The 69,675-nt window shown below is 37.7% G+C and overlaps 8 protein-coding genes and 1 non-coding gene across 10 annotated transcripts; 8 read left to right on the top strand and 1 right to left on the bottom strand.

Moving 5' to 3' along the window:
* The first annotated feature begins 2,521 nt into the window (after positions 1 to 2,521).
* Positions 2,522 to 4,793, top strand: LOC103953040. Its single transcript, XM_009364761.3, has 5 exons — positions 2,522 to 2,880; positions 3,297 to 3,542; positions 3,956 to 4,037; positions 4,141 to 4,355; positions 4,467 to 4,793. Exons 1-5 carry the CDS (start codon positions 2,621 to 2,623, stop codon positions 4,585 to 4,587), a joined length of 924 nt encoding a protein of 307 aa, XP_009363036.2. The 5' UTR covers positions 2,522 to 2,620; the 3' UTR covers positions 4,588 to 4,793.
* Positions 4,794 to 5,343: 550 nt separating this feature from the next.
* LOC125478987 (F-box protein At5g49610-like) lies at positions 5,344 to 6,663 on the bottom strand. The gene has a single exon (XM_048587933.1). The coding sequence runs from the start codon at positions 6,661 to 6,663 to the stop codon at positions 5,344 to 5,346; it is 1,320 nt and encodes a 439-aa protein (XP_048443890.1).
* Positions 6,664 to 7,148: 485 nt separating this feature from the next.
* On the top strand, positions 7,149 to 7,932 carry LOC125478988. The gene is made up of 3 exons (XM_048587935.1): positions 7,149 to 7,156; positions 7,238 to 7,495; positions 7,707 to 7,932. The coding sequence occupies exons 1-3, from the start codon at positions 7,149 to 7,151 to the stop codon at positions 7,930 to 7,932; spliced, it is 492 nt and encodes a 163-aa protein (XP_048443892.1).
* Positions 7,933 to 19,048: 11,116 nt separating this feature from the next.
* On the top strand, positions 19,049 to 22,360 carry LOC125467885 (E3 ubiquitin-protein ligase SIS3-like). The gene is made up of 10 exons (XM_048588084.1): positions 19,049 to 19,287; positions 19,392 to 19,430; positions 19,526 to 19,592; positions 19,672 to 19,745; positions 19,852 to 19,990; positions 20,079 to 20,171; positions 20,296 to 20,361; positions 20,627 to 20,746; positions 21,284 to 21,397; positions 21,703 to 22,360. The coding sequence occupies exons 1-10, from the start codon at positions 19,259 to 19,261 to the stop codon at positions 22,111 to 22,113; spliced, it is 1,152 nt and encodes a 383-aa protein (XP_048444041.1). The 5' UTR covers positions 19,049 to 19,258; the 3' UTR covers positions 22,114 to 22,360.
* Positions 22,361 to 23,793: 1,433 nt separating this feature from the next.
* LOC103953038 (protein EXECUTER 2, chloroplastic) lies at positions 23,794 to 29,458 on the top strand. The gene is made up of 11 exons (XM_048587731.1): positions 23,794 to 24,284; positions 25,155 to 25,271; positions 25,357 to 25,422; positions 25,972 to 26,078; positions 26,149 to 26,230; positions 26,335 to 27,033; positions 27,539 to 27,665; positions 27,748 to 27,914; positions 28,025 to 28,099; positions 28,613 to 28,705; positions 28,849 to 29,458. The coding sequence occupies exons 1-11, from the start codon at positions 23,925 to 23,927 to the stop codon at positions 28,948 to 28,950; spliced, it is 1,995 nt and encodes a 664-aa protein (XP_048443688.1). The 5' UTR covers positions 23,794 to 23,924; the 3' UTR covers positions 28,951 to 29,458.
* A 1,408-nt stretch (positions 29,459 to 30,866) lies between these two features.
* LOC103953037 (CASP-like protein 4A3) lies at positions 30,867 to 33,053 on the top strand. The gene is made up of 3 exons (XM_009364758.3): positions 30,867 to 31,654; positions 32,101 to 32,236; positions 32,588 to 33,053. The coding sequence occupies exons 1-3, from the start codon at positions 31,017 to 31,019 to the stop codon at positions 32,780 to 32,782; spliced, it is 969 nt and encodes a 322-aa protein (XP_009363033.2). The 5' UTR covers positions 30,867 to 31,016; the 3' UTR covers positions 32,783 to 33,053.
* Positions 33,054 to 41,971: 8,918 nt separating this feature from the next.
* LOC125478859 (serine/threonine/tyrosine-protein kinase HT1-like) lies at positions 41,972 to 45,308 on the top strand. Of its 2 annotated transcripts, none has more exons than XM_048587561.1 (3): positions 41,972 to 42,371; positions 42,844 to 43,299; positions 44,879 to 45,308. In XM_048587561.1, the coding sequence occupies exons 1-3, from the start codon at positions 42,012 to 42,014 to the stop codon at positions 45,116 to 45,118; spliced, it is 1,056 nt and encodes a 351-aa protein (XP_048443518.1). In that variant the 5' UTR covers positions 41,972 to 42,011; the 3' UTR covers positions 45,119 to 45,308. The 2 variants fall into 2 exon arrangements, with proteins under 2 accessions (XP_048443518.1, XP_048443519.1); XM_048587562.1 differs by lacking the exon at positions 44,879 to 45,308 and adding an exon at positions 43,987 to 44,549.
* Positions 45,309 to 46,167: 859 nt separating this feature from the next.
* TRNAL-UAG lies at positions 46,168 to 46,247 on the top strand. Its single transcript has one exon. It is a non-coding gene; the product is annotated as a tRNA-Leu (tRNA).
* Positions 46,248 to 59,641: 13,394 nt separating this feature from the next.
* Positions 59,642 to 63,548, top strand: LOC103953033 (protein KINESIN LIGHT CHAIN-RELATED 3). Its single transcript, XM_009364754.3, has 3 exons — positions 59,642 to 59,947; positions 60,688 to 62,711; positions 63,048 to 63,548. Exons 2-3 carry the CDS (start codon positions 60,733 to 60,735, stop codon positions 63,259 to 63,261), a joined length of 2,193 nt encoding a protein of 730 aa, XP_009363029.2. The 5' UTR covers positions 59,642 to 59,947; positions 60,688 to 60,732; the 3' UTR covers positions 63,262 to 63,548.
* The last annotated feature ends 6,127 nt before the right edge of the window (positions 63,549 to 69,675 follow it).

The raw sequence follows: 69,675 nt of genomic DNA on the forward strand, positions 1-69,675 counted from the left end.
TCTCGTTTCAGTGAAACACAGACATATGGACAAGAACTTACATATGTTTTATTTAATTGGCACGGGGCGCCGCAATGGCGGTGTACTTCTTCTGTTAATGACTCTTATCTGCTATTATGCGCAGCTGGATCATTAAAGATTGATATTCTCCTTATCCATTGATGAGTCCATATTATACCATATATTTTACCCTATTCTTAGTATTAATTTATTGGTTATTTTAGTAGAATTTTGATACTTTGTTATGTATTTTCAATGTAGGACATTTGACTTTCTCTTAAGCAAAAAATGATCAAATGGATGAATTTTGGAGTGATTCCAATTGTAGGATGTTCGTGAGTTTTTCAAGATGATTGTAGCAAAGTTCCAGATTTATCTACCAAGTTGTTTGACCATGGCAAAGAAAAGAAGGCCCAGCGTGCAGCTTTCTTAGATTGACGTTTCTAGACGTTTTGGGTATCTTGGAGGTCCAGATAGCATAATTTGAGGAAGATTCCTTCTAAGGATTTGTAGTGGACATCTGAAGTTTTCAAAAGAGATTTTTTGGGACCAAATCGGAGTTGAGTGTGGCTTCGATTCATGGTGGTAGTTATAGTTTACGGCTATGGTTCAATTTAGCTTTTGGGTTATGTGGGCTTGAACAGGGATTATGCTGGATTAGTTGTTTCTACAGGTGTTGTATGCTTTAGTTTAGTCTTTTGAGGTTATTGATTTTGCAGTGATGTTAAAAAATTTATCTTGTGCATTGTCTTTTATGTACTTTTGGACCTTTATTAAGGAATGTTGTTTTTTAAATATAATATTAGCAAAAGAAAATGAAAGAGCGCAACAATCACTTCTTACATCATTACCAGTATAACAACACAACATATTGATTACTTTACTTGAGACTATTTGCTATCACCATAATAAGACACTATTGACAACTTTGACAACGTATCGATGAGGCTCTCTTATTCTACCGTATGGTAAAAGCTGGCTAGGCCACAAGTTGGACGGTTCTTTTGAGTATCATCTTTAGGAAGGTCAGGAGTTCAATCATCCGCTTATACAAAAAAAACCTTTTTGGGAGAGTTTTCCTTAAAAACAGCGACCCAGCTCGGAGTGGTACCCCACTACTACCCCTTTTTTTATTTTTTTAAACACAGATTTTGTGATAGTGCTATTCAAGACCCAGTTTCATGTTATCCTAAATTGAAGAGGGAAACCTGGAAAATGGTGTGGCCTAGTTCATATAGAGTTTCAGGAAAGCATATATATTTAATCTGGTGTAGCAGACAGCAGCAACTGGCTCCTTTCAGTGAACCATGTCATTGTGTCTTCAGAGATCAGTTACAGAAAACAGGGGGAGTGCGATTTATATCAACATATTCAAAGGGACTCGAACATCGAAAGGTAGCTGCAGCTAGCTGAACTAGATAATGTTAAGTTTGAGTTCACATATGGGGTTTGGTGAATCCCAGAGCTTCTAGTTTATAATACTACTAAGGCAAAGATGCTTCATATTTTTGGCTTAAGTTGCTCACTAATTTTGTGCAGCGTGCATTTCAGTTACTAGTCCCTGCTACATATATAAAGCATCACTAACCAACAATATATCTAGTTAGTAGCTGCAGCTACAAATTATTAAGAGGCCACCCCTTTGTTTTCTGTGATCAAAAAAGGGGATAGAAGCTCAAACAAAGAGAGAACGTATGCAACAACGGCTCTTGACTTGGCAATTCCTATGGGGGGTGGCCTCGCAGTCTCGGTGGTGGTTTGCGGTACGTCTGGTTTGCTAGGTTACTGACGGAGGGGGTCAACGGGTGGAGTTTGCGATGGGGTGGCCTTGTGTGGAACGGAAAGGGGGAAGAATAGTTGAAAACCAAGGTACGCTCTACAAACAAAGGATTACGAAGAATGCCGAGACGTCTATATAACTCAAAGAGATTATATCTTTACTGACTTATTCACAAGTGGATAACAAACTTCATATTTATAATAAACTAAACCCTAATCTCTAAACGAAAACCTAATTCTAATAGGCTGGACCCAAATCCTAAATTAAACTTATTATTTTCCAACAAGAATGATAGGGAACAGGAGGGTTTCCAACTTTTCACGTTTTTTTTTTTCAAAATTTGTTGGCGATTTAACTATTATCGTCCCTATGAAAAAATTTGACTGGCACATGTGCATACATGTGGAACCAATATTTGTCACTTCATCAAATAACAACCAATTTTACAGAAAACGTAGATTTAAAAATGATGTATGAGATTACAGTTGCACTTAAACTTAAAGATGCAAACTGTAATTTATCCAAATCTAAGTTCGACTGAGACAAGGCTGTAGTGGGCTGAGCTGGAGACTTGGATGTTTATGACCTGGATTTTCTGGGCTTTGGAGTGGGGCCAGTGGGCTTTGTTGGAGGAATTTGCCTTTGGATAGAAGACGGCAATTTGCTTATTGTACTTCAGGAGGTAAACTACATGTCGTTTCAGCTCCAATTGGTCTGCGCCTATTGGCTTGGATTTGGTTGGACGAAGTGAAGACTGAAGGAAATACAGAGAGCAAGCACAACCAAAAGTAGTGGTTTAGTTAGTTAAGACTCACTCCGCCCCCCAAACACCCGCCAAAAATGCTAGCAACATCTTCCTCCATTAAACCCCGCCCTCCTCCTCCTCCTCCTCCTCCTCCTCCTCAAAGTCCATCGTCAACAACTCAAAACCCCATCAATTCATTCCTACCCATCAGCCGCCGCAGCCTCCTCGCCGCGCTCACGGTCTCCACCGCCGCCGCAACCCCATTTGCACACAATTTTCTCAGCCCCATGTCAGCACAAGAAGCAGCCTTTGCTCGTGGCCTATTCCAGATGCCCCCAGTCAGGCTCACCAACCGGTAATTCAGCAAACCCATTTTTTGTTTATACATGAATTGCAGTTTGGTTTATGAGAAAATTGAATAAAATCATGGATAACAAAGTAATGGGTTTTGTGGGATGTGGTTTGTATTGCTATTTGTTTCCAGAAAGCTGGAAATTTTTGACCCCATATTAGCTTTACTAGTGACTAAGTGATATATCATATATGATGTTTAGGGTAGACTGATAGTAATTTTCACGCTCCCGTTTTCTCTTCCTGAGTCTATAGTTATTTATTCAATCTAACGGCTAGAAATAAAGAGAGAACTGCAGAGGAGAAAAATGAATGTGAAAATCATTTCCGGTGATGCTAATATATAACCATGGTGCCATTGCATTAGTTGCTTGATGAATATTCTTTTGACTGTTGTTTTTGGGTGAATGGAATTGGAAGGTATTTTCTGGTGAGGGCAGGGGAGTCTGAGTACGAGAGCATAGGAGTAATCAACACGAATCCGGTTGCAAAGACTTCTGTCGATAACGGATTGTCGGAGAAAGGGAAGAAGCAGGCAGTGAGGTCAGCTTTCGATTTGAAGGAAATGGGGGCTTGTGACAAGAACTGTTGGATATGGCCTTCTATCACTCAGAGAGCTTACCAGGCCGCAGAGATCATTGCAGCCGTTAATGGGGTCAGTCGAAGGTGCGCAAGTTAGTATTATGAACTATGAACTCTAGTGCTTCATTTGTTACCAAATTAGAACTAATTTACTAAAGAGACTGATTAAAACCGTTTTCTGACAACCTAAGATGCTTATGAATATAGTTGACAGAAAAACCAAAAGTGTTTTTTGGGTGCTCCTCTAGGAAGCTCTAAGGTTTTTAATTTTCGACTGGTTCATAATAAAAGTACTTCTAGTATTCAAAGGGGAGGCCATTTTCCCGAATCAAACTCATTGTTTCCATGCATTTTAATCTGAATTGGTAGCATGATTTTCGAAATTTCGAGGCCAACTCTGAATGATAGCCACCGTGGACCATGCTGATTGAGTATACCTCTATAAATCTATCCAAAGATGTTAGCTTTGTGCAATCATCATGCATTTCTGTTTGCAGTTATATCGTCCCAGAGTATAGCTTTCTCGACGCCCGTGGATTGGGGGCTTATGAAGGAAAGAACCTAGAAGCTGTTTCAGAAGTACAATTTCCAATGAACATCCACACTTTTGTTCTCTCAACGAAGTAGAATATATAGTGATTGATAAGCAAGTATGATCAGTAATTTTGTTAATGCACCTCAGGTATATGCATCAGACACTCTTTCTCCCGCAATCAAGCCTCCCCCCATTGATGATGGAACCCCAAACGAGAGCGTCTCAGATGTATTCGTTCGGGTGATACAGCTCATGTCCATACTCGAGACTCAATACTCCGAAGACACTGTGATCATTGTCTCACCAGATTCAGACAATTTGACTGTCCTGCAAGCTGGTATAATTGGACTTGACTTGCGCAGGTAACTCAAGACTCTCTTCCTTAACACGATCACTATCGTCATAACAAGAATCTGTGATTGTTATCGAGCATTGTAAGTGCTAAAATGTCGTGATTTTTTTTTGAGTTTCAGGCACAGGGAACTTTCTTTTGCACCAGGAGAAGTCAGATTTGTTGATACCAATAGTGTACCTACTTACAAGCAACCTGCATCAGCTGTGTATAAATGCCTAAAACCACCAAATTGTAACTAACGTTATTTCTTTTGATAGACTGAACTTCATCGGGCTTGCAAGAGGCTTGTATCTCATTTGGTTAAGTGTATTCACTCCTGTGCAGTTGCACTGGAGGTCCTGAGTTTGATTCTCCCTTCCCCAATTTTGCTCACATTAACAGAAGTATTGCCCTAGGGTTGTGATTCCAGACAATTTAGTAATAGAAATCTAATTATGATTGTCCTTAATCGAACTTCTCCTCAATTATGATTGTCCTCAATCGAACTTCTTCCTCTCTTTTTAATCCTTTTAGTTTCAAAAAGAATTTGAAGGATGTTGGATAGGCCTGGGCCTATTCTTGTCTCTTTTTGGCTCCGTCAGCACAGTTTATCGGCAGAGCCAAGTATAAGGCTCCAATAAGCTATAACTTAGGGTTCATTAAGCCTAAAAATACTAATTGTTTGACCTATTTTATGATTTTTTTTTTAATTGTGGTAGCCCTCCTAGAAAATGAAAAGTTTGAATCTTAAGAAGTGTTTTTAGGGAAAATAAGAGCTAATAAATGTTAAATAAACTCATCACTTTAACCATACTAAAATTTAATAAATTAAGACTTCTATACAATAATATATTCATTTGAAAGTTTGAAGGCTAGAACCTAAAAGCAGACTATAAAATTCTTACTTAAATTACATAGCTTTACGTAGGCAACGAAAAAAATTGAGCATTTGATTTGGTAGTAATAATTTTAACTTAACCCACCAACCTAATAATTCCTGGCTCTGCCGTTGCATCTCATCCCTGTTGCTGCTTGGTCTTGTAGAGGTCTCCCTTCCGTTTAGGAAGTGGCGTCGGCCACCATGGGTGCAGATATGGAAAGACAACTCGTCGTTGTAGAACATGATCATAAGTGAGCTCAGTTTTCCAAACCACTTTTACCGTTTTTGCGCCAATGTTATACATAACAACGTATCCAGATAATTGTAGATATAAGATATCCTCATTATTTGGGTCAAAACCGAACGTCCTTACCTTTTTCTCCTTCGATTCCATGGTCAATGGATTTTGCGAAATCATCCAGTCCAGGGAAACTCTGCCTACTAAATACCAATATTTGCCAGCGTTATTGGCCTCTTCATCTTCCAAGTACTCCCAAACACTCAGAAAAATTGGACAGTTTCGATTTTGAGTGAACTGGCACATTCGCATACAATATCCTTTTCGAGATCTTGCTTTAATGGAATCTAGGATTTCAAAATATGAATGGATGGGAGTGATGAACTGATCATCTTGAGGCCTACGAATGCAATGCCATTTAAGATGTTCAATATCCAAATCGATCGCCCAGCCAGCGTTAAAGTTCCACCAATACAGATTTCCATTGAAGGCAACCGCTATGCGATTCAAACTACTAAGTGAAAATCCTATTTGGTATAAGAAAATTTGTTCCGTCCATTTACCAGTCTCGGAAGTGAAAATCTCGAGCTTTATTTCCAAAGGCGGCGGCAAGGATGAATGAGTTAATCGTAACCTCCTCTCAACGTTAAGTTGGAATGTATTACTTTTTTCCTTTCGGCTATCATTGCCATCTTCTCTGCATTCCTTCTTATAGTAGTAGGGTTCGCAGATGAATCCGACCCACGCTTCCTCTTGGCAGCATTGATGAGAAAGGGAAGGAATGGCATCCCATTGCTTGGTGGATGGATTGCAGACGTAGTAGTCTGAACTAGTCTTGGTTGCGCAGCATAATACTAAGTCCCGACATGCCGCTACTACAATTGGTTCCTTGTCTGGTGTGTCGACAGGCCTTTGAAAACAAGGGAGGAAACTCAAAGAGAAGCTGCGGGGGCGGCCTTGGTTTTCCGGCATCAGAGGAGGCTGCTCGGACATGGTAAAGAAATCCCTCGCATCTTTTGGATTCGTGAAGATCAGAGTAGTTGGCTCCGGGGTCTGCTTTTCATCCTGGACACACAAAAAGCATAAACGAAAGTAATCATCAGAGAGGAGACTGAACCAACGCTTGGAAACACACCTGCATCGAACTGCGGATTCGTGGGGGAGTCGACAAATGATTTCCACCAATACAAAATCAGGGAGATCATCAATATACAACATGATCTTTATCGTTTGATCGATGTAGTTGTGATTGTGCAGATTGATTGATTGCTAATGGCTCTTATTAATATATAGTGTGTTTGTGATCCTGGTCATATTTGGAAAGATATCCGTTATGAAATAGGATGATGAAGAACAATCAAATTAGAATGCAAATTGGAAACCAACTAATAGGATTACATTATTTATTTATTAGGCTAAACTAGATCCAAACGATTCGTCAAATCCTAATTCAATAAAAATTCTTCTTTTGTGGGATGTGGTTCGTATTGCTATTTGTTACCAAAGCTGGAATTTTTTTACCCCATATTAGCCTTACTAGTGACTAAGTGATATATCATATATGATGTTTAGGGTAGACTACTTGTAATTTTCACGCTCTCGTTTTCTCTTCCTTGATTCTATTTCCATTTATTCAATCTAACGGCTAAAAATAAAGGGAGAAGTGCAGAGGAGAAAAATGAGTGTGAAAATTATTTCCAGTGATGCTAATGTATAACCATGGTGCTATTACATTAGTTGGTTGTTGAGTATTCTTTTGACTCTTGGTTTTTTGGGTGAATGGAATTGGAAGGTATTTTCTGGTGAGGGCAGGGCAGTCTGAGTATGAGAGCATAGGAGTAATCAACACAAATCCGGTTGTGAAAACTTCTGTCGATAAGGAGTTGTCGGAGAAAGGAAAGAAGCAGGCAGTGAGGTCAGCTTTCAATTTGAGGGAAATGGGAGCTTGTGACAAGGACTGTTGGATATGGCCTTCTCTCACCCAGAGAGCTTACCAGGCTGCAGAGATGATTGCAGCCGTTAATGGGGTCAGTCGAAGGTGCGCAAGTTAGTAATTGCGAACTATGAACTCTAGCGCTTCATTTGGCACCAAATTAGTCCAAATTTACTAAAAAGACTGATTAAAACCGCTTCCTGACAACCTAAAATGCTTATGAATGTAGTTGACAAAATACCCAAAGCGCTTTTTGGGTGCTCCTATAGGAAGCACTAGGACTTTTAATATAATTTTCGACTAGTCATTGACAAGCAAGTATGATTAGTAATTTTGTTAATGCACCGCAGGTATATGCATCAGACACTCTTCCTCCCCCTATCGATGATGGAACCACAAACGAGAGCGTCTCAGACATATTCATTCGGGTGATACAGCTCATGTCCAAACTCAAGACTCAGTATTCTGAAGACACTGTGACCATTGTCTCACCAGATTCAGAAAATTTGACAGTCCTTCAAGCTGGTATAACTGGACTTGACTTGCGCAGGTAACTCGAGACTCTCTTCCTTAACGCGATCACTATCGTCATAACAAGAATCTGTGATGATTATGCCTGAACTTCACCGGGCTTGCAGGAGGCTTGTATCTCATTTGGTTAAGAGCGTTCACTCTTGCACAGTTGCATTCGACGTCCTGGATTCAACTCTCCCCTCCCCAATTTCGCTCACATAAACTAAAGTACTGCTCTAGGGTTGTGATTCCAGACAATTCAGTAATAGAAATCCGATTATGATTCCTCACATCAGTTAAATTCCCCTCATTCCGATCCCGGATTAGTAAACCCCTCCACTCATTGTGAGGATTATTGTGATGAAGTGAATTGAGTTCACTTTGTTTATTTTTATTTTCTTTGCATTACTTTTTATTTTCAGTATTAGGTTCCTATCAGGGAGGAAGGGAGTGGTGGTGGTGGTGGCTAGTGAGGAGGCGAGGAGTAGCACTTGGAGTAGTGTTGATGAAGATAATGGTGTTGGGAGGAGAGGAACATACGAAGACAGAAATGAAGGGTATGACGAGGAAGGAAATGGCAAATGATGTGACGGTGCTATACAATGAATCAATTGACTGATGTGAACCGAACCATAAGTAAAAGAAATGCAGGCACTATAAACCTAAACCAGATATGCAGAGCAGCACCAGCATATCTACAAGGCGACTAGAACGGCTAAATCTCTAAACTGGTGAACTATTAATTCGACAAGCATGAGGTTTAAAAAAGGTTAACCGAATTTGAGTTGAGTTCTTCATCAAATGAACCAATAAATTATCCAACAACAACTAGAATGGCTAAATCTCGTAATGGTAAAACTAAAATTTGACAAGCATGAGGTCATAAAAAAAGTGAGTCTTTCTCATAATAGTAAGTGGGTTCTTGATCTTATTACAACTTAAGAGAGTTTAGTTTTGTTTTAGCTATTTTGCGAGTATGATTAAGTTGCCCTAATTCTTGATAGTTTTGATGTGCGAGTTTGTCATTTCTTGTGCATTACTGTACTTGTTTATCGTGTCAGTGAGTTATATTGTAGTTGTATCGTATGTAGTCTGTCATTTCTTGTGCATTATTGTACTTGTTTATCGTGTTAGCAAGTTATATTGTTATTTTATAGTCTCATGCTAGTGACGTGGAGAAAAACACATCGCTTAATTATTGAGACACCACGACAACAATATACATGTTCCGTGTAATTCTTTATCCGCTAAGAGCATCCCCAGTGAAGGGCTCTATATGGGGTTGGAAAAGTGGTGGATATAGCCATTTTTAGATCTTCCATGAATCTTTGGAGCTTTATAAAAGAATCTCTCACAATTAAAGACTATTTCTTTGGGCTCTATATGGGGCTATATATATTTATTTATCTAGTAATTTGATTATCCGATAATTTTTTTTTGTGTGTTAACTTTCTTGAGTTGATTTTTGGACGTGCTATCTTTTTTTTTTTTTTTTTTTTTTTTTTTTGAACCTTTCAACCCAAAAAAGTTCAAATTGTGACAAAATTAGATTTCATCACTAATGAACTGTTCGTTAGATTAGATTCTCTTATCTTAATCTTACCCGTTGAAAGATACAAACCACAACTTCGCCCTCTGAAATAATTTGATTTTCACATACAACACAACAATTTATCTAGTACCAATTGGTAAATTAGTATCCCACAATTATGAAAAAAGATTATTTGAAAATTTCACCCACCATTGACCATGAACGTTAAATCAATTGAAATTATAATTCTTATGAATTTTAAAACAATAATTAATTAGCCAAATTGCAAGAAAATATGTAAGAAAAAAGAATAAAGGAGAGTATAAGTGTATTTGCAAGTGGATGGACAATGATAGAATTTTGCTCACATGAGTTGCTATTTTTTTTGTGGGACCCACTGTTTTTGGGGCTAAATGTAGCCCAATTTTATGCTACCCAATACGGGAAGTTACTAGCCTTAGTGGTGGATCTAACCCTATTTTTCTGCTCATTGGGAATGATATTTCTCAATAAAGCTTGAAATATAGTAGCCTCATCTATATATATAAAGGGAGAAGACCAAATAGGTAAAGCATTTCAAAATGCCAAGAAAGCCCTTTTGTTTTCTTCACAACCAAACCCAAAACATTTCAAAAAATGAGGATAAACTAGTAAAAAACATAACAGAGTATAAAATTATCTTAGAAAAAAAAAAAAGCAAATTAAAAAAATACCCATCTTAACTATAACAATTGACAACCACCAGATGAAAATACTTGCACTTCAAATTCATTTTGACCCTTGGATTAATCCTCCCACAAATACTGCATTGTGTCTTTTCGAAAGAAATAAACGTAAAAATAAAAAAATAAAAAACACTCCACGAAAGAGTAGAACTCTCAAACACCACATCTAACCGCAGCGGTTGTAAACACCTGAGGAGATGGAACCGCCATCTACTACATATTCTATAGTGAACAACATGTCATACATCGGAAGAAACGAACCCACTTTCGTCTTCCGCACAGACCCCTCTTCTTTGTGTTTTTTCAAAGTTCCGTCGGCATCCGCACTCGATTTAGACAAGATTTCAGGTGATTTTTCCTAAATTCCTTCGCTTTTTGTCTTTACAATCAATTTCGATTGGATTATTATTGTTGGGTTTGCAATTAGAAAAAAACCTCAAATGAAGTATGAGATTTCAAATGCCGGGGCATTTGCGATTCTTTGTCCTAATAAACAACTTGGGTTTTGCATAGTGTGATTCTTCAGTTATTAGAGATTCCAAATTTTTAGAAAACGGAGTTTTTAAAATCCTCTCAAAGTAGTAGGATTTGGAAATGAACTCTACTGGAGAAGTAATTCATTGTGTTCAAATTTCACTGGGTAAGTTTAGTTTCATATTACTTTTGGTAATTTATTTGTAGTCGTGCAGAAATCAAGGAGAAGATAACGAGGGGGAGGGAGAAATAGACAAATAGATATATTGACAAAGACTCTTCCTCTACATCGACTGATTCTTATTGCAAATAACTTTCAATCTTGGATTCTCCATGATCTCTACATTCTTTTCCAACGGTTGTCCACCATTAACCAAATTCATTTTTCCTTCTATTTTCATGTATGATTGTTGGTTATTTTCTTTTGAGTGAAAAACTTGGATTTGTTTCTTCTCTATGTAAGTGTCTTTATGTTTCCCCTTGCATTCGTTACATTCCAATGAAGCCCGTTGGTGAGGTTCTTATGCTTACAAGGAAACTCTTGGCTCTGGGGAGTTTTTGTTTATATTAATCCATTTTCCAATTATTTATCGTGCTTTTTCCATCTTTTGCTGCTTCAGGCAAAAAAAATGCACAGTGCAAAGCTTCATGTAAGGCTATAAGAATCTGGACAAATCGTGATTGTTCTATCAATTAATGGAATTTTCTTCTACATTTGATTTTGCTTTCAATTCTTCTTTTTATTTTAATGAAATTTCTAATCTTCCTTTAATCATGAGTACCTAATCGATTTCCCTTTCCGTTTTTTATCCGCCATTTTCTCTAATTTTGTTCATCAAGATGTGGTCTGCATTTTCTCTTTTCCATTGTATTTGAAATTCACTAATTCAACCTCAAATGTTTGTCATATTCATCTCACAGATATAAGCAATGTGTAGATCTTTCACCGAAGAGTTTGACAACGACTGTTGTATAGGATAAATACGCAGGTCGGTCGTGGAATTTCTTCTACTTTTGATTCTTTTTTTTTTTCCCTAACCACCTTTCATAAGTGGAATTTCTTCTCTTCATTTTTCCAGTTTTGTTGAATTTATTTTCTGTTCACGTCTTTCTTTTCGTTCACAAGTTGATTATTTCTGTTGGGTTCTTAATATGGATGAGTTGGTTGTGCTTATAACATATTAGCCAAAATGTTAAATGTAATATGAAGTTATTGTGGTTTTGGCATTCTTTAATTCCCTCCAAATGGAGTTGATTTCAATTATATTGCACATTTGAGGTTTTTTCTTATTACAACAATGTCTGCTTAATTTCAAAATGGTTTCTTAAATTTTTTGACAATTGGCATTTGTACGTCACTTTAGGGTCGATCAAGTGCACAGTAATTGCTTAATTTCAATTGATTTTTTTTAGTGTGATTTCTTTTAGCTTATGTTTTCTCTTGGTTGTTTTTACTGCATATTTGGGTTTTTCAATTGCAGGATCATCCACTTTTAGCTTCCTTTTTTTTGTTTTTTTCTTCTGGTTAATTGAGTTAATTCCTCCTCCATATAGGAAAAGATTGCCCATTCATATACTCTTAAGGTTCTTCTTCCTTTTATTATTTCCATTTGGTAGATACCGTATCATGCTTTAGAATTTGAAAAAAACAGAGTAAAGATTCTGTACATTTGAGAACTCTTTTTTATTTATTGTGTTAATATTATTGTAGACAAAAGCATTATAGTACGTAGTTACTGTAAACTCTTCTTCGAAGAGGTTCTTCTTTCAATTGTTTAGATTTTGGTAACAAAAGCTAATTTAAACAGCTCCAAATGTCAACGAAATGCAAAGTAACGGGTTTTACATTTGATATTATGTTTGATTGAGCTTCTGGTCAATCTAATTGGATATGACTTTTTTTTTTTTTTTCCTTACTTTTTGTCAATGTATGTATTTTAAATACTACAAACAATTTGCACTTCAACTCATATTTTCATTTCAAACACTTCTTTTGCAGCTATGGAAACAAGAATTAATATTGTGGTAAATTTGAATTGACACAGCAGTTTCATGTGGAATGGGAAAGTGTGACATATATGTCAAGAAAAAAGTAGATATTACGCTACGAAGCCATACACCCTATGAACTCATCTTTAGCAACTTTGAATAAGATAAACTATTCAAATAGATTTGATAGAAGTGATTCGGATATGTGGTACTGTAAGGAAAAGAGGATGGATATGTATTCTTAGTCTTCAGCTTTATGTCATAGATTAATTGTTTAGTTTGTTCTCTAACACTATTATTTGGTTCTTACTGTATTTCTTCCTTTATTTCTTACTGTATTTATTCCTTTAGAAGAGACAATGTATTCATTTGATTCAGTTGAGGATGACACAAGAAATTTGTATCAGCCAGAGTTCTTGAATTCAATCTCACTTGCTGGTTTGCCTCCACACAAGTTAACTCTGAAAAGAGATGCTCCAATCATGCTTTTAAGATATATTGGTCTGAAATTGGGATTGTGTAATGGTACAAGATTATTGTGTCGTGGTTCTTACTGAAATCTTATTGATGCTGAAATTCTAACTGGACAATTTCCTGGATCTAGAGTTTGCTTACTAAGAATTCCCCTTAAAAGTACTGATATTGCTGGGCTTCCATTTGAACTAACAAGAAAGCAGTTTCCAGTGAAACTAAGTTTCTCTATCACTACGAACAAATCTTAAGGTCAGACAATACCACAAGTAGGCGTTTACCTTCCATATCACATCTTCAGTCATGGACAATTATATGTGGCTTTATCTAGAGGGTCTCAAAATCAACCACAATCGTGTTAGTAAAAAATGGCTCCATAGTAGGCCAAGAAGGTGTATTTACACGGAATGTGGTATACAAAGAAGTCTTGCTTCATTCCAACTAATTATGGTGATTTCTAATAGGTAACAACTTTATTAATGATAACCTTTTAATATGCATTTCTCACTTATCAATTAACTCTTTTTATTTGATTTTTAATTTTCTTACTATCGTTTGTAGATTGGCAATGAAAATTTGGAGCCTCAATCATGAACAAATGGGTGGAAATTGCAGCATTGATGTCAATATGTAAATTTTCTTTTCAAAAGAAACAGTGACATATAGACTTCATGGGTATTGTGAATAATGTATATATTGTGATGTAGGTTTTATATTTTGACATTTAAGTTGTTTTGTATTTTGCTACGAGTACTAAATATTTTCATCTACTCTTTTTTTTATTTACATCTACTTACTATTGTTCATGAATTTTATTTAGGAACTTGCATCCAAAATCCCAAGTTGTTTGACAATTGTATGAATAACATTTAAATCATTATGTTACACAAAGTGAAAACGAAAAACATGACAAATTTTTAGGACTTGCATGGTAAAGAAAAAGTTCCTCTTTACACAATACATTTAAAATATATCTTGACAATTATAATGAAAAAAAATTAATGCAATACACCTTTAGGGGCGCATAGCGCCCATGATGCAAAAATACCTCTCGCACGCACGTTAGTGCGTGCGGAGAGGCTAATAACGGATAAAGCCCCCATTGGGAATGCTCTAACTCACTATACAAAAGTAAGAAGGACCATTTCTATGAAATTGAATAACCTAACCTTCCATGAAGGGAAAAACACCACCCACCTAACCTATCCTAACCAAACCACGAAAGAGTTTTTAGTGTGTCTGGAACACAACTCAGTACACTAAGTCTAATAATACAATTGGTTAGAAATTTGAAAAAAATATTTCCAACCAATTGTATTATGACATTTAGTGTACCGTACCATATTCCCGGCACACTTAAAAATTTCTCCCTAACCACCACCCACCTCTATGAAATTGAATAACCTAATTTAACCACCCACCTCTCTCCTTTCTCCTTCCAATCCTTCTTTATAAAGTCGGTCTATCTTTGCACTCTTGAAATTTCTGTAGCAATCCCTCCCAGCTCTCTCTCATATAACCTAGGGAAATACTCTAAAATGGGATAATTTTTTAATCTTGGGACAAAAATAGAACAAACCGGTCATGCACAAGCCATGCACACCACACACAAAGTCAAAATTACTAAATACCCACATATAAATGGGTTATTTGCTCCCATTTTTTTATTTCTCTCTCTATTCTCTGTCTCCTTCCCTATCTCTCTTATCTCACTTTCTCCCTCACGCACTGTCTCTCCCCTTTTCACTATGCATACACGGTGCACTGTCATCCCGACCAACATCGTCCAAATCGAAGCCATCACCAATTTCATCTCGTCCTCACGGGTTTAAAACACCTAACCTTGTCACAAATCTTATCCCTGATCGTTGGGATCGAAGCTTAAGCAAGTTGCGAGTTTTCCGACTATTTTTCGGCAACACGGTAAACAACTGAGGCTCAAGACCACCACTACTGGACTTGCATCGAGGTTGGGAACAAAGCCCAGTCATTAAATGTCACACCCTGATCCCGACATACGCCCACGAAGAATTCCATTTAATACAATAGTGGCAATTTTGTTCTTTTACTTATCGAAAAAATATACGCCGTAAATATGAAAGCGTCAAAACTATGAATATGATGCGAAATTTTAAATAGTGAAATCCGGGGACGGGATTTCACATCTTTCCCCCATTAAAAAAAATTTCATCCTCGAAATTTCCTGATAACGAAACACAGAATAGTGTTCACACTTCATCGATTTTCAGATTAAGCCATCCTTAAGTTTGATAGTTCTGAACTTCAATTCACCATGCAAGAATAACCACAAACATAGCCATATCATCAAAGACAATACTAATTCCATGAAACAATTATTATCATCCACAGGCAAAGGTACTTAGACCTAATACCTAAGCTCTGATACCACCAAAAGTTGTCACGCCCCGGTCCCGACATACGTCCACGAAGAATTCCGTTTAATACAATAGGGGCAATTTTGTCCTTTTACTTATCAAAAAAAATAAACGCTGTAAATATGAAAGCGTCAAAATTATGAATATGAATACAAAGTACGAGATACACAATTTTATATAGTGAAATCCGGGGACGAGATTTCACATTAAATGTTGGTGTTTTGTTGGATGAATTCTTCAGGACTTGTCCACTGTATGTACACAACATGCACATGATATGCTCACATATCTAAGCCAACCTAAAAACACAGATGAATTAATATTTAGAAGTTAAATTAGGGTTTGTGTTTCATGTTGAGGCCTATGGGTTGTGGAATAAATTTCAAGTTTTGACGTGCCACAAAACTGGGATGGAATAATTTCTGGTTCAAGTGTCCAATTGTAGAAATTTGTGAAAATTTCTTTGTAATGTGCATGTGGTGTTGCATATGATGTGCATGGCTACATCTTAATATGTGAAGTGGGAATGTTCACTAATTATAATGCACGTATGTTGTTCTGAAATTTAGCGAGTATGACCACAACCTAATTGGCCTCGGCAAAATTTTTTTTAAGAAAAAGCTTAGAGGATGTTAAAGATCATGCATGCCCATGAAATAACGACAACGAGTATCATGTTTTCCATGTGAACGGCTAAGCGGTGATTGATGTACGTAATAAGACTTTTCAAACTACCACTATAACCTTATATACATAACATTTATATTTTAATTGTATCTATTATACCAATAGGTAGCCGTTAAAGTTTCTTATTAATGCAAAAAGAAGCTCGATGCTCGATCTCCAATTCTGTGCATATCATGTGCATGTTATGTACATATGATATGATGTGGTGTGCATATAGTGTATATGGTGGTGACGTCGCAGGTGATGACGTCATTTTTTATATTTCAAAAAGAGAGCTGTGAGCTCTGGGTTTTTGGAGTTAAAATACTATTATAAAGTTAGCCATGCACACCATATGCACACTACATGCACATTACAGAAAAAATTTCACAAATTTATGCAATTGGACACGTGAACCAGAAATTGTTCCATCCCAGTTTTATAGCACGTCAAAACTTGAAAATTATTCCACAACCCATAAGCCCCAACATGAAACACAAGCCCTAATTTAACTTCTAAGTATTAATTTATCTAGATTTTTGAGTTAGCTCAGATTTGTGAGCATATCATGTGCATGTCGTGTACATACAGAGGGCAAATCCTGAAAATTCATCCAACAAAACACCAACATTTAATGACTGGACTTTGTTCCCACCCTCGATGCAAGTCCATTGGTGGTGGTCTCGAGCCTCAGTTGTTTGTCGTGTTGCCGAAAAATGACCTGAAAACTTGCGTCCTGCTTGAGTTTCAATCCCAACGATCGGGGATGAGATTCGTGACAAGGCTAGATGTTTTGGACTCGTGAGGATGAGATGAAATTGGTGGTGGCTTAGATTTGGATGGTGTTGGTCGGGATAACAGTGCACTGTGTGTGCACAGTGAGAAGAGGAGAGAGAGTGCATGAGGGAGAAAGTGAGAGAAAAAGGAGAGAGAGGGAGAGAGAGTAGAGAGAGAAAAATTAGGAAATGGGAGCAAATAATCCATTTATATACAAGGGCAATTAATTCATTTCAAGGTGTAGGAAAATCCTATTTCTGTTCGATTTTTGTGCATGACGTATGGATATTTGAAATGTCTTATTTATGTCTCAAGATTAAGAAACTATCATATTTCTGGGTATTTCCCTATAACCTAATGGTTTCCTCTCCAAGCTCTCTCCCATCAAACCTAATGATTCCTCTCACCCGCATAAAGATCAAGAGTTTGTGTCTCTTTTAAATCCATTTTAACAAAAAAGTTAACGGAGGTCTAACATTGCAACGAATTTGTAAGATAAGGTATGACATTGCAATGTTTAAAACATGATGTATGATATTGTGGTTCAATTTATAGTTAAGGTAGTTTTGTGTAATTTACCCAAAATTATACAATGTTTGACTTTTGCATGAATAACATATAAATAATTATTTTACGCAAGGGTAATGTTAGGAGACCAAAATTTAAATCAGATTTACAAACTAAATGATGTGGTTGTGGATGATTTAATTATTAATTAAGTGTCGATTAACGTGTTTGTTTTTTATTGGTAATACATCATTTGATTTGCAAATTTGGCTTATAAATTGAGTAAAGCTAAGGATACTAAATTTGTAAACTCAATGACATAGAAGTTAATAACTAAATTATTACTTAAGCGTTGATAAATATGCTCATTTTTTATTGGTATCATTTAGTTTGCAAATTTTGTTTACAATTTAATCGTCCTAGCATTACTCTTATAAATTTGGTATTTCTAGCATTATCCTTACACAAAGTTATAACAAAAAATATGAGACTTTAGCCGCTCGTGATGGAATGTAGCATGCTTTGCAGCTTAACTGGCAATGTATGATTCTAGAGAGTGACATGTTGTAGGCAGATGGGGCGTTGAGGGGGAGCCAAATGTACAATTGCAATTCGGGGCCCCTAAATTTTTGCCATCTAACATCATGTAATAATGTTCTATATTAAAAAAAAAAATTGTTTTTATTCGCACTTTAAACCGCATTGTGCACTCCTTATAAGTAAAAACTTGGAGTACAATGAGATATTTTGAGTGTCAATAATAACACCCTGAAAAACGGCAATTTCTTAATTTTATTATATAACAACGTTATACATTCAAGTGAAACTTTAAAGTTGGAGGTTTGATGTTTTTTTTTTCTTTTCATGTTTGGCTGTTTAAGATAAAACTGCTTTTAATTATTTAGTGAATGTTATGTTTGTAGCTCTTTTTTACTTATCATTAAGAACATTTGTAAATATGCAATCAGTGAGTGCTAAAGTTTGTTTTTATTTTTTTTTATTTTTTGAACAAACAATACTATCTATGCTAAGAGGGTGGGGGAGTGGGATAAGCTTGACAATGGGCTAACAATAATGTAGTTCAAATTTGCCTTTGGCGAAAATTGAACATAAGACCTCTCACTTACAAGTGAAGAGGAATATCACTAAACCGTAGTACTAAGTGGCTTTGTTTTAATTTAAGTGAATGTTGTCTAGTATCAATATATTGTCATACTTTTTTAAAACAAATATCTTAAGGAAGACCCATTTGATAAATTTCGTACAGAATCCCTAAAATCTCAGAGACGGCCTTGGTTGTAGGTGGTTCTTTCTGTTGGCAGCCCTCACAATGGTTCTTCCGTCTTTGATTTATTAATTGAGGACGTTAAAGCTAGTTCGCAGGGTTTTGAAGCCTCACAAGTGTAACTTCTAGTTTTCAATAGTTGTTTGTTGTGGAGCTCCGGAGCTAATCCATGGCATCTCCTCAGTGATCGTATGCTTTCGTAATATTTTAAATAAAATCACTATAGTTTCCGTATATAAAATAAATAAATAAAAACTCTGACAATTTAGGCGCGTGCGGATATGATAGTTAGAAGAAAGTCAGCATTTGTCACAGCAGTCCTTCTCCCTCACCGTCACTCTCACCGCTTCATACTCTCTCTGTCTCACTCTGTGTCATCGGTCTCTTTCTTGCTCGCCAGCTTTGTGCCGTCCGGAATCTCCCTCCTCTCATCTCAGTCTCTTCGTACGCAAACTTGCAAGCATTTCTCTCTTCAAATGACCACCGTCGGATCTTGGAATTCGCCGTCCTCTGCGTAGCGTTCTTCCGCACAGCTTTTCCTCCGCCATGGCCGTCCGAGGCGTCGATTTCAAGTGGTAACTCATCTTTCTTTCTTTCTTTGTTTCCACCCGCCTCTCGATTACTGCCTGTGGGTTCTAAGGATTTTGAAGTCGAATTTTCGATTGTTTTGCACTTGCAGGTACGATGGGTTCTTCTTGTCGATGCTCGCGACGAGTGTGTATCCTTTAATTTTATCTAAATTTGGGTTTCTAATTTCGTATCGGAATCCCAATTTTCCCAATTGTTCGTTTTCTTTAACGGTTTGGGTAACAGAGTGATTGTTGCAATTAATTGGAAGCGTTACCATACTTGTACATTCCCGTTGCACATATGGATCGTGGTAGGTTTATATATATTATCTGAATTCCCAGCAAGTTTGATATGGGATTGTTTAGATATGTGTTTGGCTTTAATGTCAGGTTGATTACACTGCTGTGTTTGTTTTTCGGATGCTGATGTTTGTGGATAATGGGCTTGCCTCTGGAATGGGTTTGTAAGTCCATATCTTTAGTTAATGTTTCCCTGGTACTTTGTTCGATTTGTGTAGTTCGAATGGTTCCAAAACCGTGTTCTTCCCCTTCGAATTGTTATGGTATTAGGGATCTTGGGTGGCAGCAAAGATATGCTCGTTTCTGCGGAAGAGTAGTGGTCCTTTCGATTCTTTCTCTGTTGCTCTATCCATTTCTTTGGACTTGGACAGTAATCGGTACGCTGTGGTTTCAAAAATCGAAGGACTGTGTAAGTTATATATCTTAGTTCTTGGCAGAATAGTGGTGTTTAAAGTTTAAACAATAGTGGCGGTGCTAATGCATTTTAATGCTTGCAGTTGCCTGAAAATGGTCACAAATGGGGTTTTCTCATTTGGTTGCTTTTTAGCTACTGTGCACTACTTTGCGTTTCTTGCATGTCGCTTGGGAAGGTTAGTGGTACTTTGTGTCCTTGTCCATCTTTTAGACTCAACCAGGACTTTATTCTATGTGAGCTCATTAGAAAATCATATTCAGAGATGTTCTAATCCTCGTTTTGGAACCCCTCTATTTCAGTGGTTGACACGAAGAGAGGCACACTTATTGCGTGCTCAACAAGGGATTCCTGTGTCAGAATATGGGGTAAATCCTGAGACGTTCTTTTTCCCCTTCATGGAAGTGTTTCTTATTGTAATATTTATGAATGTATACCCTTAGTGTTTTGTTCCTTAATTTAGCTTATGCTAGTATTGCTCTTGTACCAGATAGACAATATATAACAATGCTGTTTTGACCATGTAACACGCCCACTTGCTGTTGATTGCACATTAGCGTTCAAAGCTCTTTTATTCTGTGTTGATCCACTTCTTCCTATCATTCCTAGTAATGATTTCTCCTCATTGTTAAGGTTTTGGTTGATATGATTCGGGTGCCAGATTGGGCATTTGAAGCTGCCGGTCAAGAAACAAGAGGGATGGGCCAAGATACTGCTGCATACCAACCTGGACTTTACTTGACTCAAGCACAGGTAACCCCCCACCCCAAAATTCTCCTGCTGAGGAAATTGCTTAATTGCCCTTAGATTCACGGCTTTGTTCAGTTTTGTGTCTAGTTGTTATCTTCACCCTTTTTACAACATATTATGTGTAATATAAAAAAAATTATATGCGGCTGTTTTGTTGAATTCATGATAGTAGTTACTCAAGCTATTTAAGCAGTAGCATTTTGGATGAATTCTATGCTTAAAGCATTGGCAAAAGCAATGTCTAGAAAATGGAGATTAGGGATTCTAGTGGGTGTTGCTGACACGTATGCCTGTGTGTGTATATACTCGTTACTCTGTCTCAAAACTCTCAAGCACACTTTGACTTTAGAGGCCTAGTATAAAAGTGTTTATTAATTGTTGTGCTTTACTGGTGATAAAGGGACATACTAAAAAGAAAAATTAACCTCTTCAATGACAGTCCTTTTTTTCCATTGTGAATTATTCGTTGTCTATGTCAATTCACTTTTGATATTTTAATTCTGAGTTCTGATGGTTGACGTTCGTATCTTGGTATTGCAGAGAGAAGCAGTGGAAGCACTCATTCAGGAGCTTCCAAAGTTCAGACTGAAGGCTGTTCCAACTGATTGCAGTGAATGTCCAATCTGCTTGGAAGAGTTTCATGTAGGCAACGAGGTAATTTTTTTATGAATATCTATCCTACTTTAAACACCACATTAATCTGAATTATTCCATGCTTCTCGGGTAAAAGTCAAATCTTTGTTTATATAAGAATTGGATCAATGGACCCCTTTTGTGGCTCCCTGTAAAATGTTGAGAGAATTTTAAGAAAATAGGAACCAAGTGCATAGCTTATTGTTTAAGCAATGCAGACGACCTCTCCCAATTTTATGAGCAGATTGCCCGTACATATTTTACCTTCGGATAATGGCTCAGTTATTACAAAGTTCAACAACAGATTCTTATAGGAAGTTCTGCAGGTTCGCGGCCTGCCTTGCGCTCACAATTTTCATGTAGAATGCATCGATGAGTGGCTTCGACTGAATGTGAAATGTCCCAGATGCCGTTGCTCAGTCTTCCCAAATCTCGACCTTAGTGCTATATCCAATCTCCGTCCTGACTCTGAGCGTTCATCTCTCAGTGTGTTGACAGCCAACCGGTATGTGAGAACCCGACCTGACAATCAGAGGCATTTGTTGAGGTTGCAGGGAGCATTCCGCCCAGTTTGTACTGAAAATGCAGGTGCAGGCAATGAGGCAGACACTTCTTTGGAAACTTCTGAGGAAGGGGGTATTGCTCTCTCATCTACTCGGGATCTTTCGAGCCCAAGGCCGGTCCCTTCCACTGAACGTATTGTCGTTGTCGAGTCCCCCTCACAGCAACAACAATAGGGGATCCTTCCTGGTTTACATTTTCTAAATTTCAACTGAATTTTCTAACCCATATGCTGAGGGAAGGCGTTAACGGTATAGAACTGTGTACCTCGCCATCGGTCGGCATGCTTTTGCAATCGCTGTTGCTTACTGAAAGTCTAAAGCTTTTTGCCATGGTTTCTCATTGTAACGATGGATATACATATTCATGGATATGAGAACTGGATATGATCGGTTAACCAATGCAGCTACCTCTTTCATGAAATTTTCCTCTTCTTGAGGGCTTGCATGAAACGGCGACGCCAAGTTGCCGGTGTACAAAACCAGTCATACTGTTCTATATAAGAAATCTAAAACACATGGCGAAGCCTGATAGGTTCAGGACACTGCCGCTTTTAGCATTTTACGTTGCCGGTGTACAAAACCAATCATATTGTTCTATATAAGAAAGTTAAAACACACGGCAAAGTCTGATAAGTTCAGAACACTGCCGCTTTTATTATTTTCCGTTTCATGCAAGTCTTTTCTTTCTCTTCTCATTCGAAAGATTAATTGATTTGAAGGGGGCCCTTGGCCCTCGTGGAGATTACAAGCCAAGTGGCAGTACACGTGGCGTATTTTTGCAGCCGTCTTAACGTACGTGTGTAAACCTAACTTTTGTGATAATTTAATTTGTAGTCCACTCATCCAATTTTGACAGACAATCACGGCTGTATGTTTTGGGAAATGGATCATCTTCGGATCATTCCTCCTAATTCGTCAAATTAATAGATTTGTGTCATTGAAATTTGATCTAACGGCTATAAATAAGGATCTACTTTAAAAGTTATAATAACATCAACCGTTAGATCAAATTTTAATGATGTGGATCCACTATTTTGGTGGATTAGGAGAAAATGTTCAGAAGAGGGTCCCCTTCCTATGTCTTGTTGGCACATCTAACATGTGGCAACCGGCAGAGAGAAGTGGGTGGGTCAAAAGATTGATTCTTGGGTTGAAAGAGAGGATCCTCGCCGGATCTTCTTTGTGAGGATTTTGAGAATCTTCTAATCACATCCGTTCATTATACATTATGCGTGTATTCAATTTTAAATAAAAAAAAATTACAATAATTTTTACCGCATGATATACGATAAACGGATGTAATGTGAGAATTCTTGAGATCCCCACAAAGATGATCCGGTGAGAATCCTCACTCGTGTTGAAAGATGCACATTCTTATCATATAGAAACAATTTTTTTCAACTCATCTAATGACAAGTTTACAAAAGACTAAACAAATCTAACCAAAATTTAACCCATTGCTCGACACTCTATTTATCATATTTGGATGGATTCAAATTTTAAGATTTATCCATTGTATAGATTTCAAAAATTAAACTCATCTAATAATAATAAATAAGGAGAACAACATCACCATTACTTGATGGCGATGAACAAAAACATTCCCTTCCGTATGCAAAAAGAGAGGTAATGCTAGGTGCTAAATTTATATACAAATCTTGTAAAGTAAAGGACATGAAAATTGATAACTAAATTATTGATTATCAATTTATGTGTTTATTTCTTATTAATTACATGTTATTTTACAAATATGATTTAAAATTTTAATCACTACAAAAAAAACCCACAAATCTGTGGGCCTGATTTGCCTGTGATTGCAAAACATTTAAGGCGGCGATTATACGATTTCTATCCATATATCTCTTCCAGTCTTCATCTTCGTCACCAACTGCGACAACGCAAAAAACTCGGAAGATATTCGTTTCTCTAATTCCCCACAAAATACACCACACAGATAATTGTGGGGAAGAGAAAGAACCAGAGAGATGGCGAGAGAGATGGCGGTGGCCAATGGGTGGGGCGTGGGACAAGCAATCCCACTGCCTCAATTCGGACCCAATTGCTGCTCCGGCTTCTTACCCAACACCAGGTCCAAATTCAACACTTCCAATAACAATCTGAGCGTTGTTCTCAGTTGGGGCTGCTCTGTCCAGACCAAGCACTCACCTTCTTCGTCTTCGAGTAGTAGCAGGAGTCGAAAGAGCTCGAATTTGTGCTGCCGGTGCAGTGAGAGCAACATTTACAGTGAGGACTGTATTGGGTCGTCTTTGGAATGGGATTGGAATCGGTGGAGCCGCCATTTCTCCGACGTCGAACAGGCCGAGAGCTTCGTCTCTGTTCTCAAGGTATGTGGGTTTTGTGTACTTTTTTGCTCAGTTGCTAATTGCATCGAAGTTTCAGTTTTTGTCAGTAGTATTGTTTGGGCAGAAATTCTAGTTCGGCTTTTACTAGAAGTACTTTTATCAGAATCAAGTTATGTCAAACGTCGTAAGAAGCGCTTTTGGTTTTGGATAATTGTTTCTTAATTTATTTGGAATTCTGTTACTTTTCAATGCACAGTTTCCAGTTGCTGAATATTAGTTATGTTTACTAATCTATTAGTTGAATTGCCAAGTTCCTATATCCAAAAGTAAGCTGAATTTATTTGAAGTTCGTAGCCTTTGATTGTTATATATCATTGATCATGCTCATTAATTTCTTCTTCGTTGAGCGTATAATTATTTAAATCCGTCTGCCTTTTGCTACCATTTCTCATGGTTTTATAGAACATTAGTCACCCTTTTGGACCTTGTTTCAAGACAGCTGCGAAATGTCAAAACAAATTTTGGAACTTGGTTCTTGAGAAATTTAAGATTTACTTTGCATTGTTTGAATTACATGAGAAATTTGGGAAGACGTGGAGAGTTTGTTCCCCTGTTCTCGGTAGATTAGCAAGTTTCACGGAATTTTTTAAGTTGCTAAATTGTCAAATGGCAGTCAGTGATGGACCGATGGTACAAAATTTGCTCCATCTACCATTTCTTACTTTCAGTTGAACCATGTACCAGTGCAAATATTGTTTTTTTTTCTGGAGTCTCGGTTGCTTGGGTCTGTTCACTGTGGATACAACCATGTACCAGTACAAAGAATCATACGCAACTGAACATAACCACACGTATACAAATTACAAGCGTTTTTTTATTTTTTTTTTTTTTATGGCATGATGCTATAAGCAGTTTCAACTTGAAGATGCAATTGAGAAGGAAGATTTCCAGGAAGCTACAAAACTGAAAATGTCTATTTCAGAAGCTACATCAAACGACACTGTTGCTGAGATCATGTCTCAATTGAAGGTTAGTTGAGCATGTATGCTTTTGTAATTGTGTACTTGCTCACATCAATGTCTGTTTGTTTACCTGGTGTGTTGTATGTTTGCAGAATGCGATTGAGGAAGAGCGTTACCATGATGCTTCAAGGTTGTGTAGACACACAGGAAGCGGACTGGTAATCTTCCCACATGCTACTGGCTTATATATTATCTTCCAATTTCTAACAGCATGGCTTCACAACTCAATTTTATTTGTTGGCTGAAATAGCCAGCTTTTACTCTTTTTTCCTTTTCACGCTTAGTTGAAATACTGAAAGTATTTCATTGGAAGAAATTAGATATATCAGGTCATCCTTTGTACATGAATTTTATTGGCAGTCATGGAAGTTTTGGTGGGACTCCAAAAAGTGTTGAGGGGACGAAATTATTACATTTATGATTGATCATATAATACACCTTTGTTGGAGGCAGCTTCTACCATCACCTACATCCTGCTGCCTTCCAGTTTTATCCTATGCATGATAAAGCCTTTTTCTTTTCCTTTTTTGTCGAAAAAAGATGAGTTTACCTTTGGCTCTTGAAGCGTGAGTCAGAGATATGTGCCTAGTTTGTTTTTTCCTGGCATCTTTAAGATATGTGAATTTTATTGATAGGCCTTATTAATTAGGCCTGCTTTGTGGTAAATGTTCGCTGTGTCCTTTAAATGGTTCTCTCTGTATCTGCAGGTAGGTTGGTGGGTTGGGTACCCAAAAGATTCAGATGATCCTTTTGGAAGGCTAATACGAATAACTCCTGGTGTGGGCAGATTTATTGGGAGGAGTTACAGTCCAAGGTAAGATCTTTTGGGTTTTGATTTGTTTTTCATCTACTGGAGAAAACTACTGATTTGTTATTTGTTGCAGACAGTTGGTTGAAGCATCACCGGGAAGTCCCATATTTGAAATTTTTGTGGTAAAAAATGCTGATGGGACATACGTTATGCAGGTAAATACAGATCTTTCAAACGAACTATCTTTCACCTGTCTAATGCAGTTTGTGTAAAACTCTTTCCCTCCCTCTCTGGTCTTCTGATATCATATCTGTTGCAGGTAGTGTACTTACACCTACCCAAAGGAAGTTCAACAAACTCCGCTGTTACACCATCCAAACCTGAAAAAGGCTCATCAACTTCCGAACTTGAGAGTGCAACCGTAGTAGATGTACAGAAAAATGAAGGCAAGGCAGAGAGCAGCGAGGTGAAGGGCATTAATATTGAGGGAGCAACTGAGGAGGGGATAAAAAGTGTTTTAAATTTTCTTAAGACAAAAATTCCAGGACTGAAAGTTAAAGTCATGGATGTTGATATTGCCAAGGAAGTGAGAGAGGATGACAATTCTGTGAACCAATTGAAGCAAGAAAATAGTGACTCGTCAGATTCTGATGAGAATTCTGAAGACGAAGTGGATAATTTGGATGAAATTCAGTCTGATGAGGTCACTCTAGGAGAAGGTAGTGATACCATAGAAGATGAAAGAGATTTGGATGTGAAACTTTTTATTGGTGGGGTTGTACATAATAATGAGGATGTTCCTACCAAGGATGAGTATGTGCGTCGGCCTGCTGAAATCAAAGATGTGGAGAAAGATTCTTTTGTGTTGCATATTCCAGGGAGAAGCCTAGATCACAACACGGGAGAAAGTAAGGCATCTAAGTTCAAGGTGGCAGCTCTAGCACCTAAAAGTGCCGCTGAGCTCATGCCTTCTGAGGTTGCCAAGGCATTTTTTAATTCTGACAAGCTTTCTTCAAAGGTCAGTTGAACTTCTACGCCATCAGGAAAATATGATATGGAGATTGTACATACTAAAAAACCGACTCTTCCAGTTGGTAAAAAGTGATTGGGTTCATGAACAGAATCATCTGAGTTGGATACTTTTGTTGTACATGGTAGACTCATGGCAAACAAGGGTTTAGAATTTGGATTTTCCAAAGACTACCCTTGCTTTATGTCTTCCTTTTTCCTTTTTCTATCATTTTTAGATTTAGTATTTCTAGGAAGTTTGTGTCATGTCTATAGTTTGGCTCAGCTATAAATTTTGAGGGCAAAATGAAAGTTTCGGGTTTGTTTTTAAATTTACATAACTGGTGGAAGGTTTTGCAGTTTTAGATCTATATTTTAGAAGAGACTGATACTAGACAGTTAAGATTGAAATATTTCTCTAAATTCTCATTTCTTCTGGGGCTCAATATTAAGTTTTTGTTGACAGTGGTGTGAATCACTCATGGTGCGTAACTTTCCTTTAAATTTATAAACAGATGACACGAAATATGCGTGAAGTAGTCAAGTTTGCCGTTAATCAAGCTCAGAAGCGGAATAGATTATCTGAATATACAAATTTTAGTCGCCTCAACACCTTAAGAGGAGATTTGGATACATTTGAAGGTCAGTTTTCTTATCCTCCACATTTTACTTTTTTTTACTTAAAAGGACAATCTTCTGAGGAGTTCTTCTGTTTAAAGTACAGGCCTGTATGTTGGTGCATTTGGCCCTTATGGCAAGGAGGTAGTGCAACTCAGGCGTAAGTACGGGCACTGGAATAGCTCAGAAGGCAAAGAATCTGCAGATATGGAGTTCTTCGAATATGTTGAGGCAGTTAAACTAACTGGGGACCTGAATGTTCCTGCTGGCCAGGTTTATAGCTTTCTAAATCTTGTGATGCCATGATACTTGCTCTGTGAAACCACATGTTCACTGTATGTAACATGTGTTGTACTAAACACTCTGATTTTTTTCATAACCAGGTGACATTTCGTGCTAAAATTGGGAAAGGGAACCGCCAATCTAACCGTGGATTGTATCCAGATGAATTAGGAGTGGTAATGATACGTTGAACGGTGTCTGCATATGTGCATGTGTTTGGTGTGTGTGATAGTTTTCTTTTATACAGTTCTAAGACCAAAAACTCAAGGAAGCTTGTTTTTCTCAGTACCATGGTAACTAGCAGATCAAGTTGTGCCTAAAAGTTATAGAAAACCCTGTCTGCTATTTTCTGCATAAAACAGCTAGAAAATTTTCGCTTTTGTTAGTTGAAAATCTCCTCTGGCATGTACAATTGTCGATACCATTTTTCTTATTAGGGGCATTTCTAATGTACCATATACATACTATAAGATCATGAGCCCTGTGCTGGTGCTTCATATTTCGTGAAGTAACGCGTTGATTTCTCCTGATACCATTTCAAACCACACAAGGAACTGTGTGAAGAAAAAGTTCCATATACCCTATTTTGGCATTATAATAAATTACAGATTGAACTAAAGAACGTCTTTTAGGCTGCAACAAAATGAAATTCTGGATATATGCTGCCGACTAAGTGTTCATTTATCCAGGTTGCAAGTTACAAAGGACAAGGAAGAATAGCAGAGTTTGGGTTCCAGAATCCACGGTGGGTTGAAGGAGAACTTCTCCAACTCAGTAACAAGGTGAATAAACCACCAGTTCAGTATGCCTACTAGCTTTTCTTCTTTATACAATCGGAATAACCAAAACTCTCAAAAGAACCGGCCTCGTATTTATTTTCTCTCATTTCCCTTCTTTTGCTTGATGTTTGTAACTTGGTGTGCAGGGCATTGGACCATATGTCAAAAGTGCAGATCTTGGTTTTCTTTACATCGTCCCCGAGCAAAGTTTCCTTGTACTGTTCAACCGCCTGAAACTACCAGAATGAACCACTGATTCCCAATCTGTTCGAGTTTTCACCACTTCGATATGGCAAGCAAAGATGTAAGAGAAGAGTTCTTTTAAGTGTATCGTATCTGAGCAAATACATATAGACGGTTGATTCCCAATCTGTTCGATTTTTACCCCGTTGTAACTCCATGAGCTGTATATCATTTTTGCTGACCGAATCTATACTCGACCGGTACTGAAACTACAACGAGGCTCCGAGTCAGGAGCCTTTCCGGACACTGCTCGGCTTCCTCTGCATCGACTGTTAATATGTTCTTCTCTACAGACGGTTTGTTATCATGACTAGTTGATGAAATAGTTAATGGAAACTCATCAATCATCAGAGTAGCAAGTCTTTAAGAAATCAGTATACCGTGAAAAGTTGATTGCGAAATATCCTGTGGCTTGAAAACAAAGGTATTGGTGCTTTCTTTTTTTTGTTAATTTTATCACCAAAACCATTGTGATTGGTCGTTTTTCAAATTTTCATGCATACTTTCAAAATAGTGTTCAAGCGTAACTATCAAACGTGATCTTTCTTGATGATTTTGACTGACAAGTTATTAACATAGCATGTTGGGCTGTCTGACAACGGAAGGATATTATCAATTATTTATCGTACAAGTGCGTTTTATTCTTATGAATGGTATTCGGAGGCAGATTGTTTGTCATCTTGTTTGGGTGTCTTTCTTATCCCTTTCTATTTTGTGCGGTCACGGTTAAGTCACGTTAACATTTTATATTGATTTTTTAATAGAGATAATAAGACAAGAAATAATATGAAGTGTGTTTTATTCTTATGAATGGTATTCAGAGGCAGATTGTTTGTCTTCCTGTTTGGGTGCCCTTTTCATCCTCTTCTATTTTGTGCGGTCACGGTTAAGCCACGTCAATATTTTATACACGGTTAAGCCACGTCAATATTTTATATTTGTAATAGAGATAATAAGACAAAAAACAATATGAAATGTGTTTTATTCTTGTGAATGGTATTTGGAGGCAGATTGTCTACCCTCCTGTTTGAGTGCCCTTCTTATCCTCTTCTATTTTGTGCGATCACGGTTAAGACACGTCAACATTTTTTATTAATTTTTTAATAAAGATAATAAGACAAAAAGTAATATGAATATAAAATGTTGACGTGATTTAACTGTGACCGCATAAATAAGAGGGGACGAGAATGATCCCAGCATACAATCTGCCTCCCATGGTATTCACGTGAAGAGGAGGAATGTATTTACACGAAGGAAAAGGAAAAAGTTGGGGATGGAATTTATGCCTTTTAGCGCACTAGTAAATTAAAGAAAACTTTATATAAAGCTTTTCCACTTAAAAGCTTGCTTGGATTTTCTACGATTTTATTTGTTTTTCTTGCTTTTACCTTACCCTTGCAAGGCTTCCTCTTGTGGCTCTTAAAGCTCTTGGCTTTTTCTTTTTTCTTCTATCACTCTTACCACTAAATGTTTGAGCAGATAATAAACTGGTTTGGTAATACATTGGTATTTTTGTTAATATAAGTTAAGGGATCGAGACCCCCCTTAAATTTTACTATTCTTATGTCATTTAGTACTACGCTATGGTGGTATTCCTCTTTATTTGTAAGTGAGAGGTTTTAGGTTCGATTCTCTCTAAAGACAAATTTGAACCACGTTATTGAGCTGATTGTGAGGTTTAACTAACTCATCCATCCACATAGTATTGTTAATATCGTTTAAAAAAATAAATAAATAAAGGAATCCAAAATTTAGTTTAGAGAAACATGCATACTATATTGGTTAACTGACTTAATTCACATGTGATGATTAACCCAGTCATGTGCTAACTTTACCTTCCGCCAGTGTAAAAGAGACAGGTAACGACGTCGTATGAATGGATCAACTTAACTTTGGTAAGTAGTAAGCAGGAAACAAGCTTTCCACGTGGCCGACTTCCCCACAGCGCGAAAGCATCATCAAATTAAAGACTCCGGAGTCCCACCCATCACTTCTCTTCTCACTTTCTCAGTTCCCAAACACTCTTTTTCCCACTGCATCAAAATCCCGAGAAAATTTTATACGTGCCCAAATGGAATCCCAACCCCAATCCCAAAATCCCAACCACCACCCCCAGAAATCCAATCCCAACATGAAGAAGTCTTGGTCTTTGAAATCCGACGACTCGGCCCAGGCCGACTCTCCCCTCCGATTCCACTCCCCGATCCGATCCGATGCCTTCGACCCGCCCGACACCCCGCCGTATGAGTCCGTCGAGAACACGCCGGAAAATCCAGTCGACAACTCCAAGGCGATCACGGTCGTCGACAACTCCAAGGCGATCACGGTCGTCGACAAGTTCACCCAGTACTCGCCGCTCCGGCCTCAGAAGCCGCCGGAGAATGCCAAGGCGCCGTCGCCAGTGGTGGTGTACAACCGGGCGGTGAGGGAGGAAGTGGCGCCGTCCGTATCGAAGGTTGGGCCGACCGGCGGAGTCAACGGTGTTGGAGGCGGGGAGGAAGGCGGAGTCACCGGTGTTGGCGGTGGGAGGTCGAGGGGTGCGACGAATTCGATTCTGAGACGGTCGAAGAGGGGGGAGATGCTGCAGACGGCGGCGCTAGGGTTTAGAGTGAGCGAGTTGGTGCTGTGCTTGATTTCGTTCTCGGTTTTGGCGGCGGATAAGACTCGGGGCTGGAGCGGCGACTCCTTCGATCGCTACAAGGAATACAGGTTCCTCCTCCGCCTGACTTTCAATTTAATTTCCCTTTTTCAGAAAATTATTAATGATTAGCAGATTAAGTCAAATTAGTGTTTTAATTTTCATTCAAACTGTAAAAGATTTTTTTTTAGTCAAAATGTTCTTCAGATTGTTATAATCGATAGAAGTAGTCCTTGAAATTGTTTAGTGTCGCCCACTTTTGTCTTTATGTTAAATTGAAAAAACAAAAATACTATCAATTTAACGAATTTTTTTCACAGAAATACCAAAATGATTCAAACAACCCCATGGACCATTTTGGCTAAAAAGCCTTAATAAAATTTAAATTTCAACCAATTTTCTTGCTTTGCTCTGTTATTTTTTTAATGATTTGTTGAAACATTTTTTACTGTGAATTTTTGTTTAATTTTGGAGATAATGTTATGATGAATTGAAGATTATGTGCTAAACTTTGCAGGTATTGCTTATCTGTGAATGTAATTGGATTTGCATATGCTGCCTTTCAAGCCTACAATCTATCCTACCATATGGTCACCGGGAAGTACGTGATCCGCCACCATCTTCGTCGCCACTTTGATTTCTTCATGGATCAGGCAAGTTACTCAGTCGGCCCGTCTGTCTTCATCGCTATTTAACATTTCTATTGCTAAATGTATTATCTCATATGTTATGTTAGTGGAGTAGGATTACATTTCTATTGCTTGTATAGTTCTTGTTCAGAAGTTAACGAACATCGGTTAGTGACTTGAAAACTTAGCTAAGTTGGTTGCGACCTAACACCTGTTATTGGTTTCCGAAATAGGCTTCTGCGTTATTATTATGCTTCTGGCCGAAGCGATGCCATTTTAAGATTGAGGGTGTACTGCCTCAGCTCGAGGGAAGCTAAAGATTTGTGTACTGATAAGCAATGCGTTGTGCTTTTGTGGTGTTGGTTCAATTTGCAGGTACTGGCATACCTTCTCATTTCAGCATCGTCGTCTGCAGCCACCCGGCTTGACGACTGGCAATCAAATTGGGGGACGGATGAGTTCACGGAGATGGCCACTGCTTCGGTCAGCATGGCCTTCCTGGCTTTTGTTGCCTTTGCGCTTAGCTCCCTCGTATCTGGTTACAACCTCTGTACCTATGATTCTGCATGATATATATCCTACCTACACAGTAGGAAGTCAGCACTAATGCCAAGCCCACACGTCCTCCTCAACAGTCGCCTTGCTCTCACTAGGCCTTGAGGGGGCGAAAACCAAAGTGTGAGTGGATCATAATCATTTATAACCGACAACCCGTGGACTCAATTTTTCATTTTCTCAATGTTGTTTGTAAAGCTTCAAACATGTTCCCCACATGGCAATATGTGTGTATAATTATAGCCTTGATAAAAATAAAGGAAAACTAATGAAAATGACTTTAAAATGTGTTTTTTCATTAAAGTGAATAGTACCACCATTGATTTTTTAGTGTAAAAATGTGGTTTTTCATTAAATTGAACAGTACGAAGAATTTTTCGTTAAAGTTCCCCAAAAATAATGGTGAAATCTTGAGTTGTTAATATGGAAGCATTTCTTTCCATTTTGTGCCTTGGGGAGTTTGCAAATTCTAAGATTGAATTCTACCTCTCTATTTGTTGGGTAGACATAGGCACAATGATGTGCAAGAACAATATCTCAAGTCAATAACGCACGACTATGCGTATTAACTTGTCCACGAAATAATGCTTGATTCGGCCATATGAGAATTTCTCGTTGTACGGAACTTCTCCTTGGTGAGGTTACAAGCTCCTTCACTAAAGGAAAACATTGCTTCCATAGCTACAATTTTCTTATATGCATATGCATCAAACTTTCATATTAATTATCACGTTTTATTACATGAAAAAGTTAAAATCATACAAAATTACAAAATATACTAAAACAACTCATTAAAAACATAACGAAATCTTTTTGCATATATCAAATTTTAACTGAGACAAGAAGGGCTGGTTTGGTATTGTTGTGCTTTTAAAAAAAAACTGCTTATACTGTGCTGTGAGAATAAGCAGCTGTAAAATAAAGCAGCAGAGTGTTTGGTAAACTTTTTTGTAAAAGTGCTTTTGAAAAAAAAAAAAAACAGTATTAGAGTGTTTGGTAAACTTTTATGTAAAACAGATGTGAAAAAAAGCCGGTTTTTCAAAGCTAGGTTTTGCAGCTTCTTGTTTTTGGCTTTTTTTCATCCAAAACTGTGGAAAAAAGCTAAAGCTGAGTGTTTACCAAACACAAAAACAGCTCCCAGCTTTTTTTGATAGCAGCTTTTTTCAGAATCACCTCAGTACCAAACCAGGTCGAAGAAAGGGTAACTCTTTCCCTCAGGGAAGAGTCCAAGCTCAGCTAGTATCACCTGCACACGGGGTTAAAACGCATGGAATACGCATAGTCGGGGGCCGAACCAATCTCAACCATTGCTTGGTTATTCCAATAAAACAACCGTTCAAATTCGCAACGGGCTAAACTTCACAACGGACTAGTAACAATGTGGTTTAAATTCGTCTTTTGTGAGAATCGAACATAAAACGTCTCACTTACAAGTGAAGAGAAACCATTAGACCATAATACTATATGGCACAAGTATTTTATGTTGGGTGTTTATCACAAATGGTTCCTGAAATTGACCCTCACCATTAGGATGGTCCCTGAAATTAAAAACCAATCAACGTAGTCCCTGAAAATACATGTCGCAAATCAATGTGGTTATTCCGTCACAATTTTGTTAAAAATTCCGTTAAATGCTGATGTAGCACATAAATGAGCCCCACAAGATTTACGAGTTTTTATCACAAATGATCTCTAAAATTGACCCACACCATCAATATGATCTCTGAAATTGAAAATCAATCAATGTAGTCCTTGAAAATAGGTGTCGCAAATCAATATAATCCTTTTGACACTATTCTGTAAAAAAATTTGTTATGTGCTGATATGGATTTAAAAATTAATTAAAAAAAGTTGTCTAAATACCTTTTTGCATAATGATTTTTTTTTTCTTACAGTAGGGCCTACTCCGAAGACAGATCCCTTCCATAAATTCTCAAAGGCACAAGGCTTAACCAAAACCTAAGAAGGGTTGTGGAAATTTTTTTCAACCAACAATAGACGCACCTCAGTTATAACCTCATTATCTCAAGGCAGACATCACCGTTCTTTGCATCACCAGACCACCAGGGAAGCGTCGAATAAGCTCTCTAAGATTAAGGTTGTGAGGATGTTGATCACCTAAATGTTAACAGTGATGTCCCAGAAGTCGTTGCCAATAGGCCAAGCCGTCACCATTGGTGATCTCAACTCAAGTTCAATTCAGTGAAGAGTGTCGAAGTGTGTAAAGATAGATGTATTGAATTTTTATTTTTTTTAGAGAATAGAGAGCGAATGAGGTAGAAAAATGTAGACTAGGATTAGAGGTGATTGCAGGACTGGGTTTTTGGGTTGACAATTTTTTTGTTAACTATTAAATTATTTAGCCTATTTGTAATTTTTTTTTTAAATTTAATTAGACTTGTGTGACCCATTTATGTGTCATATCAACACATACCCGAATTTTTGACAGAATTGTGACGGAAATACTACATTGATTTGAGACACTTACTTGTGGGACTACATTGATCAATTTTCAATTTTATGGACCATTTTGATGTTGCGAGTCAATTTCAGAGACCATTTTGTTGTCGTGGGCCAATTTCAAGGACTATTTGTAAGAAAAAAAGAACTTATGAGACCCATTTATGTGCTACATCAACACTTAACATAATTTTTAATATAATTGTAACGGAATGATCACATTGATTTAAGACACCTATTTTCAGAGACTACATTGATTGATTTTTAATTTCATAAACTATCTTGATGATGATGGTTAATTTCAAATACCATTTGTGATAAAAACTCTTTTACGTTTAACTTCTAAAAGAATAGAGTCCACATCTTTCTCTTCTTGCCGGCGCCGGGCAGACATCGGTACAGTGGGCCTGAAACACGCAAAAAGCACCCAGTAATTGGGCGCTCAAAAACTTGAGAAATCAAAACTGAGCCCATTAAAGGCCCATTATCTGATTAAGATATGAGAATTACAAATTGGGTAAGAAAAATCCAAACTTTTGTCTCTTTTATTTTGATTTCATTGTCCAAAATATATATTCTTTTTTAATTTTAAATTTGTTGTAAGCTATGCCATTGTCATCTGCCATATGTGCCTTGCTCCCGTGGAATTGATAAATAATAATTATCACGACATAATTTATAAAGTTGTAACGCAAACATTTTTTTGAGAGAAAGTTGTAACGCAAACATGAAGCAAGTTAGGTTTTGTTATCAACAATGGTGAAGTCTCGGCATCAAACCATTTACAAGAAAACATAACAACATTTGTAGTAGGCGTCGATTTAGACACATCATGTCTTATATCCAAACAACCATCATAAACGTTTCATGCAGTTGTTCCTTACCTTACTAGGGTTGCTCTCTCCTCTCTTGTTAAGTACTATGACCCAAAAACCCTAATCATGTTATGCATTGGAGGAGTCTGAAACTTACCACTATGTGTACGAGTCATGATTCTGGAGAAAACCCTAATCATGTTATGCAGTGGCGAAATCAGAAACTTGCCACTAATTAAGTATACGTATGGGGTCATGATTATGTATGGAGGAGAAAATATTAATTAGTAATTTCTTTTTTCTTAACATTGGGTTTAGTTAACTTAGTTTGTCAAGATAATGTGGCCAAATTAGCAAATTAGTGGGAAAAAAAAAAAACAAGGTGTTAGGGTTACGTGACTTCCTCACCTTCATTGTGTGGCCAAATTAACTCTATGCTTTAATAGTACAAATAATGAAAGGGATATGCTATTCTTTTCTATAATTCTACGAATAATATTGGTGGTACCAGATTAATTTTAGATGAAGCAGTTGAATTATTAGATGAACCGTTAATCATTATATACTGCTAATTTAGTTGATAATCTAATAACATAATATACCAATTAATCACTTGTAAGAGTGTCATTAACTAGTAAGCATGATCATACATGGAATGTCAAGCGTGCAGAAGTTCACGTGGTATCCTCCATCAGCCATGTTCATGCAATACAAAATAGAGCTAGATGACAAACATTCCCTATCAGTCCCGGCTTTTTCTAATGGAAAATAGTTAAAAGACCAAATTTTTAAATCATGTAACATAGTAGACGATTGGATTTATTTTTTAATAATTTAAAAAAGAAATTCAACTATCAATTACCGTTTTCAAACTAAGCAGCCAACCATCCTTTATTTATAGTCTTCCTCCCTGCACATTCGCTTGTCCTCTGTCGTAATAGTGTAATACACTCATCGCTACCGTCCATGCACGCACAAACAAATCTCAACCGTCCGATACATAAAAATCCACGAACAAATCCAAATCCCATGCAAACCCTAGCTATATAATATCGTCGTATATTATATTATCATTGCCGAAACAATTATGTCCATGGTCCATATACAAGACTCACTCGAAAATGCAACATGCCTATCCTTTACTTTACACCTCCTAAACTTTGTCATTTAGGATAATTAGTATTCTAATTAATCATGGTTAAAGTAATGTAATATCATTGGACAACAACCACGATTTGTACGGGCAAGGGACATATTCTGTACCATAAGTTTTGGCTAGATTTTCGAATCTTGATGAGCTGGTGCTACACAACATGGACACGTGGTATTTTCATCAATGTTTCCAAGGTACACTTGCATGTGCACCACCCTAATTTTGTGCTTCTTCGTTTTGGTAATTGCAGCGTCCCCATGATGTTAACAATAATAATAGGTAATCATTTTCACGTTCTCGTCTTCTCTTTTATACTCATCTTATTTTCGTTTAACGATTCTCTTTTTACTTATTCAATTTAGGACTGATAAAAAGAAAAGATTGTAAACGGAGATATTAGGATAATAATAAATTTCACACTTCAAATTTATCATTTTGCATTTCTTCTTTTGTTTTTTGTGTTTTTGTTTATTGATACTTCTTTGACTTATTTAAATCAACAACAAAGAAAGAAAAGAGATCTGCAGAGAAATGATAGGTAGTGATTTTCAGAATCTTAAATGTATCCATCATTCAACAATTTTCTTTTATTTTCACCGCTTAATTTTTCTTTGTATTTAATCCCAAAACTATAAATAAGACGAGTACAGTAGAAAGACGAAACGAAAGAAAAGATCATTCCGCAAGAAAACGCGAGTGCGAAACTTACTACTCTGATAATAATAATGCAAGCTTTTCGCATTTTATAAGATTAAAAATCCCCCAAAGGTTCTTTGCAGCAAATAAATTAAAGAAAAGGTTATCTGTTCATATTGTGATGCTAATATACTATTAATATATAGTAATCAGTTTGGAATAACCCATTGACAAGGAGTTGACACCTAAAATACTCAAATTGCAGTTGAAAATAATATACAGATTGAAAATGCTTGGTTTTGTGATTCCTTGCCCACTAAACTAAATCACAAGTTTCCAACTCCTGATTAAGAAATTAACCAACCTAATTAACAATATCTTAAGAGATACTGGTGAACGTTAATCATCTGGTACAGCATGCCAACCTACCAAATAATGCAAAATCGATCTTCAATGGTGGGCAAAATTTTTTATTTCTTTTTATTTTTTTTGATGAGAAAATGGTTGGTAGATCTTGATGATAAGGTTCAAGCCACAAAATAATACCTCATGCAGCATCTAACCTGCCTTGCTAGATCAATTTGTACACACCATTTGACCAAATCTATAAATCGTCGATTTAAGTTGAAGTGTAACAACATCACAAATATCAAATTGTGTGGAGGGCAAAGATTTTATAAAAGATTGATTAACCAATGAATTGCCTCAAACACGTTTGTGTATAACATTAAAATTAGTCGATCATGCTCAAGTGGGAGATCCAACCAAGCATAAGGGATAGCTTTTGGTCTTCATTGTTATATGTCCACATATATCAACGACTAAGATTCAACCACTAACTTATAGACAGTTGTTTCAGACTCAATTCTAAAGCTTTAATTCATAAGGTATTGCTGCGATATGAACTAGCATACATCAACGGCTGATATTCAACTGCTAAGATATAACAACGATTGATCCAAACACAATTTTAAAATTTTAACTGATAAGCCTATACATACATCAACGATTGAGATTCAACCGCTTGAGCGTGAACAACCAACTCGATGCACAACACAATGAAGCATTAATGATGTTTTAGACCTGTTTAGATTGGTAATGGATCCAGCAGGCAAATCAGGACCCAGCCAAGTTGTAGTTGTAAGGATGGCAGAGTTCACCAACATTTAAATGGTTTGCATGCTTTGTAAACCTTGTACCTTTTGGGTGCATTTTGAGCTGTACCTCTTGTCTGTGCCAACCTAGACAGACTTAGTTGGCAAAGTCACACTCAGAGTGAAACATACGCGCTCCAAGAGCGGATCGGTTTTCTTTCTTGTTTTTTTCTCGTTTTTATTGTTTATTTAAAACAAAAAATGTATTAAATAAAACAAAATCTCCATCGATAATGAGAGATTTTTTAATTGCGGGCCTGAAGCAGTATTTCACATGTCAAAATATTTTCAAAGAAAATGATATATTTTTTTTTATGTCTCTCTACTTATTTTATAATACATTGAGAGCTTGTTTAGATATGACCAATGTTCTAAAAGACGCTAGGCGCTAGTTAGATGAGCTTAGGCTTGGTGCCTAGGCGGCTGGATCCTAGCGCCTAGGCGGACTAAGTGGATTTGAGTAAATTTCTTATATATTGTATAAATAAGTGTCTGCTTATATTTAAAAAAATAGAAAATGAAGACAAATATGATTGAAGACAATATAAGTTGGAGGAGGATGTTTTTATTTAGTTTGTCTTAGCTTTTTATGGGGGTCTAATACAATATACAAACAGATATACTTGAATTTTTTAAGTTGTTGGGGTCAAAGGCAACCAATAACCCTATATTGACTCCGTCACTGGCTAGACAAGTGCCTATGCGGTCTAGGTGGGTTTTTATAAAGGTTTAAGCACACTTTCTTAATTTTTAAATACTTAAAAATTAATTAAGATAATAATTAGCTGTCTAGCGCTTAAATAGAACCTCGACGGCCCTAGCCAGAAATTAACCGTGGATACGACAGTTGGGAAAAATTCTCATCAATAATGGTTTGAAGGAAAATGAGAATAATGGTTTGAAGGAAAATTAACAAATAAAATTAAAAAAATAAAATGGAATCAGAGAGGAGAGAGAGGGGGAGGAGAGAGAGACCGTATACGGAAGAGGACCATACGGCTTCTCCGACACACCCACGGATCCCTCTGTGTGAGCGTGGGGCCCACTTGCTTTTCAGCCATAACATTTAGTCCTATCCTCACTTCGGTTTCAGTTACAGGTTTGTAACGTACGTCCTACTTCTTGAAATGACACATATACCCTCCTGTGAAATTTGGAGGGACTAAAATAGCCTTGGTGTTGGTGCTTTTACAGTTTTAAACATGGTTGTTAAAAGATAAAGGTCACTTTATTTTAAATTTTGAATGACATATTTTTACTATAAAGTAGTAAGACCATCTCTAACCGAATGAGTGCCAAAGGGCTAGTTTTAGTCTTCTGGCTCTCAAAAAAATTAATATTTTAATGAACAGTGCATGTTCATATTTCTTACCGTCTCCAACCAAGGGTCAGACCAAGCATAGCCCTATCACAAAAAACTATCTTCAACTGAGGGCCAAACATAATTTATTATTTTAATTGAATTACTATGGTTACTTAAATTAAATTACCTCAATAATTTTATGTTATGGATTGTCAATAATTTTCATGTTGTTAATTTTTTTTATGTAGTTTAATGTGAAAAAAAAAAAAAAAAAATCAAATATGACGTCAGCATGTGGCCTGGTTTGGGGCCGGCTGGTTGGCCCTTTGGCCTGTTTTTTGTCCAGTAGGACCCACGAGCCATTTAGCCTGACCCTCGGTTGGAGACAATTTTCAGGTTATTTTTAGCTATCTGGTTCCTTCGGTTGGAGATGGTCTAACTAATTCTTGACCAAATCTTTGAATAGGAAAGTCAACAATGTTTTTGATTCTCATTTTATCAGACTTTAATATTGAAAAAAGTTCTAAATTTGTAAGTAATTTTGTTGCTGTATAACTAACGCTTTTAAACTCAATCAAATTGAATTCCAGTACTAATCTTATGGTCAATAAACACTTTTAAGTTGATTGAAGGACAAACTTTAAATTGAGTTCCAGTACTAATCTTATAGCATGTGTATTGCCCACAAATCATATTATTTGTCAAAGAAAAACTACTACCACTTCTTTTCAATCTTTAGTAGATGATGACTACAACAGAGGTCAGATATAAAGTAACTTTTTTTATTTTTCAACTCATTAGTAATGTTTTTCTTCGTAACGTCAAGATTGTTTGAAAAACAAAAAAAACTAACCTATCTTTTTTTTTTTTATCACAAATGATTGAGGCCGACTAATTAACATTCTTGGTGCCTGGTATTGCTGTAAGCAAAGGGGCATGTAGTGGCATGTTGGCTTTGCGATATAAAGGGCAAAAAGGGAAAATCAGATACAGGGATTCAGTTTGTCTCCTCAGAAGTGGATCTTCGCACGTTAATGAAATGGAGTTCGTAGAGAGGAGGAGCTGTGAATTTTATGGAGAGAGATGACGAGAGAAGTACAGCCAGCCACCTCCCCTACCCATTGCATATGCTTTCACTGCACCACCAACAACAACGTCCCAATTCATCTCTCAACCAACTCATTCCTCTCTCTCTCTCTCTCTCTCTCTCTCCTGTTTTTGTTTTCTAGCTTCGCATTATTACAAGCTCTCAACTTTTTTCCCCTACTTTCTCTTTTTAACTACTGCATCCTTGACCACCTGAGCTCTTTCCCTCAACTTCTCAAAACCCATGTGTGTTTTTGGGCTTGGAAGCTCAAAAACCATATTTTGGGAGCTTCTTTTGCTCTTTTAAATGGTGGTTTTGTCTAAATATGTAGAGATTCAAGATTTCTGACCGAACTCTCCACCTTTTGCCCAGAAACATGCTTATTGGCCCGAAACTTATCAACTTTTTTCCCAGCTTCTGCTTAATCTGAACCCACCTGCCTTTAAATGCACAAAGATTGATGAGATGATTTCAAAATGTAGGTGTTTGAAAAACAACACTTTAATCTTTCCGGGTCGTCTCCAAATCCAAGTTTTTCTGCAAGTTTGGAGGCTTTCTGCTAGTTGAGGAGTGCAAATACCAAAAGGGGGGTTCTGAGATTTTTCTGATTCTTTTGATGAGTTTTGACGCCGACCCATGAAGAATTTCCTCTGGTTTAAGCAGATTTCCAGCAATGGCAAGCCTGAGAGGAGCCTCTCGCTGGGTGAGTACAATCGTGCAGTCTCATGGTCCAAGTACTTGGTGTCGTCAGGGGCTGAGATTAAAGGGGAAGGAGAGGAGGAGTGGAGTGCGGACATGTCACAGTTGTACATTGGGTGTAAATTTGCTTCCGGAAGGCATAGTAGGATTTACAGAGGGGTTTATAAGGAGAGAGATGTGGCGATTAAGCTGATAAGCCAGCCTGAGGAGGATGAAGGGTTGGCTGTTTTGCTTGAGAAGCAGTTCACTTCTGAGGTTGCTTTGCTTTTTCGATTGCACCATCCTAATATCATCACTGTAAATCTCTCTCTCTCCTCTTTGTTAGGTTTATGGTGGTGTTGTTTGCCTTTTCAGATCCTTTGGAAATGCAGTTTTTGTTTTTCTTCTTTTTCAAGTTTTCTTCCTGCTAACTTTTGTGATCTTTTGGTCTGCATAAAAACGCAAGATCCCCTTTAACCTTGTGCAATTTAAGATTTTACTCCAAGAAATCACTCGAAAAAAAGGAACCGCTTCGGCATAAAATGTTAGAAGAAATCTGTTCCGGTTACATCAATTGGTCATTGATTGATTATTGCACAGTCCTTACCTTAGAATTCTCCATCTTTTCAATTCTGTATCCGACCTCAATCTTTGTTGGTATTGCGTATATTCCGAAAATTGGAATCGGTTCTTCTAAGAATTTTTTTGTTCTTTTAGTAACATTTAATGCTGGAACAATAGCTGTTTCTTTACGTTTTTTGACCTTCATGTACCAATTTTTGTTGTGCAGTTTGTTGCAGCTTGTAAGAAACCTCCTGTGTTCTGCATTATCACCGAGTATTTAGCTGGGGGATCGTTAAGGAAGTATCTTCATCAGCAGGAGCCACATTCTGTTCCGCTTAGCCTAGTTATGAAGTTAGCCCTCAACATTGCACGCGGGATGCAATATCTCCATTCTCAAAGTATACTTCATAGGGATCTCAAGTCAGAAAATTTATTGCTAGGGGAAGATATGTCTGTAAAGGTTGCGGATTTTGGTATTTCATGCCTAGAATCACAGTGCGGCAGCGTAAAGGGATTCACGGGTACTTACCGCTGGATGGCACCCGAAATGATCAAAGAGAAACACCATACAAAGAAAGTCGATGTTTACAGTTTTGGAATAGTTCTGTGGGAGCTTTTAACGGCATTGACACCATTTGACAACATGACTCCTGAACAGGCTGCATTTGCAGTATCGCAGAAGGTATTTTTTTCATTGTACCCCGTAATATTACTTACCCTGGTTTGCGGTTAATGATTTGTATCAATAGATTCAATACCTATTAGTTATAATTAAGTGTTGATATGGTGATACCTGTTATTGAAAGAGGGGATATTATTGTGGCAAGTATTAGTCTACGCGTTTAAACGAGGCCAAGATATCCATTCTTGAGATATTGAACTCTTTAAGTAACAGGATTATAAAAAACCCAGTACTACTGAAAATTAATTCTGTCACCCATAAGTTTTTGAGTTTTCGAAACTGTTAGAGAATTATGGAAACAGAGAATGATAATGTTCCTTTCTGAATCATTTGCTTTTGCTGCATATTATCTTCCCATTCTTAGCATACTAAGATACAATTTAGAGAACACTTTATATACGTGCCTCGTAAACTGACTGCTCGAATAGCTCTCATGTGCATTGATAATTTTTGAGTTTCCTTAGAAATCTCTTTCAAGTGTCAGCTCTTCTACTTCACAACATTTGATAAACTTTCTTAAATTCCCATGCAGTAAAAGTAACTTGTCATATCAGAAATTACAGTTTATCCGTTATCGTTTTTAGTTTCTATTCTTCTTGATGCATCTGTTACACCTGTATGTTTCTCACATGCATCAGAAGTGGGGTGAGAGACGGTCATTTATATGCTTGTCTTTGTATTATCCAGATCATGTGGGGACCTGCTGCATTTGGCCATCCTTATTTTTGCAGGAAATGAAATCTCCTAAAATCGGAGAAATATATTAAATCCTACATCTTTTTCGTTGTTGATAAGATATATTAAAGCACTGGTGATCATGCACTAATACAGGTAGACATCTAAAGGATGTGGAGAGTTGCATTTAATGTTTGTTTAATTCCTGTCTCATAAAGAACGTAAAACTTCAGCGATTTCCTAATCGCCTTCTACCAAGAAGAAGCATGCTGGCATCTAATGATCTGTTTCAGTTTTTCCTGTTGGCATCTTGCACCTGTTATGATTTTGTGGAATAAATGGGAACTCCGTCTGTTTTCCCACCTTGAATTCTCACTTGCCACCCATGTAAACCGCTTTTGTTGCTGTGTTTTGAAACCTTTTAACATGAAGCTGACCTGTTATGGAGATATATGTGTCGATCTCCTTTTAGTTCTGAACTATGGATATTCAACTTGTTCGTGTCATTGCACTATTCTGAACAACGCCTGGTATGTAATGGCATCATTATGCAAATCAGTTTACTTGGTTGTGCTATTGATTCCTGTAAACATGAAAGTCAAATGTTTTGAGTAAACAAACCCGAATGTGCTGGAAGTTGTTACAAAAGCCAGAATTTGGCGTGTTCACAGCTACAATTTGTCATCGAAGTTTGGTTGCAGGAACTGAAGATGAGATGAATCTAAAGTATCAAAAGCTGCATTAATGTCCTAATTAGTTGAAACGTTGTCAGGTTGATCTGATTTTTTGTATGAGCACAGTAGACTAAGATTTCTGCAGTGGCTAATACAATGATAACAGTGTGTTAAGTTTCCTTTGTAGCAAAGTTTATTAAACGTGTTATGTGCTCCTGAATTTTGTGCAGAATGCAAGACCCCCTTTGCCGTCCACATGCCCGGTGCCATTCAGTCGCCTCATTAGCCGATGCTGGTCAAGCCATCCAGATAAGCGACCTCATTTCGATGAGATAGTGCACATTTTGGAAGGTTATGCCGAGTCCCTTGAGCAGGACCCAGATTTCTTCTCATCTTACAAGCCGCCCCCAGATCACGCCCTGTTGCGATGCTTTCCAAAATGGAAGGGTCGCCGTAGTTCTGCTTCTTGAAAGATTTAGGGATTCGTTTTCTGGAATCAAAGTATTGAAGTTAAATGTACCATATGCTTTTCTTGTCAAGGTTCCCATCTTCATACAAATTATGATCGTGAACCTTTTTTCCTTTCTGTCTTGTTAACCTTTTTATCCTTTTGTCTTGAATATATTGGAATGAAAAGCACTACTTTTATTGGTGTTTTAACTTCATTTGCATACTTCATATAAGCACTTTCAATAGAAGCACTTTAAATTTGATGTGAAATGCTGAATGTGACATTTTCAATAGAAGCACTTTTGGAACTTCCTCTCCATCACTCCTAATGCGCATTCCCACTCTTGGGATAGTATTGGCATGAGAGATTTGGATATGAAAACTTATTGTATGCGCTGATTATATATCTTGAGTTGAAGACTTCATTACACTTCATCGTAATATTTCAGATCAATAATACAATATCATGTGGAAACATGAAAACACATGACATTGCGTATTGGGGTCTAGCTTAGTCTATGCATGCAAAAATGCTTCCAATTCTTCAATGTCTTCTCTCACTCTAATTTACAATTTCACTTTGTAATTAGCTAATTTTTTTTTTAATTTAAAAAAAAAAAAACGATATTATCTACATTAAGAAGGAGGGGGAGGTAAGCTAAACCTTACAATAGGTTAACAATAATGTGGTTCAAATTCGCCTTTGATGAGAATCGAACCTAAGACCTCTCACTTATAAGTAAAAATAAATACCATTAAAGACCGTAATACTAAGTGACAACTAATATTTTTAAACTAATTCATTTTACTTTGTTTTCTCTTAAAGAAAAGCGTAATAGATAGGGTAGTTCTATTCACACACCTAACTTTATTTCTCATACACCCTCAATTTACGATCGTTGGATTAAATGAATTCAAAAAGTTTAATGTCAAAAAATTAATGAAGGTGCAAGGTAAAAATAAGTGTAGAATAACTGCTTGTGAAACGCCAAAAAAATAACAATAAAACTTACCCAAATATAGTATAGTAAAAGCGTATTTACAATTTTTGTGACCTGATATAACATGTGACGGTTTGGCCGAGTGGTCTAAGGCGCCAGATTTAGGCTCTGGTCCGAAAGGGCGTGGGTTCAAATCCCACAGCCGTCAGATTTTTTGTTCTCTTTAAATTTTTTTTCTTGCACTTTTTGAACTATTCATTAGTTTGCCACAAATTTGAAATTTACAATGGCAAGGTAAGAAATTCAATTTTTTATTTCTAGTTGGGTAAATTACATTTTACCCCCTCATGTTTGGGATCGATTTCAATTTCTTACAGCATCTTTAAAACATTTTAATTTCATACAGTTAACCGTTAAGTGATGACGTGGCAAATATGAGGTCCTCATTTATGCTGATGTGACTGCCATATTTGTACCACGTGGCTAAACGCTTAATAAAAAATTTAAAATATTAAAATAATTAAGTAAAGAAAAAGAAAAAAAAAAAAAAAAAAAAAAAAAACCAAAAGTCCCTTTCGTCTTCCCCACCCTTTCTCCCCACCGGAGCCCATCCCCCACCCTCTTCTCCCATTCCCTATCACTCGAGCCTCCCCGCAACCTTCTGGTACGCCCAATCGGTCTTAGATAGCAGAAAGCTAGAAATTGAAGGAACAGTGCAGAGATAGTAAAAGAGAAATGAGATTTAAAAGGAAAGAAAACACATTTTCATTCATCCATGCCCTAACAGCATACATTACACTATTTATATTCAACTGAAAGGGAACCCTAGCTCCAAACAGGCTGGGCCTTGAGCAAACCATAGTTGTGGGTTAACAGGTATGGGCTGAGACAAAGAGCTAATAGGCCCCTAAACAATGTGGTCCTAACAACTCGCCCCTGTTAAAGAAAATGCATGTCCTCAGGCTTGAAAATCGGGATAACGAGCAATGATGTCGTCGTTGACTTCCCAAGTAGCATCAATGATGACAGTTCTGTCCATTTGATGAGCCATTTGTTGACTGCAACATTCTTCTTCTTGAACATGCCGCGGTCAAGTACTTTTTCTGGTTGCCAATGTAGAAGCCCTGTGAGGTCAAGTGGTGGTAAAGTTGCATTTGGGAAAATATGATCACCAATTTTCTTCTTGAGCAAGGAGACGTGAAAAACCAGATGTATCTTGGAAGTATGTGGGAGATCGAGTTTGTAAGCCACATAACCAGTACGTTCCCATACTTGAAATGGTCCATAAAACTTGGGGGCAAGTTTGCTGGATTTGCGTAGAGCAACAGATTGTTGACGATAGGGTTGCAGCTTTAGGTAGACCCAATCACCCACCATGAATTCATGCTTTGTTCGGCCCTTGTAATAGATTTGTTTCATGCGATTCTGAGCGAGTTGCAAGTTAGCTCGTAAAAGGTGAAGCAACCTGTCTCTGTCTTGTAAAGCCATATCAACTGAATGCACTGCAGTGGTTCCAGGTAAATAGGTGTGAATGGCAAGAGGAGGAACCCTGTATAGAGCTTGAAATGGTGACATCTTGATGGCATATTGTAAAGTGGTGTTATACCACCACTCAGCCCATGGAAGAAGAGATGACCACTTGGTTGGTGTATCGACTGAAAAACAACGGAGATAATGTTCGAGAGTTCAATTGAGGACTTCGGATTGACCATCCGATTGAGGGTGATACGCAGAGCATGACAGAGTTTGCTACCTTGATGCTTGAAGAATTCTTGCCAAAAGTTATTGAGAAATGTTGGGTCACGGTCAGACACTATGGATTTCGGCATACCGTGGAGACGGAAGATTTCCTTGATGAATGTTTTTGCAATGGATGTGGAAGTGTACGGATGTTTAAGTGGAATAAAATGGCTGTATTTCGTTAAACGGTCCACAACCACCAATATTGCCGTGTAACCATTTGAAGAGGACATGCCTTCTACAAAATCCATGGCAATGTCTTGCTATATACCATTTGGGATGGGTAGTGGTTGTAAAAGGCCTAGGGGGTGTATCGTCTCATGGTTCTGGCGTTGACATTTTGGGCAGTGGGCAACAAAGGTCTTCACATCATTGCGGATGCCAGGCCAAAGGAAACTTCTTGAAATTATGTGGTAAGTATGGAGGAAACCCGAGTGGCCGCCATGTAAAGTGGAGTGAAACTCCTCCAGAATTCAGGGACGCTACTTTGATGAGGAAGGAACGAATATTCGCTTTTTGTAGTGGAGGAGATCATTAATAATGGAGAATCCTTGAATAGTTGTGTTCGGGGATTGAAGTAAAGCAGTCCATATATTCATGACCTAGGGATCAATGGGATAAAACTGCTTGAACTCAGAGATGTAATAAAAAATAGGAGAGGAAATACCAAGAAGTGGCAACAACTCTTCTTGGCGTGAAAGAACATTTGGAACCGTATTTTGAGACCCTTGTCGATATTCCACCGAGTAATTGTATCCAAGGAGCTTGACAAGCCACTTGTGTTGTTAAAGAGTGGTGATACACTGCTCAAGAAAATATTTGATTGGTTTGTGGTTTGTGACGATTCGAAAGTGTTGTCCCAATAAATAAGGTCTTCAATGTTGTACTGCAAACACAATGGCTAGCATTTCTTTGTCGTAAGTGGAAAGAGCAAGGTTGTAGCCTGATAATGCTTTGCTAAGGTAAGCAATGAGATGTCCTTCTTGAGTTAACACGGCGCCGATGCCCACACCAGAAGCATCTGTTTCGACCATGAACTGTTTGTTGAAATCAGGGAGGGCAAGAATTGGAGTGGATGCCAAAGCTTGCTTGAGCTTGGTAAAGGCTGCAATGGAGTCAGGTGTCCATGTAAAGTTGTCGTGCTGGAGCATGGTGGTCAGAGGCTTTGTTATCAATCCATAATGATGGACAAATTTACGATAATAATCGATGAGTCCCAAGAATCCCTGAAGACTTTTGATAGATGTCGGCTGAGGCCAGTCCATGATGGATTGAATTTTTGAAGCATCAACTGATACACCGATGCCTGAAATAGAATGTCCCAAGTAATCTATTTTGTTTTGGCCAAAAGAACATTTGTTGAGCTTCACTTTCAGGCTGTTCGTGGAAAGAACTTGGAAAACAGTCTCCAAATGGGAAGGTGAGTATTCAAAGATGGGCTATACATAAGTATATCATCAAAAAATACTAACACAAACTTACGCAAGTATGGACGGAAAATGGAGTTTATAAGAGCTTGAAAAATAGATGGTGCATTGGATAAACCAAATGGCATTACCATGAATTCAAAGTGACCATCATGTGTACGAAAAGCAGTTTTGGCGATGTCCTCTATGCTCATGCGTATCTGGTGATAACCAGAACATAGGTCGAGTTTGGTGAAGATGAAAGCACCGTGTAATTCATCCAAGAGCTCATCCACCACCAGAATAGGAAAACGATCCTTGATTGTAGCTGCGTTGAGTGCTCTGTAATCAATGCAGATGCGCCATAACTCATCTTTCTTTTTGACTAGGAGGACAGGAGAAGAAAATGGGCTGTTGTTGTTTCGAATGACACCGGAAGAAAGAAGTTTCTGCACTTGTCTCTCAAGTTCTGCCTTCTGTGAATGAAGGTAGCGATATGGACGTACATTGATGGGTTGGGTATTTGGAAGCAACGAGATCCTGTGGTCAATTTGTCTGGGTGGTGGGAGGTCGAGAGGAAGGGAGAATAGGTGTTTGTATTAGGATAGGAGGGAGACAATTGCTGGGTGAGTATTAGGGGGTGGGAAAAATGGTGTGTCGGTGGGTAAAGTATGATGAAGTGGTGGGTGGTTGTTGGGATGTGAAAGGTGGGTGGAGTGGCACGGGTTAAAAGTGGGCTGGGTTGTAATAAGACCTTGGAGGGTGTAAGTGTGGCCCTCTGTTGTGAAAACCATGGTTTTATTCCTGAAATGCCAGCCGATAAAGCCTAAGGACTCAAACCATTCGGCTCCCAAAACTAAATCATGCTCAGGGATGGTGAGTAGGAGAAAAGAACCAACAAGAGTGTAAATTTGCAAGGTGACTGCCACATTGTGAACTTTCATAATGGCTGTGACTTGTTTGTGAAAAGCTGTGGTAAACGGTATTGGGTTAATACGTTCAATTGGTAATCCCAGATGCTGGGCAATATCAACGCTCAAAAGGTTATAGGCAGCCCCCGAGTCAATGAGAACTTTGATGGGTGTTGAGTCGATAGAGCCGTGCAAACGCATAGGGTGACCCTTTCCAAGGTGTGGTATAGAAAAAAAAACTCGATTATGTGGCACGTGGGATCAAGGGGGTGCTCCTCCTCGGGGTTACAATCATGAAATTCATGGGAGTCATCCTCGGGGGTCTCAATGTCCAACAATACAATCATTGGGTGTTTGCATTTATGACTAGGTACATGTGGCTCTGTGCAGTGAAAACACTCATTTTTTCTGATTTTATCTTGGACCTCGGCCGGGGTTAGACGTTTGAAAGGAGCCGTGGGGTGGTGGGGAGGAACTGTGACAGGTGGTGTAGTGGGATGGATGGTGGGTCTAGAAAAGGAGGATTGGAATGGGCGAGAAAAGGGGTTACGGGTATAACGTTTAGCTTGGTTTTTGGTCTCAAAGATTTTGGCTAGCTTTTGGGCTTGGTAGAGAGAGTCGGGTTCGAGACTAAGACGTCGTGACGAATGTCGTCACGTAGGCCCCTAAGGAAAACATGTTTCAATTGATTTTCAGTCCAATCTATCACCCTACATAACAGTTTGGTAAATTCAGCGATGTATTCATCCACGATGTCTTTTTGTTGAATGTGAGTGAGCTGTGATTCAATATTAGCTCGATCACCACCCCCAAAACGTTGAAGCAATAGGTCGACAAAGAGACTCCAGTTCTCTCGTCCGTACCATTGTTTGAACCCTCGCATCCAAATCGAGGCATTCGCCCCAAAATTACAAGCAACCACCAAAACCCACTGATTCGGTGGAACCTCATAATAGTCCATGTATCTTTCAGCCATGGCTAACCACCCATATGGGTCATCCCCATTAAAACGTGGTAACTCCATTTTGATTGGTTTAAAATGAGATGAATGGTGATGTAGGGTGGGTGTGAGGTGTGGTTGAGTGTAGGAGTTAAATGGCGTTGGTGAAGGTAAAACCTGGAATGAGTAGGGTTATGGTGGGATTGGGGAAATAAGGTTTAGGGAAAAAAAAGAGGATGATGGGAAGGGTTGCCGGGAAAAAACTGGTTGACTGGTTATAGTTGAGGGGGACAGAGTGGGGCAGGTGGAAAATAAGTATGGGGGCCGTGGAGCAATGCTGGGGAAGGGGGGTTAGAAAGACCCAAGCCTGTGCGTATAGTTGACGGCGGTGCAAAGAGGGAACGGATAGAGGTGGTGGGTATGGGTGTGGTTGGTCTAGTAGTCAGTGGAGATGGGGTAGGAGTTGGGGTTGTGGTGGGTGAGGCATTGGTGGTGTGGAGGGAAGGAAGCCCATATTTGAGAAGACGAAATTCGTCAAGCATGAGGGTTTGAAACGCTGCAAACTGGGAGGTTACTATGTTTTGGAAGGTTGCATTAGAGGTGGTCATAAGGTCGAATGATTTCTGGAGGTTATGGTGTTGTGTTTCAAGGGCTTCAAGGGTACGAAGGTGTTCCTGGCGCATATTCATAGGGGCGGCGACCGTATCTGGATCGGAAGAGGTAGCGAACTGGGTGTTTTTGCCCATCGAATTGACGGGCTCTGATACCAATTAGTATGCCTAATCGGTCTCAGATAGCAGAAAGCTACAAATTGAAGGAACAATGCAGAGATAGTAAAAGAAAAATGAGATTTAAAAGGAAAGGAGACACATTTTCATTCATCCATGCCTAACAGCGTACATTACACTATTTATACTCAACTGAAAGGGAACCCTAGCTCCAAACAGGCTGGGCCTTGAGCAAAACATAGTTGTGGGTTAAAAGGTATGGGCTGAGACAAAGAGCTAATAGGCCCTAAACAATGTGGTCCTAACACCTTCAATCTCCATCTTGTTCCAGATCTGTCAATCTCTATCCTAGAAGCCAAAAACTGAAAAAGTTCCAAATTTTCCCACACTCAACATAACACAAAGAAATCCAAACATTTCCTATCCATTTTCTCTCAATTTCCCTCTAACCAAACACACCTTGTTATCTTTCGAAAGAATATGCAAAGCCTACCCATTCAATTTCAAATCCTCAACAACCCAGCAAAACTAAAAAACCAAAAAACTAAAATATCCAAAATTCTCCCCTCACCGGCCATCGCGAACCACCTTTGTCATCCCTAAACTCTGACATTAAAAGATCAAAATAAAAATCTGTGGACTCGCATCGCAGTAGCAGGGTCTTGACCTACCATCCGAACTCCACAGTTTTGAACTCTGGCAAGAGCGGCGACTCCTCACCCGACTACTTATGAACAATGTCGACCTGAATGGGGACGAATCGAACTCAATTTCCGTCTCAGAACCCGGCTTGCCTCGAGTCCGCGTCTCCAGCGATCTCTTCTTCGTCGACTCTGACCCAGGCCACTCGTTCCAGGCGATTCGGGTGGGGTGGGGGGTTGTGGGGTAGGTGGAGGTGGGTGGGATGGGATGGGGTGGGTTTTTGGATGGGAGGGGAGGTGAAGAGAGTGGAGGAGATGGAGGTGGGTCGGGGGGGATGGGTTTTTGGGTTTCAGTTTTTTTTTTATTTATTATTATTATTATTATTATTATTATTATTATTTTTTAATATGATAAATTATTATAATATATTAAATGCATAAAAGTTATTATTTTTGCCACGTGGCGCACATTTGGCAGCCACGTCAGCATAAATGTGGCAGTCACGTTAACTCTTAACGGATCAATGGATGGAAAATGTAACGGATGTATTATATTCAAATAAAATAGTACTTGAGGTATGAAAGTGAAATTTTTTAAAGATGTTGTATGAGGTTGGAATAGACTTCAAACATGAGGTGGTAAAGTGTAATATACCCATCTATTTTTTATACAAACATATTAGAGGAGGGAATAATGAATATCACAAAATCTTGGGTTCAAGTGTAAACGCTCTGTTAACGAATTGGATCCATTTTTTGTTAGGTTAAACATTCCATTAGCTAACAATATTCATCTTTCTGCTATTAACTCATAGTTTTCATGAACAAGATCGAGTTGAAGGAAGTTAAAACAAATGCATACCAATAGCACCAGTCTATTTGTTATCCAATACTCTAGCTTGTTCCGAAAATGAAGAGCAATTAACGTAAAACAAAATATGCACGTGCAAGTATGGTGTCCTGTACCTTTGTTACAACATCACATGAACAAATAATTACACACACCATGGAAGTCCTTCGAAATATGACGCAAAAATGTGAAGAGACCCATTTCTTGTCTGCTTTAGTGTCCTTTTGAGTGAAAACGTTATACTTTTGATAGTAGATTTGTAGAAAGTTCGATCCATATACATATTTCCCAATCCATTACTTTTCACAAGAAATTTTGTGTGGGTAGACATGACAAAATAATGTATGGTGCAATAATATGACACGAACACGTATGCAAATTAATTGAAGTATTTGGGCTAGGTCTATAACAGGTTGACATGATAAGAACACGCTTAATTAATAAGTCGGGTCAATGTTAACTTGCGAAAAACGACACATTATCGTTATATAATATGCTTTTATTCGGACAAGACATGACACTCAAAACCTGTGTATGAGTTAGAATTATATATTTGGACAAAATAAATTAACGGATTGGGTTTGAGTTGATCATATTATAGCACAACATAAGGAGTATAACTATAGAACATGACACCTTGCTGAGTCATAAAATGTACTTTGAGGCATATATACAGATTAACTGTGTCAAATGGGAGAGACAGTCCAAGCACAACATGAGCACAATCCATTTAAATAAGGAATGATAAGGCTAAAATCCATTTAAATTAGGACTGACACGGCACGGTTTGTAAAAACTGCACTTAATGTTTTACCTAAATGAGATGGGTTGGCTCGTCCCATTTGACACCTCTAATACATATAATGTGTTGCAGACTTCTGTGATTCATGTGTTATTCTATCCTTGCTCAGGTTCAAGGGGCTATCAAGGAAATAAAGTGAAAAATATTTACCTGCGATGAAATTGCTGTGCTTGCCACAATCTGGTTCTTGAAAAATTGCTCGAAGGAAAACAATGAAACATTCTTCTGTGAGGCATTCAGATCTCCCTCAATTGGTGTCACATTATTTCTCATGCTCGGAGGAGAGAAAATTGGTCTCAATACTTCATACCTTTTGTCATGAGGTATGACATTGTCCCTCGAATTTTGCTTGCTCCGATCTCATGTATTCGACAAGAGTTCGAGAAAGCCTCCCCTTCTTCATGTATAATCCGACATAAGAGATCTCAAAGCTACAACTAACCTCACAAAGATCAAGAAAATATTCTAATTCCAGGTTTCTAGGCGGTGAACCACTCAACTTTCTATAAAATTACCTGGGCTCGATCCAACATCAGGATGACCTGACAAGAGCTTAACTTCGGCAAAGGTCGATGGTACATTGTCTTGAAAAACCCTGAAGTTGTGCTGCAACTCTTGTTCTTTACTTGTCAAATTAACCAACAGAATTGAAAGGGCGACGACCATCATATTTTGCATGGCTTGTCGTATGCCATTATTGTGGCTCCATTAATTCATTATTTGTTAGTGATACTCATTCAACTCTTTGTACAACACATGCCTTCTCAAAATGCTCTTTGTACAACATGAGTCTTATACCCTTGAAGGCGATGTAATATCTCTTATTCCTTTGTTCCATCAAGTCCCTACAGATAATCAATGACGAAATTTTTTTGATATACCTATATACGTTTCACTATTAATTTGAAAAAGTGCCCTTGACCATCTTTAGATGTGTCAAATGGGCGAGCCAGCCCAAGTACAATTGTACAACACGGACACAATCCATTTAAATAAGGAACAACAAGGCTCAACTCATTTAAATAAGGGCTGACATGGCACGGTTCATAACGACTGCACTTGATATTTTACCTAAGTGAGATGGTAGGCTCGTCCAGTTTGACACCTCTAATACATATAATGTGTTGCAAACTACTTATTTGTGATTCATGTGTTATTCTTTCCTAATGTGCTCAGGTTCAAGAGGCTATCAATGAAAAGAAGAGACTAATATTTACTGGTCACTCTATTGGTAGCCCAATTGCTGTGCTTTCCACAATCTGAGTCTTGGAAAATTGCTCGAAAGAAAACAATGAAACATTCTTCTATGTGACATTTGGATCTCCCCTAATTGGTGACACATTATTTCTCATACTGAGAGGAGAGAAAATTGGTCTTAATACTTCATACCTTTTATCATGAGGAATGACATTGTCCCTCGAATTTTGTTTGCTCCTATCTCATGTATTCGACAAGAGTTTGAGAAAGCTTTCCTTTTTTCAAAGATGCTACATTGTCTTGAAAAACCCTGAAATTGTGATGCACCTCTTGTTCTTTTATTGTCAATTAAGCAACAAAATCGAGAGGGCAACGATCCCCAGTAAATGCTTGAACCAGCATTTGAGATACAAAAATGAACGAAAAGGCAGCTCGAACATGTAGAGTGTGATAACTACTGATAACTTTAGAATCCCTCACCTTTGTTTCAGTTGGTTCGTTTGACGACCTTAGCTTGGTTAGTACCTTTATTTTCTTCCATTTGTGCTAAAAATTAAAAAGAAATGGTTATCAAACGTGTCATAAGTTTTTATAACCTGGTCTATAACGTGCTTTGATATCTTGCATTATAGAGTGGAAGAGCTAGATAATGCCTTCGCACAATAGAAAATTTTGAGAAGCGAAAACAAGAAAACAAGGACAAATTTGATTTAAAGAAGAAAGAAAAGAAGATATAAATGAAAAAAAAAACTAATAAATTATAAAGTTAGAGCTTATGGAGAATTTAATCGAGCATCGTATGCCATTGTTGTGGCACCATTTAATCCATTAATTTGTTGGTGGCACTCATGCCACTTTTCGTACAACACGTGCCTTCTTAGGCCACTCTTTGTACAACACGTGTTTTTTCAACCACTTATTATACAACACGTGCTTTATACCCTTGAAAATGATGTAACATCTCTTATTCCTTGTTCCATCAAGTCCCTACACATAATCAACGACGGAATTTTTTCATAAACCTACATACATTTCACTATTAATTTGAAAAGTGCCCTTATCACTTAACCTAACTTTCTTGTGTCTTGAAAGTTCTTAATTATATGATGTGCGAACCAATCAAGGAGGAAACAGTATGGGAGGACCTCATGGACCACTTGAACCTGTATACAGATTATCGTGGTTGTCTTAAAGAAGAAGAAGCTGCTGAGGTTGCCAAGTTCATTCTATCATGAGACACAGATAGGGTTTCACACGAAGCAAGTAAACAAAGTTTTGTTCCAAGATTCTGTTTATGTTAATATTACATGGATCATGTACGTTTGCGTGGACGATCTAAACGGTCTTCTAGATTTTCTCCATTCATTCTTCATATGGCGTTTCTCATATTGTAGCAGCTGGCCGCACAGTAATAGGCTGGACTGGCTCTTCTCAATCTCAACACAAGTATCCAAGTGAGTGCATTGGAGTTGGTTTTCGATTCGGATGGATGGACCTGTTGGAGCAATATTAGAAAATATGAAAATAACATAAGAATTCTAATGATAATAATCATAAAGAAAATTACAATATCAATTATGTATGAGATTAATATAAACAACTAGAGAGAAAGTTAGAAAGAATGACAAACTTGGAAATTGAGGCTTGCATAAATGCAATGTCCTAAAGAAAAAATTTCACCCTTACTCTTGTGCTTGTAATTCGGTAGGCATCTGTCTTCCAGGATTCAACAATCTATAATCTGAAGTCAAAGCACCTCAATCTTCAGACTCTGGCAAACCTTATATATTTCGTACTTTCAAGACACGAGAATTTGACAAACGAAGAATAAGAGAAATACAGTGGGAAAACTCTATTTCTCAAGAATAAGGATTAACTCTAATTTTCAACTTCTTAATGACAATGGTTTCATGGGATTATATAGAAACCAAATGCTGCTCATTAAAAAGATTTAACTTTTCATAAGTAAACACCATTTTACTACATGCACCTATTGAATTCAAACTAACTCACGGAATTATACAACAAGTACTGCTAAACGAAAATAAACCCTAAATCTATGGACAATGACTAAGTTAAGTTGGGTTCGTAAGTAACCACAATAAATACAAGCGGTTTTCGATTCATTTATTTATCTATATTAATTTATAATATTTAATTTCTGTGTGAATGAAAAATCGTCAAGAAATTAACAAATGTCTCCTCTCATTCTCAGCATAAGTATCATGGTCCAAGGTATATGCATGTACTTTCCATGGAACTGTTTGTCAAATACTCATCTTTCATATTCATGGATGGTAGTGTGTTAATATTTTGCTAACACTATGAGCATGCTTAATTCAAAACTTGGAACCTCATAGTCATTGTGTTGGTATTTTAAGCTAAACACGTAATATCAAGAGTAAAAGTTGAGATATCACTAAATCGTCATTTCCGGCATAAATAAGTTTCTCCATCGAAGTTGGCTTCACCCATTAGTGAATATAAGATCACCTCATTTGATCTTCAATGCATTATAGCTTACAACTCCTGCATTTTCACACAATCTAAGGCTCGTTTGAAAGTTTTTTAAAATGACTGAAAACACTTTTGATAAAAGTGCTTTTGGAACCAATCTATAGCAAAAATGCAAGTAAATCATGAAAAAACATTTGAAGTACTTTTGAAACAAAAATCAATTCAATCATTTTAAAAAACTTTTAAACGAACTCTTAACTATTAACAATTTTGTATTTGTATATCATTTTATATTATTGGTAGTTTGCTCGGAGACGTGGAACCTCCCCACCCCCAGTAACAGTTGACACTTTGACCCATGAGTGGGATAAATTGTACTTAGTCCCCATGTGGGAGCATGTTTATTATATTGCATCAATCCAACCTAGAGCCTTGTGAAACTTGTTTACCCCAATGATTATTTCAAAAGCTAAATGCACCTTCATCAATTCCCATTTGGTCACTTCACGAGACTGTTGTACTACTTTTGAATGATTCCAACCAAATGAATCCAATAACTTCAGCCAATCCAATTACAATTTTCCCACCATACACACGTGTATGAGATGCACAAATATTTAAATGTATAAATTAAAAATAGTTAAAACACAAACATGTATATTTAACCATCAAATACATTAGTGTTCCATTACAACAATACATGGTAGACTTATCCATCTTTTAGATTCAAACTTTGTGGGGACGAAGTTGAAGTTTGTCATCACCCACAACTGAAAATCCAAAGAGAAATGCTAAAAAGACTATTTTAAAATGAGATTTTTACAAACTCTCTATCATGTCACAATTTAACTTCAATTATCATGTCAACATCATAAAACATTGCACCAAAAATATGAAGTGACATAAAATTTATAGAAAACCTTACTTTTGAGAAACTTACATTCGCATTTTCAAATCGAAATTGTTGACTCCAATATAAAGTGAAGCCTACTTAAACCTATGGCCTTGCTCAATGCTCACCGTATATTTATTGCTTCATGTGTATACTGGTGTTTCATCAATGCACTATTCATGACCATCATGGTCCAAACCAAAGTGTGAATCGTTCAGCACATAATCAAGTTAATGTCAAACAATAAGGCGAAACCCACCACCTACCACACTAGGCAATTTTTCAAGTTTCTATCTAGATGGAGTTACATAAAACTTTATTGTTGACTAACCATAGACACGTTATGTATTAATATACGATATATGTTAAATCAATTTTTTATATTAGTTTCGAGATTAACATACACACAAATGAGTCCACATACCATTGGGCATAAAGAAAAATGAACCTAGACAAATTGTTAAACTCTCAATCTGTATTGATTGATGTCTAATACAGAATTTTTTGATACAATAAACGTGGCATACGACTGTTTTAGCGTAATTTGGTGGTACTCATTATCGTCTGATGGATATAATTGTGGTATTCCTATTTAGGAGAGTTATAATGGTTCCTCCTATTGTGCCGACATGTCAATCACCTTGACGAATGAGAGATTTTTCAGTGTGCTGGAAATACAGTTCGGTAAATTAAGTGTCATAATACAAAGTAGCTAACTACTTTAATAAAAATTCAATCGTTTATATTATAACACTTGATGTATCAAACTGTGTTCTTGACACACTAAAATATTCTCTTCATAATCAAGTTGAGAAGAAGCAAAGTAATTTCAAGACTAATGACCTTTTATCCATAAAAAAACCTACGTCCCACCCAAAAACTAAAATATAAAGTTAAAATAAAAACAGCCAAAAAATGACAGTAAGAGGAAACAAACCGCTATCAGAGCGCCACGTGGCGGTTTCAGGGTTAATTGACTGTAAGAGAAAACAAAACAAATCGGCATTTCGGGAGTTCCAGCAGGACGCGCGGGTGCGGAAGAAGTCTCGCCTTCTCTCTTCCCCCCTTCGGTATTCCAACTCTGCAACCATTTCCCCCAATTAATTTCCTTTTTTTTTTCCTCAAAAAGATTTCATCTTTTGTTTCTTTAGTCATTTCCCCATTTCGCCTCCCACCCTGTCGTCTTCATCCCAACCAACCCCCACCATAAAAAGATAAAATATTCGACATTTTTACCCCATTACCTCGTATATATGTGTGTGTATGTATATATTGCATTTTTATTGAGACCCAGATAGCTCAATCCATTTGCTGCCCTTTTGACATGGTCGATTGGTTGTTCAGGTAAGGATTTTTCCCATTTCTTCTTTCTGCGTATTGTATTTGCAGCTCAGTAAACAACCCATTATTTATATTCCATTTTGTGGTCTTCTTTCTGTTTTATTAATTTGAGAGGTTAGCTGCAAAGAACTATTCTTTATCGTTGATGGGTTCATGTTAATCAACAATAATATGAAAAGTAGTTGATTTGATTGGTTTTAATCTTTGGCATGTTCCAGTGGTGATATGAGTTTTGTATGTAATATTGCATTTATAGGGGTTGATTGGATTCTTCTTCTTCTTCTTTCTTTTTTTTGTTGGAAAGATCTGATGAGGGCATTTTGTGTTTTAGTTATTTCTCATTGTTTCCTTTGATGGGTAAATCTAAGTTTTTCATTTTTTGTTGTTTTCACTTGTTATTTGGTTTGTTGGGAAACATACAAAGTTCAAAAGTGAATTGCTAAAATGCCGAAACATGAATTTTATGATGTTTTAAAGTATATTGTGGTTATTGTTTGATAGTTGCTCGTTAGGTTTATTGATAAACATACAAAGTTTCAAAAGCAGATTGCTAAAATGCCCGAAATGAATTTTATGATGTTGCTGATGCATTTTCTTTTTGTTCAATATTTTTTCAATATGTGCAGTATGTTGTATGCATTTGGAATTCTGCTAAAATCTTCTGCTTGATTTATTGAGATCCGTTTGTGACGGTTGTGTCTTGTTTTTCTTTTTACCTATTCTGTATGAAACATCTGTTGCAGATAATTTATTTGGTGTAGAGGTTTTGTTGATTCGGGTACATAGCGATGCCTGGAATTGTTGATGAGGTGGTAAATGAATCACATGAAAATTCCACGCCAAGTAAGGAAAATACAGCTCTGAATGGATCCCCAAAGAGTACTCTGAATCAGCAAAGCCCCCGGAGTAGAGGACATGATCGTCCAGTTGATGGGGTGGTTGACACCTCAATTGAGCAGCTTTATGAGAATGTGTGTGATATGCAGAGTTCTGATCAGTCACCTTCAAGGCGTAGTTTTCGATCGGATGGTGATGAGTCTAGGATTGATTCAGAGTTACGCCATCTTGTTGGAGGAGAGATGAGAGAGGTGGAGATAATGGAAGAGGAAGTACTAGAAAAGCCAGCGTATGATTCTCGTAGTGATTCAAGTTCTAAGAAAGGTTTGTCCTCAGATAGAAAATCAGGAAAGATGGTTAAATCTGCAAGTGCAAAATCCGTTTCTTCTGGGAACTCAAAGAAAGTTGCTGAATTGCAGGTCGAGACTGAAACTTCATCAAAATCAGTTGTGAAGGGAAGAAGTCCTGACAAACCTCCAATTCCTAGCAATAAAAATTTCCAAAAACAGCATCTGGGACCCACTTCCGTGAAGAAAGGCAGGAATTCATCTGTGGCAGGGTCAAAGTTGCAGAATGGAACTGAGGATTTGGCTGAATCAGGGTTAAATAATCCCGATCTTGGGCCATTTTTGCTTAAGCAAGCAAGAGATTTGATTTCCTCAGGGGATAATCCCCAGAAAGCTCTTGAATTAGCTCTTCGAGCTGGAAAATCATTTGAATTATTTGCAAATGGGAAACCTTGTTTAGAGCTGGTAATGTGCCTTCACGTCACGGCAGCAATTTACTGTAACTTAGGCCAGTATCATGAGGCAATTCCTGTTCTCGAACATTCAATTGAGCTTTCAGCTATTGAGGAAGGCCAAAATCATGCCCTTGCTAAATTTGCTGGTCATATGCAGTTGGGTGATACTTATGCTATGCTGGGCCAACTTGAGAATTCAATTATGCATTACTCAACTGGATTGGAAATCCAGAAACAAGTTTTGGGAGAAACAGATGTAAGAGTTGGTGAGACTTGTCGGTATTTGGCTGAAGCTCATGTCCAAGCATTGCAATTTGATGAAGCTCAGAGGCTTTGCCAGATGGCTCTCGACAGTCATAAAGAGAATGGTTCCCCATCTTCTCTGGAAGAGGCTGCAGATAGGAGATTGATGGGTCTTATATGTGAAACGAAGGGTGATCACGAAGCTGCTCTCGAGCACCTTGTGTTAGCCAGCATGGCCATGGTGGCAAATGGCCAGGAAGTGGAGGTGGCTTCTGTTGATTGCAGCATTGGAGACACATACTTGTCCTTGTCTCGGTATGATGAAGCTGCTTTTGCTTATCAGAAGGCACTCACTGTGTTCAAGACCACCAAAGGAGAGAATCATCCAGCTGTTGGTTCAGTCTTCATCCGCTTGGCTGATTTGTATAACAGGACTGGGAAAATTCGAGAGTCAAAATCATATTGTGAGAATGCCCTTCGAATTTATGAAAAGCCCATGCATGGAGTCCCCCCTGAGGAGATGGCAAGTGGTCTCACAGATGTTTCTGCTATCTATGAATCGATGAATGACCTTGAGCAGGCGGTCAAGTTGCTACAGAAGGCATTAAAGATATACAATGATGCCCCTGGTCAACAGAGCACCATAGCCGGGATTGAAGCCCAAATGGGTGTCATGTACTACATGCTGGGGAGTTATTCTGAATCTTATGACTCCTTCAAGAGTGCCATTTCAAAGCTCCGTGCAACTGGAGAAAAGAAAACTGCTTTTTTCGGGATTGTTCTTAACCAAATAGGGCTTGCTTGCGTGCAACGTTATTCCATAAATGAGGCTCAAGAATGCTTCGAAGAAGCCAGGACTATTTTGGAACATGAGTGCGGACCATACCACCCTGACACACTCGGGGTGTATAGCAATCTTGCTGGCACTTATGATGCAACTGGAAGGTACGCTCTTATCTTTATGTTTGTCCTTCGACTAGTATCAATGTGTCATGTTCAATTTTCATTAAGCATGCTTTCGTTCTTCACCTGGTGCTCATTGCAAATGCTCAATTGGTTGTGACTTTTTTATATTCCCTATTTCACATGTTCTACTTTCTGTTCTTTTCTTGCACTGAAAGCCTGACAAGACCGTTGTTTTGACGATTAAACATAAAAAAATAAAAACTTAATAAGCTGTAGAAATTTTGTGATTTGTTGCTCTTTCGGAAGATAGATTTTTTTAGTATATGTGTTGATTCTCTGATGTTGTTCTGATTATTGTTGTGATCATTAACCCAGGTTGGAGGATGCCATCGAAATCTTGGAGTACGTTGTTGAGATGAGGGAAGAGAAACTTGGGACAGCAAATCCCGACGTGGATGATGAGAAAAGAAGGTTGGCTGAGTTATTGAAAGAAGCAGGCAGGGATCGGAGCAGAAAAACCAGATCACTAGAGAACCTCCTTGATTCCAACTCCCACGGTATAAACAATGATGGAATTACGGTATTGTAAGGATGGTCAGAAATGAATACGAAAATGAATACGATGTATTATAGGACGTATTTAAGAGGGACAAAACATAGAACAACCGAAGAATGAAGAAGCGATCGTTGGCATTGCCGATCAGATTGTTGTTGTGCAGGGTGAACTGAAATAAACTCAGGCTGAGGTTTTGGTTACATTATTAATTTATGATATACTGTATTTGGCTGAAGTTTATATGATTTTGTATCATCACAATTTGTATTACTACGTTAAAGATTTATAGATTTGTTTAATATTAATTATTTATTTAGGATATCTCATGATGTATCAATTATTGGAGCTTATGGGTTAAGAGTTATAATCTTAATTATAGTTCAATAATGTAAAAGCTTTTGATCATTTAGATTTGTTGTCAAGAAATGTCACGGTTTGTTTTCAAGATTCAGTATCCGGTAACGGAGGAAAACTTCAATAGAGTAGTCTAATTACATAATTGATCACGTCACTCTCACAAAAGAAAAGACTAGTTGGTATTAGAATACCAACGAGCCCCAGATAGGTGCATTGAATGGGTGTCGTTCTTTGTGAATGCCATATCAATGACCCGGTTAGACAATCCAACTAAAGGTTTACATTTTAAAGTGATAAGATTTGTGAGAACCTAAAACCACCATTAAAACTCCAACTCATACTGATGTGTACATGTTCTCTTATCTCTGAAGCTAGCTGTGATTTATGTCGTTAAGTTTGGGGGACACTTTACCTTTATTTTCATTGAATTTTTGGAGCCAGAAACTTCTGTTTCTGAGAGATCTTGACACCATTTTGGTGGGTACAAATTGTACTGTTGTGGATTGGGGTACTGGATACACACCAAACTTGTCATATTATATGCCATTAACTATCTTGAAAGGGATTTGACATAAAAATTGTTGTGAAATTAGGTATTGGGCATATATCAAGTTGCTGTTGTGTTACATCCAACCCAAGTGTTTAGGTTAGACAAGATTTGAAATTTAATGTTGGTGGGGGGGGCAGTGTGGATGTTGCTCTCCCTTTTCTCTGCAGGCAATCCTCTCAGTACTGGTCCTACTAGAATTTATCTCGATACAATCTTTCGAAGTTACAGTCCGCTTATCGAGAAAACCTTCCTTATTGTATACAACAGATGTATTAATTTCGCTCACTCTGATTTTGACTTGTATACAACCGGTTATATCTAATATTTTCTCCGATTTCTGATTTTGTGACCAAGAACTTGCATTCTTTGGGTTGCATCTTTCGACCTGGTTAACATATTCGGTGGTAAAGACGAAGGCAAAAGAAACTGCTTCACAATCGTGGTTGATAATTTATATACAAATTAGAATGCATTTCATATAACCAGAAAAGTAATACTAAGTAGACCAAATTTTAAACCAAATTTTAAACCAAATTGCAAATCAAATAATGTGTCACCAATAAGGAACAAACACGTTAATCGACACTTAATTAATAATCCAATCATCTACAACCACATTATCTAGTTTGCTAATTTGGTTTAAAAAATTTGGTCTCTCTAACATTACTCTAACTAGAAAGGTACAATCTTCATGTTTTATGTACAATGTTGAGGAGGTCATTTGTACATTTTTCGACAGAGAAGATATAGTAATTTCTTTTGGATGTATCAGTCTAAGTAGGAGATAATATACGTTAATGTTAATGATTATTTTTTTTATTTAAAGACTCATCCCATCTCAATTGAAAATACAAATACCTTTTCAAGAAGAAAAGGGTTAGTCGAGGAACTCAGTGAAGTTTACCAATCAACAAGCCTAGGTCCCCTATCAGGTAACCATTATCGACTCACTTCTTAAAATCAAACTCCGCTTTTGTATTGATCTTGTATTGCCTTTTATTTCTATGGTTTTTTCATGTCCGATCCCGTATAATCTTCTTCGACATCTTTTTCTTGGTTTGAAAGAGCTAATTTAAGATTTGCTTGGCCCGTGAATTGAGCAGGTCATTTGTACATTTTCCGACAGACGTGTTCCTACGAATTTTTAGATAACTAGTCTCATAAGAACCTAATTCGGAAAACTATTTCAGCTGCATACGACCTTCAAAATTCTCATGTTGTGAAACGCCCGCCAGGTCCTGACGATGTTCCAAAGATTCAAGGTGCTTCCTCTACCCATGGCTGCGCTAGATCTATAGAAACATGTCTTCAACTCACGGGTTGGGATGTAGCATCACCAGCCACTCCAACTGTGAAAGCGTCGATAAGTACCATAGAGGTTGTGAAACACCTATCATGGAGCAACAATGTGCACTCAACACTGTCCTGCAGTTGAAGCAAACTAGACTTATTAGCAGTTTTCGAACTCGAATGCATTTACCTAAGATGCAGCTTAATTTTCAAGTTTTTTAACTGAGAGATCTCTCTCAACTTCCCCCTCCCACATCCTCCACCCCAACTCGAAAAAGTAAAAGGAACTTTCGCCTTGTTTTCTCTGCAGATGATACAGTTTCATCTACTTTCAATGTGACGATTACGGGAATGTTAAACATTACGTTCATCTGTTAGTTTAACGGTTTGAATTCCAGAACCTCGTCTGCAAAACAGTTGACGTAACTGAAGCATCCTTGAGAAAATAAATATTTTTCTACACTCATATAAATGTGGGGAAGTGGGATCATAAATTTTCTGTTTAAAACAATAAAACTAATTCTGAAGCAGAAATAAAAGTATCAAGTCGCATCAGGAGCATCAGAAATTCACGTTAAAAATGATAAGATGTTAAACTCACGAAAATTAACAGAACAAACAAACCAACCAACCAAGAAATTAAACTTCAAATTAGACATGATAGTAAAGCAAAAGCACCAATATGTACAATTGGATTAACATAACTTTCATTAATCCAAGGTCGTCTCAGAATGATATCAAATTTAAAGGAACATCAAACGAAAATCCAATTTATTAAGCAATATTTTCTCTAAAAGCTATACATTTTGATGATTCCTAGGAAAGTTAGAATGACACGCCCCGACCCAGAAAGTCCACTTGGACCCTGAATCGAGCTGTGCTGGCCGACACCTGGACGGTGACGAAGCCATAAAATGTGATAGAGTGTAGAAAAAGTGAATAAATTTGAATCTAAAAGTGTCTAAGTACCAGAGTGCGCTATGAGTGGGAGCGAACCCATTTCACACGTGATGTCAGAGCATAAGTAAGGTACAGTAGTGTGGGTAAGAATCATACCCTCAGAAATATCCATCAATACTAAGATTCGCCACAGATTCTTGTCGATACAAACTCAACAGCTAAAACCTGGAGGGCACCAAACAGAAAGTGTGAGTAAGTAATAAAACCAAGCTTCCCAAAGTTATTACCTCTGTAAAAGTAATGCCCCTAAATGTAAAACCCGTATCGTTTTCCATAAGACAGTACAACATATATACATATATCCAAACCATACTCAAAAATGACTAAAACCACGGTTTTCCATCAACTCCACCATACATTAATAAGTAGGCCAAATGAACTAAATCAATACAAAGTGATATATCAGTCAGAGTCATCTAGAATGACATGTACAACTTATCCATATCTCATCAATCATGGCTAGCATATAAGTCGGAGTCACCTACAGTGACCTGTACGACTTATCCATATCTCATCAATCCTGGCTAGCATATAAGTCGGAGTCACCTATAGTGACCTGTACGACTTATCCATATCTCATCAATCCTGGTTAGCATATAAGTCGGAGTCACCTATAGTGACCTATACGACTTATCCATATCTCATCAATCCTGGCTAGCCAATAGCTCAATAAGTATACCTGCACACGAGTCGGAACCACCTAAAGTAGTCTGTACGACAGGACTGGGTGTAAATAATTACGCTCAAGTGCTACGATCACGTGAAGACTGGGCGAATAATCGCGGGTCACCTACGAGTCGGAACCACCTAAAGTGGTCTGTACGACAGGACTGTGCACCTACCTTGAATCCAAGGTGAGCGTAAGGTGTGGGAGGTGAACATCATGTGAAGGACTGTGCCCTGGCCACGGGCGGGAGCACTAACACCGGGGTGCAGGTTTATGAGCTTATATTATATCTCAACACAATCGTACTCACTACCATCACTAACATCAACATGTACTCACCTGAAGCTTACCTGGGTGTCCTGCGTCCACCTTTGCATTTGAAAGCATTCCCAATCATTATATGCAAGTATAATACATATGGATATACCATGATGCAATCTAACACTCAACCATGTTGTAGCATTTTCAATTATAAACTATACAGTGTGAAATGTACAATCAATAACGCTCTACTCCCGAACTACTTATTTTCAGGGATAATTATCCATAATAACCCAATTAACACTAATTAACTAACTAATTCACAAAACTAAAACTTGTCTTTATCAATTTCCTTCGCATTACTCAATTTCCCAAATAAGGCTTTTGTCTCAAATATTTTATGGCTGCATCTAACGTCTCGTTAGACTGCCTACGTACCCTAAACAGGGATCAAGCCATTCGTAGTTCATATAGTACTTCAAGCATTCACAATAATTATATATGAAAGTAATATACCTAATCAATTTAAAAGTGTCGATAGAACTCTCAACAATATATACGATAAAAAGGAAAAGATCCACTTACCTGGAGTCCATGCTATGAATCTCTAGCGCACACATCGAGGCGTCCGAATGATTGGTCCCTGCCACGAAGTCCAAAAGTGGACGGAAGATGGTCAATTTTGCCCACAAAGCCGGCGGGTGCCTAAAACTTCCCGACGTCGATTCGTCGTCTACGGTGGTCCAACGGGGTCAAGGTTGGTTGGGTTTTGCTCCTGGGATGATGGGCTACAAAGCCTAAGTGGTGGCATCGGCCATCGCTTTGCCGATTTGCCGGAAAATCGAAAAGGGTGGCCGGAGCACCATTGATTTTCGTCAACTTTCGTGGCCTCAAACCGCCACATACCATGGTTAATCAAGGTGGTTCTTGGGTGGGTTTTGTAGAGGGGAATGAGAGCTTCAAGATGGTGGTGGTGGCATCGAAAAACTCCACCGAAGTTGGCCGGAATCGGCCTTGGAAAATGGACTCGCAGTGGTGCGGGTATGGGTGCACGGGAAGCTTTTCCCCCTCTTTTTTTTTATTTTTTTTTATTTTATTTTCTTCTTTCTTTCTGATTGGCTGCAAGCTTCACTTAAATTTTCTAATTGGTTCCTTGTCCCCTTAATTTAATTGGTCCACTAATCCCACAAGGTGGGAATTCAAATAATTAAATAACCAATTTCAAACGTCCATAAGTATACCGTTATAATCCGGACTCGCAAACGGTTTTCGCCTATACGGTCGTACCAATGAGTACTACGAGAATATGCTAAAAGAATAAGTCTCACATCTCTCAAGTCGATGGTCAACAGAAGTCAAAGTTCTTGCCTCTAGGGCAATTTCGTAAATTCACGCTTTTAAAATGAAATAAAAACGTAAAATTTGGAACGGGTTGTTACATAGAAGCTATATAATTACGAGACTCAAAATTTTCGTAAATGGGTCCAAGTAACTCGAGTCTGAATTTGCTCACCACCCTTACTAGGCGATGATGGTTACCACCTAGTAAGAAATTAACTTAATAATTAAACTACAACGCAACTTATATTTGGCCAACGCCACCTTCGTCTACTTAAAATAAATTGCGGTGACAAATGCCACATCTACACCCACCTACACCACCATCCAATAATCATTATTCTCCGAATTCTGAACAATGATGCACATTATTGCATCATTGTTCGACCGCTCACGAGTTCTATGTCAGTATGAAAATTTTATTGCCTGATTTTATGCACAACTGTCTACATGTAATTTTACTTATTCTATAGATGTCAGTCATTCCCTAAGGAATACTTAAAGCTGGATTTTATTTGCTAATTTAGTCAATCTTTTCGTTTTCTTACGGGTGTTATTAGGTTTGGATAAGGATAATGCTTGCATCCCTCTTGGGGAGAGGATCTCATTTCCCCACTTGTAAATAACGTATTCGAAACATGGAAAATAGAAATTTCATAATCAGAACTGTCCAATCTATTAGTTTTTATTTGAAAATCATTCCTATAACAAATCATCCAAATCGATGATCGTTTAATCATCCAAATATGTCAAAATCAACAATTTATCATGAATATCCTACTTGGTACCTACATAGTTGATTTATTGGATACATTACTAAAAGATCTCTAATTCGAATGATTTATTGTAAAAGTGATCTTCAATCGAAAATACATGGGGGTTGCAAGTGTTTTCCACCTCAATCATTCAAACCTACAGTTAAGTTTCTAAATTGTATAGTATCCAAAACTACTGCAACAGAAAAACCAACCAATCAAGAAATGAACGAACTACAAATTACGCCTTAATATTCAAGCAAGAGGAC

The sequence above is a fragment of a genome, unplaced genomic scaffold (assembly GCF_019419815.1).
Source record: "Pyrus x bretschneideri cultivar Hongxiangsu unplaced genomic scaffold, Pyrus_bretschneideri_v1 Contig27, whole genome shotgun sequence".
Taxonomy (NCBI): Eukaryota; Viridiplantae; Streptophyta; class Magnoliopsida; order Rosales; family Rosaceae; genus Pyrus; species Pyrus x bretschneideri.

What these genes read in the sequence shown, in the direction of transcription:
- LOC103953040 (XM_009364761.3), top strand. Translation starts at nt 2,621, where the DNA reads ATGCTAGCAACATCTTCCTCCATTAAACCCCGCCCTCCTCCTCCTCCT. An exon ending in GTTAATGGGGTCAGTCGAAG is followed by an intron (nt 3,543 to 3,955) that starts GTGCGCAAGTTA and finishes TTCTGTTTGCAG; the next exon opens with TTATATCGTCCCAGAGTATA. An exon ending in ATTGGACTTGACTTGCGCAG is followed by an intron (nt 4,356 to 4,466) that starts GTAACTCAAGAC and finishes TTTGAGTTTCAG; the next exon opens with GCACAGGGAACTTTCTTTTG.
- LOC125478987 (XM_048587933.1), bottom strand. Translation starts at nt 6,663, where the DNA reads ATGTTGTATATTGATGATCTCCCTGATTTTGTATTGGTGGAAATCATT.
- LOC125478988 (XM_048587935.1), top strand. An exon ending in AGTCGAAGGTGCGCAAGTTA is followed by an intron (nt 7,496 to 7,706) that starts GTAATTGCGAAC and finishes AAGTATGATTAG; the next exon opens with TAATTTTGTTAATGCACCGC.
- LOC125467885 (XM_048588084.1), top strand. Translation starts at nt 19,259, where the DNA reads ATGGCCGTCCGAGGCGTCGATTTCAAGTG. An exon ending in CGTTGCACATATGGATCGTG is followed by an intron (nt 19,593 to 19,671) that starts GTAGGTTTATAT and finishes CTTTAATGTCAG; the next exon opens with GTTGATTACACTGCTGTGTT. An exon ending in AGTTTCATGTAGGCAACGAG is followed by an intron (nt 21,398 to 21,702) that starts GTAATTTTTTTA and finishes GAAGTTCTGCAG; the next exon opens with GTTCGCGGCCTGCCTTGCGC.
- LOC103953038 (XM_048587731.1), top strand. Translation starts at nt 23,925, where the DNA reads ATGGCGAGAGAGATGGCGGTGGCCAATGGGTGGGGCGTGGGACAAGCA. An exon ending in AGATTTGGATACATTTGAAG is followed by an intron (nt 27,666 to 27,747) that starts GTCAGTTTTCTT and finishes TTTAAAGTACAG; the next exon opens with GCCTGTATGTTGGTGCATTT. An exon ending in TGAATGTTCCTGCTGGCCAG is followed by an intron (nt 27,915 to 28,024) that starts GTTTATAGCTTT and finishes TTTCATAACCAG; the next exon opens with GTGACATTTCGTGCTAAAAT.
- LOC103953037 (XM_009364758.3), top strand. Translation starts at nt 31,017, where the DNA reads ATGGAATCCCAACCCCAATCCCAAAATCCCAACCACCACCCCCAGAAA. An exon ending in GATCGCTACAAGGAATACAG is followed by an intron (nt 31,655 to 32,100) that starts GTTCCTCCTCCG and finishes TAAACTTTGCAG; the next exon opens with GTATTGCTTATCTGTGAATG. An exon ending in TTGATTTCTTCATGGATCAG is followed by an intron (nt 32,237 to 32,587) that starts GCAAGTTACTCA and finishes TTCAATTTGCAG; the next exon opens with GTACTGGCATACCTTCTCAT.
- LOC125478859 (XM_048587561.1), top strand. Translation starts at nt 42,012, where the DNA reads ATGAAGAATTTCCTCTGGTTTAAGCAGATTTCCAGCAATGGCAAGCCT. An exon ending in ACCATCCTAATATCATCACT is followed by an intron (nt 42,372 to 42,843) that starts GTAAATCTCTCT and finishes TTTGTTGTGCAG; the next exon opens with TTTGTTGCAGCTTGTAAGAA. An exon ending in CATTTGCAGTATCGCAGAAG is followed by an intron (nt 43,300 to 44,878) that starts GTATTTTTTTCA and finishes AATTTTGTGCAG; the next exon opens with AATGCAAGACCCCCTTTGCC.
- LOC103953033 (XM_009364754.3), top strand. Translation starts at nt 60,733, where the DNA reads ATGCCTGGAATTGTTGATGAGGTGGTAAATGAATCACATGAAAATTCC. An exon ending in ACTTATGATGCAACTGGAAG is followed by an intron (nt 62,712 to 63,047) that starts GTACGCTCTTAT and finishes TCATTAACCCAG; the next exon opens with GTTGGAGGATGCCATCGAAA.